This window comes from Gymnodraco acuticeps, unplaced genomic scaffold (assembly GCF_902827175.1).
Source record: "Gymnodraco acuticeps unplaced genomic scaffold, fGymAcu1.1, whole genome shotgun sequence".
Classification (NCBI taxonomy): Eukaryota; Metazoa; Chordata; class Actinopteri; order Perciformes; family Bathydraconidae; genus Gymnodraco; species Gymnodraco acuticeps.
The window spans coordinates 8,712,353-8,783,901 of NW_022990271.1; the positions used below are offsets into that span (position 1 = coordinate 8,712,353).

The following is a 71,549-nucleotide window of genomic DNA, read 5'->3' on the forward strand; positions in this document are numbered from 1 at the left end:
GCATACATAGTTGAAAGGAGAAAACCATCATCATCATATGTCGATTAACTCAACACCCCTGGGAAAGCAAATAACGTAATAACAGCAAAAAACTTGAATTTATCATTGTGGAAAGAGTATAAAACACAATGTTCCTTTTTTTTTAATGGATACATACTGTATGTATACTGCCTTATTGCCACAGTTTGTAAAGAAAAAAAGAACGGACACACTGTCACACCGCTGTACTCTATGAATTATGCTCATCATTTTTATTTATTTATGAATAATTTAATCTTAACATACACACATTAAAAGGATTGTATAAGAAGTGACTGTAGTCACCATGACGTCATCCATTGGTTTGTTGACTATACCTACCAGGTTTGTCATTTAGCTTGTTTTTTTGTAACCAACCAAACACTGAATACTATTTGTTTGCGCTAACCTGAAAACGCACTGCAGAAGGGTTGAAGTTGTAAAGACAGAAAACAGTTTCCATGTGTCTCGTTTCAGTATGCAGTGCTGAGGTGGGAGATGCAGGCGGCAGAGGGGGATGCTGGGTTGGAAGGTCAAAGTCTCTCCTGCCGGAGGAGGGGAGGCGGTCTGTGTAGGTGTGGGTGGGAAGGTGGAGGGGGGATTTAATTAGAGCGAGTGCCTGCATCCCCCTCTGGTCTCCTGCTCCGTATTACTACTTGCTGCCAGGGGTTAACTGGCCTGATAAATGGGATCACTCACACTTGTACACACACACACACACACACACACACACACACACACACACACACACACACACACACACACACACACACACACACACACACACACACACACACACACACACACACACACACACACACACACACACACACACACACACACACACACACACACACACACACACACTCACACTCACACATACATACACACCTGTGCTGTGGGGAGGGAATGACTAAGGCCTGTTTGATACTCACAAATTGTGTGAAGATGCAGATACAGAAATTGCACAAGCTTAGCTAAATGTTCTGACATTCAGACACTAACAGTAACATCAAGTTATATTGCCTATAGTCTTATTTGTAAGATAAACGTTCGCTTGTTAGATGTTTGATTAGTCAGAAGCGTCTGACCAATCAAAGCAACAGCAAAAGCGGTATACTTTTATACGTGCAGGACCAATGTTGAAATATCTCAACAAGAATTGATTAGATTGACATAAAATGTACCAAATACCTGCAAAACATATGATCTTTTACACCTGCAGCTGTGCTTTGTTTAAACTATGGTGTTGAAAATGAAAAGCATTACACCTGCTTAACATCATCGCAAGGCATTGTCATTGTGAGTATGTTAGCATGCTGTCACTGGCATTCAACTCAAAACACAGCTGTGCATTATATACAACCTGAGAGAGCCATTAGTAATGCTGTAGACTTTTAAGCCTTCTAAATGGTGACCTATATTAACTCAGGACACAGTGATGTGAAAGAGACAAAGATAATTAAATATAAGTAACATTCGTGAATTCTTGAATACATCTAAAGGTATTTCACCTTTTAAAGTGTGTTTTCTTTTTGTAAATAACTGCAAATCTAAAAGAGGAAATTGTCCTGTATCTATCAAACTATGGATAGATAACCTTCCAATCTGGTCCCTCTCATAAGCAGACTTCCTGCGACGTGTTACACTCCTCAGCAAGGAAATGTTGGTTGGTACTCCGTCAGTGCGTATTTTTCCTAAATCTTCAGTCTTAATCAAAGCGAAGGCTGTGTCCATTAATAACCCAGTGTGTTGGCCTGATGACAGAACACAATGCACCTAATGGAACAATTTATTTCCATAATGCTGCATTGTCAGGGCAAGTGCACAGCCTCGGGGGGGGGGGGGGGGGGTGGCCGTGTACGAAACAGAAGGACAATGAAGGACATTAAAGGCACATTCGGTGAGTTTTTAAAACATTAGTGGAGGCAGGGAGAATAAACGTGAACTATTTGTTATACTTAGGGTTCTATATCTTAATCAGAAATCCCAGCATTCCCTATACAAAAACAAACCTACAAATCTTGGATTTCTAAGAGGCAATAATCCCCAAAATACAAACTCACCAAACGGAAACTCAGGCCAACCTTTGGTGACATTTTCCTTTCAGACATCTATCAGCGAAACACTGAGCATCTATCATACTACAAGGTAAAACACCTGTTGACCCTGAGCTTCACTCACAGATCACTTCATTATATAAGATGACTTAAAGCCAATTTACACAGCTACTCTCAAATATTTAGTTTACCCAAAAGATGAAGTGCCACACAATGTTTCACTTCCTTCTCTGGATGAAAAGTTCAAATGAAAATAAAAATAACTCACTTAGGTGTGGTCAAAGGTGTGCTCTGTTTCACCTCTCAACACACCCAGTAGTGTTGTCACGGTGTACTGAAACCAACTGACTGAAACACCCGGTGTATTACTCTGCTTCACTGCAGCAAGGTGAGCGGCATTTTAGCTTGTGTTAAGGAGCTTTTTAATCCTCTTCATTAATGTAGAATACATTGTTTGATGCCCTCTAGGGGGTGTCTTCATCATGGTTTGAATTAAACTAAATGGACTAACAGAGTGTGCTGTCTCTGTATGAATGCTTGTGTCGACTGTTTCCTTTAACATGTATCATTTGCTTCTCGTTCCCCAACACAAGAGGACACCACTCTGTCTAGTTACCCTGGTAGTTAACTTATATAGCTGTATTCTTTTGCTGGGATTACAATCCTTAAGGGAAATACAGTTAAGATGTCTGAGAAGCATGATGTGGATGTTTTAATATGTAACTGAAGTTCTGTGTCAGGCACAGTGTGAGACAGGGCAGGAGACAAATCACTTAGCGTCCGCTTCATCATCCCGGCCTGTCAGAGCATCTGACAGAACGGCCAATTATGGAAGTGCTAATTCCTCAGTTAGCGCGCTCTGAGCCGTCCCAGCTTGGCACATCTGCAACGTTTCCTGGAATTCAACACCACAGTGCACCAAGAGCAAACAGAATATCACAAACAGTACTAATCTTGTAAGGATATTTGAACAAAACCAAATGTCAATAAACATGAGATTTAGCTATGTAAATATGGCAATTGTAGGACATTTTGCCCTGGAATAATTTGAGTACACGTGGATAGTGAAGTCAACTCAAGGGCTTTACTTTACTTTACTGTCAAGTGCTTTAAAACACCAACAGACACACTGAGAAAAAGTAGACCAACCTTATATTAAAGACTAGTTTGCTCAAATTATAAAATGAGTATAAAAACTAAAATGTAGGCTTTTATGTGGTAAAGAAATATCCATAACTTATCAGGGAATAGGAGCCTGTAAATAACAATAGTAAAACATTTTAGATCTATTTCTTGAGGCTTATTCTTCTCTCTTGAGGGCCTGAAAGTAACAGACTTTCTTATGACAGCTTTAAAGTTTTCTCTGTATGACTAGTTGTGTATAGTGAAAATTGGAAAATAATTACAGTTTCTTTATTCAACCTCTTAAAATAAATGTTAATAAAACATTACGCCCAGAATACAAACAAAGTCCTCATGTAAAAAATGAAAGCATTCAGAGCCAAATAAAAGGTGTGCAGATTTAGATTAATGTTGCTTTAGATCATAAATGCCATACTATAAATATGTTATAGTGGAAAGGCCGGTAATCATAGAGTGGGTGTGTGGTGGGCATCTTTTAAATATGGAGAAAACGGTTCACACTTTTAGACAATCATCCCATTCACTTGTTTGTGTAATTTATTGTTCACACAAAAGTAATACAAATCATTTAGAGAGTTAAAGGGGGCATCTGAAGATAGCCTAATAATAAAATATTTGACTCTTAAGATGAAATAATTTGTTCAGAATTGTTTGGTCTGCTGCTCTGTAGACAATTTCAACTGATATGATCTGCAGTAGTATGTATTACTATACTAGGAGTAGCAATTACATTATGTTCGGTGCCAACTAAGAGGGAGTTCAAAATGTCCCAGTCTACTGGGGGAACTGGAAAATAATTATCATTTTTACATAAGGTGGGTTGATCAAATTCACCTGTTCAGGTTTTCTCTGATATTTTTGTTGTGGTTGAGATTTTGTTTGTTTCTGTCTTTAATGTTTTTATGTTTAATTATTATAATGGGGTTTGAAATACAAACATAGACCCAAAACCCTTTTTTTTCCTCTGTACAAAATTATGTATATTAGACACAAAAATGGACAGGTTGACACCTGCTAAGCACATTTTTAATCAAAACTAGATGGAGAATCCGTAGTTATTTGTGACAGGCTCACTAAAAATGATTTAGGCTACCTTAAAGATTGAACACATTTAGTTTATCGGGAGGAGGGGCAGCTTATTCAAACCAATTAGCACACTGACAGAGAGGGATGAGTTCCCTGACCTCTCTACCCCTGTAGCCATAAACAGAACAAATATAATGAAGAAGGAGTGAAGAAAACAAGGGAATGAGTCAGAGCCGATTGTATTTAAACTTCCATCGTTCCCTTAAAGTCTATAGTGCTATATATTTAGCTGTACTGTGAATCAAGTACTGTGAATTCTAATCCATAGAATAAGCTACATAACGGTTTCTTGCATGACTGGAGACTCACTAGAAAGTTATTGAATGTCAGAAGGCTAAGTGTAATTCATGCAGATCTAATTTATTTCTTAACTTTTAATCTGTAAAGTGTGCTAAATTGAAGCTAAATGAACAGAGATCTGTCTATTGGTACTGTGAGGATATTTTGAGTGTTCTGTCACTTCATCAGAGCTCTGTTGCTGAACCGCACTCTGTCACACCTATGATGACATTTTGATCAATTGAGAGCCATTAAAATACACCACAATGATGTGATTTACCTCTGCCACAGTGTCCTAGATTGACAGATTTTAGCAGCGCTCCATTAGACTATTGACAAACTCCAGCAACTGATCAATTCATTTAAATGTTTGAATATTGACTGCGTCCCAGCTGAAATTAACTGATGGGAGGTGGCACTACCAGCATTACCACATACAGATACATTTGCTAAGTGCTTAAAATAAGTCTGATGTGTAATTGATTTTTTCTAATCTGCATAACAATTCCTTAAAGTAACAGAAAAAGCTTTCAAACTCTTAAAATCTGTTTAATCAACATGTTTCAAACTAAACATCTAGATTCAGATCCACTGGTCCAACCTGAACTCACAATCTGCAGCTGTCTATTTTCTCTGTATATTTCTGCTGCTCTGTGTGGATGAAGGTGAAACAGAGATTCTGTTTCGAAAGAATAAGAAATAACTGTTTTTAGAGTATCAAATCCTAAGAACCAGTTAAATTCTGCATCAATACATCGGGATGTAAAGATAACATAAGTAGTTTGGAGTATTTAAAGTGAAGACCTATATGCTAAGTATTGTATTCTGAACAAAAGTGTTCGACTATACCTGACAGCTATCCCGACAGTTTTTCCGCTATAACATGCCTGGAATCTTTAAAGCAGAAATGTTATTCAGTTGATTATACGTCAAAACACTTTGTGGACCAACATAAAACTTGGTATTCTGTTTATAAATGTAATGAAAGTGGTAGAACTGTTAAACCATTTAGATTTTTCTAAGCTGCCCATTCACTGCTCTCGCTTTTCACCACTTGGCTATTCTTTTCCCCCTCAAGATTTAAAGATTCAAAGGCTTTAATGTCATATGAATAGAATATATCTTTATTGTCATCATACAAAGTATAACTTTATTCAACCCTTTTAAAAAACAGTAGCTACAGTGTAGTTAGGACAATGAAAACCCTAAGTCTCGAGCTCCTCCAACAATGCAACATAGGACATAAAACAATAAGACACATTTTGAACAAATGAAAATGAAACAGAATAAAATAGTGCAGCTAATGTTGCAAGACCAATGTACAAGTAATGCAGATGAAGTAAACTATATACTTGTCAGAAAAATGATATAAAATGAATAAGCTAAATAATGCAGAGAATGTTGTAAGTGAAGTAAATGCAGTATCCCCTCAGTAACCTTTAGTGTTAATGGGTAAATTGAGCCATAACAAGACATTACCAGAGTGCTAATGGTGTTGGGTGATATCCTCACAGCGGAAAGCATGGCTAAAGACATGCTATCATGAGCATTAAACCTCATCCCCAAAGTACCAATTAAATTCAGTGTTAAATGTCATTTCAGACAGCAAAATATGGCTAACAGTGGACTGAAAGACGATGTGTTTTTTAACACACTGTACAGTTGGAGTTCTGCAGAAAGCGGGAAAAGAGAGAGCAAACAGTCAACGCACGGAGATCTTCAAAGCACTTGATGGCTCTGAATATCCTCATAAGTGGCCAGATAATGCATGGTGGAGAGGCACAGTGAGATAGCAGGGTGAAAGTAATGATGTCTTGTTGTGGCTGATAAGGTGTATTTATCTCTTATCTCCCATGTCTATGCACAATAGGGCCCTTGTATGGGTGATAGTAAAACACAGTGCTGTTAGATGGAAGGACCCATTAAATGGTCATAAAACTGACACTGGACTGGATTCTGTTGAAAGGAAGCTTTTGTTTCCAGTGTGGAAGAAATAAACAGGAGAGCTGGGAAAGAGATTGGAGAGTCGCAAGGTTGGAATTCCCCAATTTAGATGTGAAGCAGACTCTGAACCCTTTGCGGTTTTATTTGTTCTGTGGTTTATCAAATGTTTCCACTTTATTAAGCTGCTTTTTATCCACTTAAATCGTATACGAAGAATGCAGGGAGCTATTGAGATCAGATCAACTGTAATTGCATTAACGGGCCGAAGAGATACCTTTCAGTCGGATGCATTTATTTAGATATCTGGAACATATAATTATTTATTTATTTGTTTATTATTGTGTTTTTGAATCTTCTTGTGGACATATCATCCTTATATGAGAAGTTTTATGTTATACACTTTCATCTATAATCAGGTTTATCCATACATCTATGAAAGTTAACAGGCTGTTTTTCAAATTAACTGTACTGATTGTCTTGTCTTATATTGTCATGAAAAGTGATACATTATGTTTCAAACAACTAACTGAAATCCTCTTCTTAACAGTAGTACAGTTGCTACTTGAGCAGCACATGTTGGAATAAGGGATTCACAGATTGATGTTGTTTTACTTAACAATCCTATATCTATCTAATGTTTAGGGAGTGAAGACTTTGACACATTTTTTAATACTGATCTTTAAACTGACCTTTTAAAACAACCTCCTAGAAGCCTTTTCTGATCTGACGCCTCTCGCAGCAGGAAGTAATACATTATTTGCTTTTTTCACACACTGAAACAAGTGATTATCGTGACGACAATCTCAGCAAGCCAGCTTTAGACCAGCATAGGCCTTTCTTGTACATCACAACCCTGTTATTATGCTGCAATAACACAATGTAGCAAGAACTGGAAGAGCATGAAATCCTTCATTTCTGTGTTGCTTCATGCTTTATTCAAGAAGGTTACGCCTGCTGCTATAACTTTTGAAATATCCTATAATCTACTTTTGCTGTGTGTTGTGATTCATTCATAAGTAAAACTAGACTCAAAGAAACAGCAGCTCCTTTTAAAATAAGCTCAGGGTTCTTTTCAACATATTGGAGTAACGGACAGAAACTCTAAGGTTTCTAATTCAGCATAACATATTTTGGCTTCCCTTAATTAAGTTGGAATGTTATAATGGGAATGCTTGTAGTCCAGCTTGCTGTTGGCCATGCTTTTTCAACTACTTTGACTCATTTTTCCTTAAAGTCACTGCATTTTATACAGGATTATTATATAATCTTATAGGAAAATAAGTGATGGTGAGGAAGAGCGGGTTGAGAAAATCACGAGTGGGTAACATTAGTTAAAGTTATTAAACAAAAGTTACTTTTACACTTAAACACACGTTTTTTCTAGCTCAATAATTGAAGAATACTGTTGCTTTGGTTGTAAACATCAGGGAGTCAGCAAACAACTCCATTTACTTTCCAGAAAGTGCTGATAAACACCTGATAAGAGGAGTGGGAAGAGGCCAAACTAGCAAAGACAGACAGAAGGAGATTCACATCCAGTGGACTGGATGTCATATGGCAAAGCTCAATATTGGTTAATAAATGATGTGGAGAGGGTAAGGAGGCTGAGAAGAGAAGTAAAACTCCAATAAATAACCTTTATCTGCTTAATGAGACAACATTAATTTTAGTCTCAAGGTCTGGCGGAAAGCGAGTAGATTTATTGTCTGCCTGCAACATTGTGGGAATTAGTCTAATTACCAGGGGTACAGAGAGATGATTTTCACTGCACAGAAAGACCATTGTGCACCCGAATCATTTATCACAGCCGAAGTCAGGCATTGTGCTCCAGCCCTGGTGGGAAAACTAGTGCTGATGGACAGTGTCCCTGAACGCCACATGTCACAACAAAGAGCAGACACAGGAATGTGGTCATATGAAGCCAGTTGAATCGAGATAAATCAACACATTTTACAGTAAATGTGGCTTTCATGGTCCAGTGCATGGTGTTGACATGTTTTCATATGATTCATGTTATCAGACTGACAATCTGTAGAAGCTCCTGAACTTTTTTTTTAGTCCCATTGTGTGAAGGGTCTTTAGGTTAAATAAACCAGCGAGGATCAGTGACCCATTGGGAGTCAACAATGTGCTGACACACAGAGGGCACATGGATTCGTTTTAGGACAGAGAAGGCTGTCTCAGAGCTGTGGTAATGATTGAAAAATATGCCTGTAATTGCTGATAAGCTCTTTAATGTTTCAGTAAACTCCTGTTGGCCGCTTAGTTTACTGACGCATAACTTGTCGATAAGCTCTGGCTTTGTAGTGTAACGTCAAGGGCTGGCGGTCTCTTTGAACACATTGTCTTCTCACGGTGTGAAGGGTGTGCGCCTCATTTTGAGAGTTCTGCAAAGGGTTCAAAAGGGTATGTGTTTGTGAAGACATTTGTGAAAGGAGGGAAAGGAAGTAGTGAGAGTTTTGGTGAAACAGATCAGAGTCAGTGTTACTTTCAGACAGTCACATAATCCATCATGTTGTTGTCTTTGACTCAGGTGTGAGCATCATGCAAACTGCTGAAGTTGCAGTCAGCTGCATTGTGGCTGACCCTGACCTCTGAAAGGTTTTTCAAAAATGTATCAATATAGGATTGCATTAATATCTCTGTTATTTAGCTTCAGGTGATACATAAAAGATAGACAAAACAATACATTTGCTTTAAAACCTGAGACAGGTAACTTGAATTTATGAGTTTACATTTCGAAGGGTTGCTATATTCTCAACTTAAATGTTGTCCGCTTATAAACAAAGTTAGTCAACTAGAAACTAATTGTACTTTGCAAAAGGGTGAGATAAATGTTTGATTTGGGCTCTTGGCAAATTTCCTCCAGGGCAAGTCTGGATACCTACCAGGTTAAGATCCCCATGACCCCTGGTTGAACTGTATGTCAGGTGAGTTGCAATTTGATTAATTGAAAATAAGGGATTTGCAACACTGAAGGTCAGTATCAATCAGGTTCTGCATTAGGCCCATTGTAATTTGGCACAGTCTTGAAGAGGGGCACTGTTTAAAATCAAATCTCAAGACCATAATTAATTGTATTTGTTTTATGCTAAACCAGAATTGCTGCAGGGGCCCACATATTAATTCGGAACTATGATGTAAACCAAACGTCTTGGGACATTTAGTTTGTTTTCTTTGCTGTTTTGGTATACAGCGATAATGGGCCTATGGTGGCTTTTATAGGCATGGCACCATTTGCTCTTGTCAAGGAGAGCGACGTTGTGCACAACACTGCTCAGTTTCAGGCACCCATTCAATTTAATTTGTCCGCCTCTGTCAACAGGCCCGGGTGACGGATTTACCCGTGGCCTGACTATTTAAATTACTTTCAAATCATAAAAGCAAGGAGCACGAGGGGGAGAGGTTGAGAGAAACAGGCAGAAAGCAGCACTGATTTCCCAGGAGCAAATTACCTCTATATCAGCGCGGGAGACAGGCGGTAATCTCAGAGAGAGAGAGAGAGAGCGAAGGGCGAGAGACAAAGAGGGTAAGAAGGGGCTGGAGAGAGAGACCGCTCCAATTTCCTGGAGGTCAAATACACGCGCACGACGCACGTGCACCAGCCAATTACATATCGTGAGTGCAGGTCTTATAAAGATTCTGCAATGTATTTTATTCATACCTTCAGACTGGATTTCAATTTCCGGAGACACACTATTTAGAGCTGTTTTGTTGTGGAGGCTGGAGCTGCAGTTTGATTAGACTGTAACATTGTGACGTCTGCACTGCTGTTTGTTAGTGAGGCTGTTTGAAGTGGTGCAGCACCGATGAAGCCACTTGGAAACTGATGAAACTCCTTGAACAGAAACGAATACTCCTTCTCCTAATAGTGCTGCACCTGACAATCATTTGTGTTATTAATTAATATGATTATTTTACGATTAATCATTCGGGCCCTACAATCTCAGTATATTAAACATGGCTCACCGTCGGTTTCAGAGCTAAGGTCACTTTCAAATGTTTTGTTTTGACTGAACAATAATCCAATAAAACACAATTCAAATGTAACATTTTTACATTGAAATGCTGAATTTGTGCCAATTTTCCTTCAAGCAATGTCAATTTGCAAATTGAATGACTTGCTTCATCTCCATTGACTAATCCAACTCAAGTATAGGAGAAGTCATGCAAATGAAGATGTACAGGGCCTACACGACAATGAGGTCATGTGCTCTAAACGGTGCACATGTGTAGGCTACAGTGTTTTTATACTATTTGATTACTTTTAGGTCAAATCTCAGTAAATAATGAAAAGGCCTAAATAAGCCATCTAGTATTCAGGCTCCAAAACCAAATTTGGAAATTCTAGAAAATGTACTAACTCTAAATGATTAACAATTAAAGGCTTTATTAGGTGGGGGAAGCCCAAGCACTTTTAAATGCAATAATTTGAATCATTCTGAGCATCATGATGTTCCTGTTTGCATCAACATTCTGAATACAAAACAGTTGCATTAAATGTCTCTAGAAGCCTATCAAAATTCAAATGTTCCAACAGATTAAGCCCAATTAAAAGTTTGTTATCATATTTGCATAATGTTCAAATACTGCTTACTGCACATATTCTTATTTCATATTTCATATTTTATATTTTATAACTCATTGCATTCCATTTCGCTATAAATTACTGCTTTATTTTATTGCTATTTACCTATATTTTATTACAGTGTCCTTAAAGATTTTTTGTTTTATATTAGATTTCTTGTTTTATATGGAGATTCTTTGTTTTATATTTGATGTATGCACCATGACATCACGTCAAATTCCTCGTATGTGTGACCTGGCAATAAACCCGTTTCTGATTCTGATTCTGACATGGTTGAATTTTTTCAGTGACAGAACAGTGAATTAGACCACATTCAGCTGACAGGCATAAAACCATGTTGAAAAGAATAAGTGAGACTCCACTTCCCCTTCCGCTTTTCAGGTCTTAAAATGGCATTAGTTCACCTTAAGCAGAGGACCAATTAACTTATAGCCTTTTCTGCCAAGTCATTACACTTTTATATGGTTTGTGTGCAATTCCTGATCGTAAACCTTAATGGCATTGGTATGGCCTGAGTATGAGAATGAAGAAAGCCATTAATATAAATGTTTTAAATACTGGAATGGACACAATGCTTGATTTTTGTAACGTCACACAACCAGAGTTAAGCAGAAACATCCAGCATGCTGAAAAACAGCCAATATTTGTTGCCAAGGTGTGGAGGATGTTTGCAGCACTAATAATTAGTTTACTATAATTCTTTGTTTATGGCAAGGTAGCTAGGAGCATCTGGCAGTAAAATAGATACTGAAAATACAATCTGCTAATCTTCTAATGTACCTCCGCGCTTTGATGCAGTTGAAGGTGTTTGCAGGCGGGACAAGGGTTGGACATTACCTCACTCTGAATGCTTTCTGGGGGGAGAAACGAGCGAGTAATTAGCTGATTAGAGGCCCGTCACAGCAGCCAGCCTCCAGCCAATCCCAGCGCACACCGGCCTGCAGGGGGGGGGGAGAGGCACAGCTCATGCAGGGAGACGCATGCCTCTTCTTGAAGTTAGTGTTAAACACCAGGACGGACGCAATGTTGCAGAGTGACATGTGCAGGTGCAATTTAGCGTCATAGATGGAGGAATGCACACGCAAATGTCATTAATTTAGTCATAAGATAAGATCATGCTTTAATGCTTACTTTTGATAATTAGACTGTAACTTGTTTTGACTTGCCTAAACTTTTTTTGAGAATATAAAGAGAACGTATGAGTTTGTGACGCACGGCACAGGGTTAGGGTTAGGGTAGTTGGCATTTTTTAAAGACTGCTCTCCTCCTAAGTGAAGTTGTGATGGAGAAATCCAAAAACTTCCGAATTGACGCCCTGCTCGCTGATGAGACCCACCGGGTGAGCCGAGACCTCTCCCCGGGTCTGAGCAGCGACAGCCCGGCAGGCAGCCCGGTGTCCTGCCGCCGCGCGGACACGCCTTCTCCGCGGGCCGCACAACTTCAAGGACTACTTCACAAACCGGGTCTCCTTAATCTCCCGCATCCAGGACTGGCTTCCATCCCCGGCATGTACCCTGCCCCCATGTACCCTTTATCCGCATTGGGTGGCCATCACCCCGCGTTCGCATACACCGGTTTCACACAGACCTACCCGGACCACCTGAAGATGGCTGCCATGGCGGGCTCTCTGCCCCTGGAGCACTGGATCCGCGCCGGGATCATGATGCCAAGGCTGCCAGATTACAGCAGTAAGTATAGCCTATAATCAATTTAAAATGTCAAAAATATCCACACTTAAAAAGTCAAGGGATAAGCTAATTGAGGGAAATAACAGTCCAGTTGTGAAAAGTTTCATTTTCTAAATCACAGACAGACCCAAATCAATCATGCACCGCTTTCCGTTATCAGGTTTTACAGTTTTTAATCACATGGCTTCACCTCTGAAGAACCGCCAAGATGCTGAAACGAATTTAACAGAAATACTGTCAATGAAAATGAGTAAATTGTTGACTAAGCGTGATTCATGTTCCGTTTAAATTATTCATCCTGATATGATCGTAACTCAACTGTTGTTGTAGTTAAAATAAAAGGCCTAATTAATAATTATGTATTAATCCTTTGTTTTTTTGCTGGCCTATTTATTGTTTATGGTGTTTTCGTTGTCACATTAATCAATTAAGTAGACCTTAATTATCACGTATTATCAAGTCTACTGCAAATTATCTCTCTTTAAGATTCAAAAGGATTTAAATAAAGAAAATATTATAATGTCTAAGATCATACAAAAACATGCAGTTTCAGCGTTTGACTTCCTTTTTTCAAACTGATAATTGCCTGTCCTAAATTAATTTAGCTTACACTAATACTTTATTTTTGTTAGTCGTACTCTGTATTATTTTTTATTTTACTCAATAAACGAGATCTTCATATATTTAGTGGTAATAACAGCCCCACCTTCTCCTGTAGGCTACATAAGCTCTACTCTGGTCTGTGTTTACTGCTTATCTTTATGTCACGTTTAAATGTTGGCCCATTTATTTCTCTATAAACGCCAACCCGATGAAAATGGTCTTTGTGTGACGAAGAAACTATAAACAAACACCTAAAACGTTTTGTAGTTCATCAATAAAATCCTAAAAGCCTTCATTGAATTTTCATTAAGTTAATGGCATGCCTGTGTTTTTATGGCCTCTGCGCCCGCTTCTGCCGTGTCCCCCGTCAACAATAAACCGGAGTAAAGCTATTATAGTTAATGATGGCGAGAGAGTGCGGGCATATGTGTGTTGCTCCCACCCACAAAATATATTGAACTTCCTATGTCCTTGGTATTAAATAAAAAAGACAGACAGCAGTTGCTTGCAACATATTTAAGACTTGAAGCTTCTAAAGGGCAGATATTTCAAAATAAGTTTGATTTGATTTGTCAAAACAATCGTATTTAGACATTGTGTGTTAAACATACAACTCACTGAAATAACCAGGAATCTCTGATGTCAAATAAGAAAAAAAAAAGTGGAAATCATTATTAAATGTAACCATCCCACTCACATGCCCCACACTGATGCCTTTGCTCTTCCTCCTCCAGCCGGCCCTCAGGCAGGTCTCCTGGGGAAGTGCCGGAGACCCCGCACCGCTTTCACCAGTCAGCAGCTGCTGGAGCTGGAGAACCAGTTCAAGCTCAACAAATACCTGTCCAGGCCCAAACGCTTTGAAGTGGCCACCTCACTCATGCTGACTGAAACACAGGTACGAAACACCAGACTAAACTTCACCAGAAACCAGGTTATTTTTAAAGGTGATTTACAATCCTAAGAAACAGAAATGAGGAGCGAACTGAACGTGTTTTACTGAACATCAGACAGTCTGCTACAGGACAGCAGCAGCACACTCCATCAGGATAACTGGATCTTAAATCACTTCAATAATTAAAGGCAGGCACATTTTTTTTAAACCATGAATGTCATCCTGAAAAACAACATCACTGACACCTTAAAAACAAGCCATGGGTTCCCTCAAAACAAATAACAAGCAATTCAACATTGCACAAAGTGTAGGCATCTATATACTGTAGTTAAGTGTATTTGTGAAATGTCAAATTAAATATACCTCTATCATAGCAAAAGGGATACATTGACAGATGTTGAAATGACATTCTGCAAAAGTGTCACCTTACAGTATGTACAGATTTAAAAAAGAGGAGTTGATTAGAAAAAAAGGACAAATAGTCATGCAGATGTGCATGACTGAATGTCTCCACTTTATGATGTCCAAAGTGAGTTTATCTTCACAAAGAGCTGAAAAAATACATTAGGGTATTTTGTTTCCTCTGCATTTTATATGTAAGATTTAAATAATATTATATTTTAAGCACTTATTTTATTGTTGGATGACACAAATTAAGGGAGATGAAAGATACAGAGGGGAGTTTCTTATGCATTGTGGAAGTTCCACAGTAGAGAATTAGTCTTTGCTCTTTAGTTTCAGTGGGAAAATAAAAGGTACAAATATGCTCCATATATTTTTCTTTACTTGATTTTTCTCAGAAAGCTTTACATCAGTGCAGCTATGGACAAAACGTGAACAGGAAGGGTCCCACTCAAGACTCAAAAACAGAGAGAAGATATCATACAAATCAAAATAAACTGGCAGTTTTAAAAAAAATAAGTAATTGTTGTTCTAGAGCTGCAAATAAGATATATATTCAGACAAACTCTGGATGAAATATCCTAAGTATTACCATGTTGTAAACATTTATTTTACTCTGTTGTCCCTCCCCAGGTCAAGATCTGGTTCCAAAATCGCAGGATGAAGTGGAAACGCAGCCGTAAGGCGAAGGAGCAGGCTGCTCCGTCCGACGCACAGAGACTACGCAACGGGAAAAAAACAGCCATGGACAAATCAAATGAGAGCAGGCGAGCTTTGGATCAGGACGACAGAGGGATGGATCTTGATATGGAGGATGTAGAAGAGGAGGAAGAGGAGGAGGACGAGGAGGAGGAGGAGGAAGAAGAAGAAGAGGAGGAAAGCCAGCATGGTTTTCCTGTTGGGAAGCCACGATCAACAGACTTCTTGCAGCGCACCACTGATGTTAGCTACAATCCCCACAGCCCTTTCTCTGATGAGGAGCTGGAGGGGGTGTCAGTAGGAGGCGACAGGAAGATCGGGGCGGGACTGTGAACAGACATGAAGGAAACAGGTTTCACTGAAGAGACATTTCACTGGGACATATCTCTGTTTCTGCAAGAGACAATTTCCAAATACACACAAATGACACAAATACACTGTATAAACTGAATAAAATCATCTTTGAGTACTGTACATGTCATACTGTAGCATGCCGGAAAAAAAGGTGCTTGTTTCCTTCCTTCCATGTAGCTGTTTCTAGGCCATCACCTTGTCAATTTGTCAATTTGCTCCATCCACTGAAAGCTGGAGCTCAGCCCAGTGAACACACATGACCACATGAATGAAGGATGCAAATTGAACTTAGGTGCGTTCAGACAGCGGGCGAATGTACAGCCTCCACTGCATCATGAAGACAAAAAAAAGAAGTTAAACATACTGTGTCACTGAGGAAACAACTCAAGATCAGAAACATCCGCTGCTCCAGATGTTTTTGGGGACAAATACTTGGCTGACTATCTTCTGTATTACATTTAGTTTTGTGCATTTTATGTGAAAATATTGATGGGTTTTTCTGTCCTTGATGGTGTTTCTGAATTTGTTCTTGTCACTGACATGTAAAAGTAATTTATTTGAATGGTTGAAAAGATGAATCATCCGTGTATCTGAAACGTGTTTGTGGTGTAACTGTGAAATAAAAAAATGAAAAGGAATGTATTATTGATCAATGTTCCCATGTATGTCCAGTCAAATGTAAATACAAGGGAATTAAAAACAGTAAAGTGATATCAATATCTTAATAATGGGAACAGCTGAAACATTAAAGACATTAGGTCAATGGCAACTCTCCCCAAGGGCAAAGTTGGATGACACTTTTTAAATGCGTCTAATGTAAGATGTTGAAGAAAATATATTCTACACAGATGCGTTTTGAGCTGAATTCTAACATTTCTGAGGCATGTGGTGCAGTGGGTTGCACGTTGGTGTTTGAATCAGGGGGTCACAGGTTCAAACCCCACTGCAGTCAGCATGTCGTTGTGTCCCTGGGCAAGACACTTCACCCCAAAGTGCTCCTGTGGGGATTGCCCACAGTATTGAGTAAGTCGCTTTGGATTAAAGCGTCTAACAAGTGACATGTCATGTAATTTCAATTGTTTAGCAGGTATAATATAAGTGTCAACTTCTGCTAAAGTAAGAAAAAGATGATCAACAAAGACATTAGGATTGGGGTTCATAAAGGCCAAAGCTTCAAAGGGGTAGCGGGCCTTCTTGATTTAAAGGGGCATAAGACAACCTAACATTTGTTTTCAATATTGTATATGTTATTGTGAAGAAAACTAAATACATTATTAATTTAGGTATCAAATCTCAAAGAAATACCATAAAGGTCTCCTTAAATCTCACCTGCAGAACATGTGTCCATGTTCTTATTGACATGCAACATACTAGAGGAAAGGTTATCTCTTCTGTTCACATCTCTTTCAACTGCTTCCTATTTGTTGCCTCTGGTAGCAAAAGTCATTCCCAGTTCACCGTCTTATTTATTACCAAGGCTCTCAGATATTAATTACTCGAAGGAGTTTACTGATAGCCAAATAATTAAGTTAATGAAGAGGAAGTAAAGCAATCAAAAGCCTGATGGTGATGTCACACAGGCCCATTTTAATTTCCAAGAGCAACAGCATGATGAGTGTGTGTAACTGCGGCGGGGCGTTTTAATGGCCACCCTTGTAAGGGTGGTGATTAAAGAGCAGATTGGAGGACATGCAGTATGGTGTCATTTAGCCCCTTTTCAGACCACAGTCACATGTTTATATAGTGATTAAATGCACTCTTAACTAGCTGGACACACACACACACACACACACACACACACACACACACACACACACACACACACACACACACACACACACACACACACACACACACACACCCCTCTTGTGGAAAAAAATAAACAATGCTCTACAGTGATTGGAAGTGCCTTTACACACTGATGGGAATTTTAGTGAAGACTTAACAGTCAGAAGCTTGTGTTTTCTGACAAACACTGACAACAAATCTCTGTTTTATCATGTGCAATATTGGTTTTCAGAAAGGTTTTTGTGCAGTTTATGGGAAGGTTAATGCAAATATATTTGTGTATCCCCAAATCACACAAATTAGTCTTAGCATATATTTATTGAGACACACATTTTGATATATGTGATATGGTTACACACCATATGGTAACATTTGTGACCCTTAAGATTCTATGATATAAGGGGATAAATTCTAGGAAAAAGACCAGTTGCAACCGTACATTGTCAGGTGTTATCTGCTAAGTATGGAGTCACAGTTGGTGACCGGTTGGTTAAATAACTCTCAAAATGTGGGTCCCTGAACCATGAGGGTCCAATAATTGGTAACAGCCATCAGAGTAAAGCATGCAAAAAATATCATTTTGCCAAAGCCTGTGTCTTTTTATTAAATGTTTCACTGTCTATCAAATCACTCAGCTCACCCCTGAGATGTCAAACACATTTACCAGAAACTCCCTTTTTTTGCATGTGATTTTAAACATATTTTCAGTGGCAGTGCATTTGCCTGAAAATGAAATTCACAGGCTTGAAACAAATGAAGATAGGAACCTCAGGTAGTGCATCAGAAACAATGGTAAATTAAGAAATATTTATAAATGCTCTGGAGCTATTTGCAGTTTACTATATCTACACAGGAATTTAAGTGACTTCAGAGCTTGAACCATGCCTGGGAAAAGCCTGAGATGTAGCAGCAACAAAAAAAACATGTTCAATTCATAAAATCAACACTTCCCTCTTTCAAAGTCATTTAAGTTAAACATGTAACTGGAAACTTCCAGTTACATGTTTAACTTAAATTACTTTGAAAGAGTTTTCGTTGAACTTTTTTAGAATTGATTTAATAGCGTGAGTAGAATACATAACAAGCTTGCATTCTGAACCTCCATCAAGTACAGTTTTTAATTTGGCTGATGAAAAATCATGGGAATCAATAGGCGCTCATTTAGTTGTGTGACTTGTCAGCTGCATGACAAATGTCATCTGGCCTGTTTTATGACACACGCCCTTCTGACACAGTACAAAAAATCACAGCTAATTGATAAGGCAGTGCAGCAATATATGGAGGTCATTGATTACGTTTATCTCCTAATTTAATCGGAAAACACCAGCCATGTTGATTAAAAATTCCCTGCGTAAATTACAGTTGATAATGCAGTCAGTTTTCTCAAGAGCCAGCCCAACTAAAGTGCTGACGGCCTTCCTGCCTCTTTCCTTTTTACCCGATAATGCATGTGAAGCTTGTGTCTTTCTATTAAAATGTTTCACTGTCTATTGAATCACTCAGCTCGCCCCTGAGATGTCAAACACACAGCGTTTACCAGAAACTCCCATTTTCATAGTTAGACAAATAAATGGAGATCTTTTTTGCTTTGTTGGATCATAAATCAAGGAGCCCTTAAACATATTTACACCCTGTAGTTTAATCAATCAGCAAAATGTCGGCCTCATTACGTAAATATGAACAGATTGCGCGATCTTTTAACGTAATCACACGTATTGGTGCAGGTTTCCCGGGCCCTGTCCTGTCACTTAACTAATGGCCGAGTAAAGGAGTGAGTGACGGGGCCCAATAAATTCACATCTGTCCGACTTAAAACGCTGTTCCAAAGCAGCAAAACTGCACCATTTTTTGCCAATAAAGTTTATTGTTGCAGGAAATGTATGTTACAGGTGTTTTACCAATTACAGCCGACATAAGTGATGATGTTCGTGGCCCTGCTTGGTGACAATGTAACCTTCAGTTGTGCTGATCAGCAAAAAAAATCAACCAGCATCAACCAAAATAAATCACACATAAGCTTCGTTTTTGTATTGCTTATCAATCAATAGATGTGCAAATAAACAATGAACATAGGCTTCTGAAGATGTGTTGTATTTATATATTGGTTTTCATACCATCACTGTTAAATGATTTAATAAATAAATAGATTTTTATTTATTTATCATATACACAATAGTTACAGAGAAGCATTTGTTGACATGGAAAATCCACAATCAGGTTTAAGGCTCCGTCCAACAATGCTCAATAAATAAGAGAAAAATACTAAGAAGATCACACAAGTAAAAAATAAAATAATCTTAATGTACTAGTTCAGGTTAGGCTAGGTTACATAGGCAATTTTTAAAGAAGAATAGACGATGTGCAGTGACTCACAAGTCCAGGCACAGCAGCGTTGCACAACATATAGAATTAAAACATAAAACAATGACTGCTTTCCTCCATACATGTGCATGAGCCAGGTCCATGACTGCCCTCTGGTGGCAAGACAAAAGAAGACACCGCGTCTGATCTCACTCACTTTAGACAGGGCTTCAATGCAATTTCTGCAAACTGTATTTTTTAAAGCTTCCTCAAATATAAATGACCAAAACACAATTATTTTTGTGAAGCGTGGAAAACAAATATCTGTGAAAGACATTTAAAGACATTCATTTTAATTTTCTTAACTTCACTTGTAGGCCTACGTAGCATATTTAGAATGATTTTATTTCTATGAAAAATAGCCTAAATTACATATCAATTTTAATTGTTGACTGGGCATAACAACTATCAGAATATGCTATATGGAATATCGTTCACGTTAACGTCAATAGCCTAATTGTATTATTTTAATAGAAAATGATATAGTAACAGGGTTGAAATTGGAGTAACAGGGTTGCTAAGGTAACGGGTTAAATGGCTACATTACTTTTGATTGTAGATAATGACATAAATGTGACAAATAAATACTCAGGACAACAGAGATGTTGTTTGATAATATTGTATTATTTTCCAATGAAGAATTAACCCTGTTACGCTAATTATAGTAACGGGGTTGCAAATCAATGCTAATTTTTGCTTTTACCTCAGGAATTAATGCTAGCTGCACAATGTAATGCTATTGTCAAGGAATGGACACACTTAGATATGTAACTAAAGAAAGACACACTTGAAACAGGGTTGCGTTTGTATGAGTGCCACCACACTCCTTCAAGAGTGACAAGATTGGATAATATAAAAAAACGCATGTTGTGGGACACACTTTCAGTGTAAAATTACTGTTATTTAAAATGTGTTTATGATTTAACAAATTGATTTTACCATTACAAGAGACGCATCAATAGAATAATACCAACAAAAGTAAATAAAAACCCTATTTTAAATGTTATATTTGACATGCAAGTTGGTCACCAAGAAGCTGGGACAAGAGAAAAAGGCCATTTTAGGGTATTCGAGAGCTATTTGATATTTTAAATAATATTTTGAAACCACTTTTTCTACAACTGTATGCATCTTGTCTCAAGACAAGTATATAAGTAACACAACAAGTGCATGTTTTAGCTTTTTGGGCATGGATTATTCGATTTTTTACATGTGGGACATCTCCTCCAATTCTGGAATGACCCAGATATCTTTACCCTTTGACATACTATAAATACATTACATTACTTATCGTAATTGTTGTACTTTCGGTTGAAAATGCGCATTTTCTGCGCAGTGTAGCCATTTTGGGTGCGCTTGTTTGTAATGGGCGGGCCGTCCTCAGCAGGGCGGGTCTTCGCAGTTTTGAAGCACATGATGAGGCAATGAAAACCATGTAGATTTGTCTCATCCTACACAAAACTTATTTTGGAGTTATTCTTGTTACACAGAGTGGAGACTGAGCTGAACCCTCTCTATACCACACACACTGCAGACTGGCAACGTGAATCTAACATGGCCTCCTCAGAGCTCGGTAAGACTTTCTGTTTAAAACTGAACAAATTAAGAAGTTTTTATCTGCGGCATGCAGGCTGCTAGCACTCTGGCTAACACTAGCCAACGTGGCCTGCTTTATATCGTTATAACCTACTTGTACTCCTCTTTTGTGTCCGTCATAATGCTTGCCTTTAAGTTGTTTGGTAAGTATCCTCTTTATCTGTCCTTACAGCACTTTTGAGTGTGTCAGACAAAACTGGACTGGTGGACTTTGCCAAAAGGCTGGTGGATGTTGGACTGTCTCTGGTCGCCTCAGGGGGCACAGCCAAAGCCCTGCGAGAGGCTGGCCTGGCTGTCAGGTGGGTACTCGAGTAGTCATTAAAATAATACACTAGTGTGTTTTCCCCAAATTCACATATATCAGCTCTGTCCCTCTGTAACCTGTGTGTGCCTCTGCTGTGTGTTAGGGATGTGTCTGAGCTGACTGGACATCCAGAGATGCTGGGGGGCAGAGTGAAGACCCTGCACCCCGCTGTGCATGGGGGCATCCTGGCCAGGAAAACCCCCTCTGACACCGCAGACATGGAGAAGCTCGGCTACAGCCTGGTCAGGTGAGAGAAGTCCAGCAACAAAGTCTCAAACATAAACTCACACCTATCACTGACATTGGATATTTTATTATAGTCTCAGGTTTAAAATAGCATAATGGATATATTTGGGGAGAAAAGGTAGGATTTAGAAACATTTCCTACAAAGCCCAGTTTAACCAAAGAGCATGCACAGCCTGTGGCAGATCATAAACTAATATAATTAGAATAAAGACTTGTGTTGTCTCATTAGGAAGCATGTGTAGTTCATTTAGCCTCCGAGTTACTAGAAACGTGCTGCTCCTGCTTTCAAGCTAGTCCTGTGACTCTCATTTGATTACCACTGAAATGTGATTAAATCAGACTTTAGAGATTTAGTATTTGGGGAATTCAACTATACATTTGATTAGAAATCTGATAAACATACATACATATCTACTTCTTTATCTTGACCAGTTGATAAATGATGTGTTTAAATGAGGGGGAGGTTGAGTCAATCATCTGATTAGGATGAAAGATGATCCTTGCTTAAACAACAGTCACACAAGTACAATAAAGAAAATATGTAGCACAGACAACAATTTAAAAAAATGTATGTACATTTTATTTTCAAATACCCCCCCGTATTTAAAAGTAAAGCTCTCAATGAATTCTTTCTGTGAGGCCTTGAGCATAAACAGACTTTTAAAGCTAGGATTACAATGTAGTTCAATTTGTTATTATTTCTTTAATTCATAGATGTTTAATACAGTTTTCTCTTATGTCTTTATGAATTTTCTACAGCTGCACTGTTTGAATGTTGCTCATGTTCTAACACTGATATCACTGGGTAGAAAGTCGCCCTAAATGGCAATGTTGTTGTTTTGTATGTGTTGCAGTAAGATATGCTTGTATATTTTTGTGTGTGTTTTTTTTGTGATGATGATGATTAACTTTATTAGGAGTATGACATTCATTCTGTGTTGTTCTTTTAAAGAGTGGTGGTGTGCAACCTCTACCCTTTTGTGAAGACGGTCTCTAACCCGAGTGTGACAGTGGACGATGCCGTGGAGCAGATCGATATCGGTGAGTGTGCAGAGGAGACTGTGTGCATCACTTTACATTAAAAACATAGTTATTTAGCTTGTGCATTAACAAGTGTTTCTTCCTTCCCAGGTGGAGTAACTCTGTTAAGAGCGGCGGCAAAGAATCACGCTCGCGTCGCTATAGTGTGTGATCCTGCTGACTACCTGCTGGTTGCCAAGGAGATGGAGAGCTCAGGAGACAAAGATACAACCCTGGAAACCCGCAGGACTCTGGCCCTAAAAGTAACGCCACTTTAGATATTTTCCCAACATTTAATTTGGATATATACGAACTAGGATATTTAGGGGTAGATTATCTGTATTATGTGTATTACAATTACACAATTGTAATACACGTCTGGAGCACATTTTATAAACCTCGTTCCCAATCAAACTTCAATATTTGACTAGAGCTCTTTTTTATTTAAACTTTTTAATGTCTCTCTATCAGCCTTTCTTGATCCTTTAACTACTTCTACGTAAAACATCTGTTCATCCCGCCCATCACTGCTCAGTAGGGATGTTAAGATTCGCATCGGTGCACCGGCATAAACGTTCAAGATGCGAGTGCACCGGTTGAAAGAGTGCACATCGGCTACAGTTTGGGTTGAACGGCGATGCATCGATTGCGTAGCGTCTTTGCATCGGTAAAAAAGCGATTCATTCATATAATATCCCCTCATCCTGTCGGCACTCAGCAGAGACGATCTTTGATCTTTGCTTCGCACTACGGAGGCCGAGAGTCTCAGTTATCAACACACATGGAGGTCGAAGAGAAAGAGAAACACAGCGCACCGAAAAATACCTACAAATCAAACGTTTAGCAACACTTCGGATTTTTCAAGAAAGACGGTCAACTTGAAAAATCGCTCGCAAATTGTAAACGATGCCGAGCCGCTTTAAAGTACACAAGTAGTACGAGGACCTTAGCGACGCACATAAAGAGGCGACATGGGGTCTGCGGCTGAAAAGAGAAACCTGAAAGTTAGACATGTGAGTGAAATCACTCAGTGAGGGGTTCTGTCAGAGAGAGTGGTGTTTAGTTTACAGCAGCCTGTGACGGCCAATAACAGTTAAATGTCTTCCTCACTGTAAGCAGTTATGAAAGAGCTGTTTGTGAAAGGTTATTTGTATTCTTTATTGTTCATATAGAACCCACTGCTTTCTGCTCACTGGTGAGTTAGCCTCTGGATGAGTGTTCAGCACATCAGGCTGGCAGCTGTATGAGCATTGCACTATGGTAGCTGTTATTTGCACATTGTTAATCATGAGCAATGCATCCTTACATTGTTTAACTGTGAGGTGTTATACAATTGTACTCTGGAGAGGTTTTTAAGGTAAAAAAGAAACATGATGGGATGCGCAGTACTAGTAGAGAGAACCAAATATGTAAAGCACTTTTTTGTTAATGTATGATTTGCTGCATATGAGGAATAAAACAAAAATCCTCTGTCGTACCAAATTGAAGTATCATTATTTTTGCATAGTGTTGAATCGCATCGTATCGAACTGTATCGCAACAGGGGTGAATCGTATCGCATCGCCTGGTGCTTCAAATGTATCGTATCGTGGCAACGTATCGAGATGCGCATGCATCGGCCTAAGTGATCGCACATCCCTACTGTTCAGACTTGTGTTTTCAATCCTGCTTTTGGCTCAATAATGACTGAGAAGGTTTCAAAGTGATGACAGGATGAAACATTGAGGTTTCTGAGGCAAAAGTCAAATAACTGATTTCAGATAAGGTATTTGTTTTTCCCCTGTATTCATTTTAGGTTGATCATGTTTGAGGTTCAGTCAAAGTCCAGTCCAGTGAAGGATTTCTGTTTTAAGTGTTGAAATATTTGTTTACAGATTTTAACATCAGGACTTTGAAGTCCAACTGAACTTATGGCTAAACACCAAAACAGATCAGTTTGTTAAGGTCACAAATGATTTACTGCTTTGCTTTGAGATACCGATATAAACAGTGCAGAAATGGTCTTAAAAAATATATAGGAATTTTGACCTTCGATTCTTTGGATACATTGCATTTTGATGCCTTAACGAAAATAACTCTGCATTTGGTACAAAACAAAAGATGATGTGTTTTCATATATTTGGTTCATCATCAGTGCGTTTGTTCTCTGCTCTTCAGGCCTTCACACACACAGCTCAGTATGACGAGGCCATATCTGACTACTTTCGTGGACAGTACAGCCGTGGTGTTTCACAGCTGCCTCTTCGCTACGGCATGAACCCCCACCAAGCCCCCGCCCAGCTCTACACCCTGCGCCCAGCCCTCCCCCTCAAAGGTAAAGACCCCCCCACCCCATCCCATCACAGCTGTCTCATCTGACCTGAAGCAGTCATTGTTTATAAGTTTGGCTTTAAAGTAGGAGTTTAACATTTTGGAAAATACACTTTTTTGAGTCAGATGAGAAGATACTATACTACACTTTGCTACAATACAATTACTTTTAATGGCAAACTTAAACTGTTTTTTTTGGCATACTAAGACCTTTTAACAATGGCCAACCTGTGTGGGGCAGTGAATCTAGAAGTACCAACAACTGCAGTTCATTGAATGGCCACTTGAGGCCTGCCTTTTTAAAAGAGTCTCCATACAAAAAAAGCCCAACTCTACAGCAGAAACCAACATGTTAACAGCCTCAAACAAAAACAGTTGTTGTCTCTAGCTCATTTCGTGCCACTTTTTGCAAGAAACTAATAAGTGTAGATGGCATATAAAGCAGGCAGTGATTTTGGAAGTAGTGTCCTCTCAACATCGCTGACCCCTAAAATACTGGAAACTACTGATGTAAATGAACATATTTCTAGCTCCAGCATTTTACATGTATTTTATACTGATGTGTAATATAACATGCACTGTCCTTATCAAAAAAATAACCTTGTCAAAAAAAGTTCTGACAAAAAAGAACCTAGCCTTGACATCATTAATTTCCCCCCCCTCTCAGTGGTCAACGGTTCCCCCGGCTTCATCAACCTGTGTGACGCTCTGAACGCCTGGCAGCTGGTCAGAGAGCTGAAGAGCGCCCTCGGCATGGCTGCTGCCGCCTCCTTCAAACATGTCAGCCCTGCTGGTGAGAAAAGACACGCAGATTCGTTCCCCAGGGTATAAATATGGAGCTGAAATGTAGTTCCTTATATTAAAATGACTCTTCGTGTTTGTTCTGAAGGCGCTGCCGTGGGAGTTCCTCTGAGTGAGGAGGAGGCCAAGGTGTGCATGGTGCACGACATGCTGAAGGACCTCTCCCCCCTCGCCACGGCCTACGCCCGGGCCAGGGGCTCCGACAGAATGTCCTCTTTTGGAGACTTCATCGCTGTGTCCGATGTTTGTGATGTTCCCACTGCCAAGATCATATCAAGAGAGGTAAAATAATATGTAAGAAAGAAAAGACAAATAATCTGTTAGTTTTATTGCTGCAACATTGCTTTGATGATTCATAAATGTGCTCTCAGGTGTCTGATGGTATCATCGCTCCTGGTTATGATGAGGACGCACTTAAGATCCTCTGCAAGAAGAAGAATGGCAACTACTGTGTGCTTCAGGTGAGAGTTTTTTTATCATCATCATGTTTAAATAATGATCATTAGAATGAGGGTTAAGGTAAATGTTCCTTTTAACAATGTGTGCCTTAATCCCAGATGGATCCAGAGTATGCGCCGGATGAGGCGGAGGTCAGAGTGCTGTTTGGTCTCTATCTCAAACAGAAGAGGAATGGAGCGATGATCGATAAGGAGTTCTTCAGCAACGTTGTTTCCAAGGGCTCGGTGAGTCACTGTAGTGTCCTTTTTTTAAATAACTATTTTATTGTTTACACAATCTCATCAAAGTGTTTACCTTTCTGAAGCTCTCAGAGGGAGCTGTGCGGGACCTGGCGGTGGCCACCATCGCTGTCAAGTACACTCAGTCCAACTCTGTCTGCTACGCTAAAGACGGACAGGTAAGAACAGGCAGATAAAGGGAGGAGAGAGGAATCCGGATAAGAGCTACACTTTATACTCTAATGTTTTACAGGTTGTTGGTATTGGAGCAGGGCAGCAGTCCCGTATCCACTGCACCCGTCTGGCAGGGGACAAAGCTGATAACTGGTGGCTGAGACACCACCCTCAGGTCCTGAACATGAAGTTCCGCAGCGGTGTGAAGCGAGCGGAGATTGCCAACGCAATCGACCAGTATGTCAGCGACACCATTGGAGAGGTAAGTGGGTCACAACGGGCAACAAACACTTTGAGGATAAAGCAGTAGTTGAGTTGTACTGTTGTGGTAGGAAGATAATTCATAGGAAATTTACAGCGCCACGGCTTCCACAGACGAAATATTTGTATATATTTATTGTCAAAGCATTTAATTTATTCATTGCTATCGGGATGTTAAGAGCATTCCATGGAATATAAGTGTTTCTGAAGTGAATTACCTACCCTACCTTTTAAGTATACACATTTCTCAGTGACTGGTCATTCTTATCAGGTTTGATTTAGCTCAAAACAGAGCTATAGCAACTTAGCTATGGCTGCATTACATCTGACTTGAATACATTTGTTTAAACTGCTTCCACAGTGGCCGTCAAGCACACACAGTCCACATGTAATGTTTGAGACATTGAGAGTAACTGAAAGGTCCCGTATTGTGTGTTGACAGGGCCCAGACTTGGACGTTTGGAAGTCGAAGTTTGAAGAGGTGCCTGAGCCTCTGTCAGAGACTGAGAAGAAGAACTGGATCAGCTCCCTGCAGGCTGTGGCTGTCAGCTCTGACGCCTTCTTCCCCTTCAGAGATAACATAGATCGTGCCAAACGGGTAAATATAACATCTTTCACATAGGCATGAGTTGTATTGCATGGGAATGGCCTGCAGACACCTGTTTAAGTCTTACCTTGTGGGAACACTTTCAACTTTGAAAATATAACTTTACTAACGTTACTTCCCTGTGTGTGTAGAGTGGTGTTGGGTTCATCGCAGCTCCAGCGGGCTCTGCTGCTGATCAGGTTGTGATTGATGCCTGTAACGAGCAGGGCATCACTCTGGTGCACACCAACCTGCGGCTCTTCCACCACTGAGCGCCTCAGCACTTCTTAGTGTGCTCTCCAAACTCAACTAACGGTTTGCAACATTGGAGCCAACATATTTTCCTAGCACTGCTGATACTTAAAAGCATTCCTTAGTCACAATGCACTGTTTTGTAACAAATTAAAAGCATTCCTTACTTTTGTTTCCAACATAGATGCAGTGTACAGGTTCTAGGTCAATAATGTTTCACTGTGTAATAAACTGTTAGAGGCAATTCATGTGTATGTTGTGTGTTTTTAGCCATGCTAGCACCACCACATTAGTTCAGATTAAAATATCTAAACAAGTAACTTTCTGTGATATTTTGTATGGGCAATAATGGTTAATGATGTTGGGGATCACCTGACTTTTCAGCTAGTTTGAACGGGCCCCATTATGATTTTTGGGGATTTCTCTATCGGGTGACCAATCACAATAGAGCTGGCCAGCTAACCAATCAGAGCAGAGTGGACTCTGGTTTCAGACAGATGGGGAAAAAGAGGTGCTGCAGCCCAGGCAGTATGAGAAAAATAAAGACCATTTCCCAGTGGAGGCACAAAATACAAACATGAACCTAAAAATGTGCATAACAGGGACACTTTAAGATGTTACAATTATGGCAAATTATATTGAGGGAATTTCTTTTTTAACCCCTGAATCTGATCTGCTCTAATTACTACATATCTCGAAAACCCTTGGCTGATTTAGTTGGTCTTCATACTGCGCAATGTTGGCCTTTGTATTCAATAGCGGACATTGGAGGGGTGAAGTCTTTAGCAAGCACTTTTGTAAATAATGCTAAATCAAAAACCTGTTTATATATAATACAAAAAAGGATGAACACTTTCAGGTTTCAGGATCTCTCCAGCTTTATTAAAATAAGGGACTTATTTGTCAAAAGGTAGGCACGGACAACAAAGTACAAAAATAGAAGAGTTCTCACACGTTGATATTAAAAGGAAACATTAGTAAAAAGACATTAGGAATCAGAATGTGTCAATCACACACAGTGCGAGCCCTCAGTAACAGAAGGGCTACAAAAAGCACATTTTCATGGACAATTTAAACATTGTTAATAACTACATTGACATTCTTTAACACAGTGCTTACTTTCAGACTATTTCTGCTCTTTGATTAGGAAGTGTTTCTGAATATTGAAATGTAAAACATGTCAATTTGACAGAAGTATGGAGGGGAATGGAATACAAAAAGAAAATGGCGAGTCTTTATTTTCCAATAGCGAGTGACTTTAAAGACTCAACAGTGAAGAGAATGGCTTTAGAGGCAGTCTTTGGCTAATCATTGGGCAGTTAGTTTAGTTCGCAGACAGCATGGCTTCTAAAATGTGAGACAGTGCAGAGAATGGGAGGTTGGGGATCCAATCAGATGTCCGGTCCTTTACTCTAGAGGAACGTGTGCGTCTGCCAGCAAGGCCGGTTGGAGGCACTCAATGGGGCAATGGATGTGCTGCAGGAAGAGATGAAGAGGTACAGTCAAGGTACAAATAATTCTGTAATTTCATCAAATCTTTTTTCGCTCTTCATTAGTTTCAGGTGAGGTCATTTATTGAGTTTCTATTTGTTTGTATTTGTTAAGGACATGATGAGACAAAAGCTTTGAAAAAGAAAATCTGGATAATTAATTTGATGGTCTGAAATAAAATGTTTTTTTTAATTTAGTTTCGGACACAAAATCATGTGCTACAAAATTCCATGTGCTACATCTTGATTAATACAACATTTAAATTATTTGATATGATTTCCACTCACGCGTACTGTGTTGCCCATTCTAACAGGCTGCAGCGGACTGGCATCCACATCACCACCTGGTCTGCGGCAGTTATCACATCTCCAGCCCTGATTAGACCAAACAAACACAAGCCTCCTTTAAACATACTTAAATTGACTCGCTGAATAAAACACAAGTCAATATACATATCGCTGAACATCAGACCAAAAGCATGGGAGGCTGATGTGTCGTACCTGCTGTCCTCCAAAGCATGTGCAGGTGCAGATGGCCCCGTGGTACTCCTTCTGCCACTGGTTTCCCAACTGGTAAGCTTTGCCATCATCGTAGCACACCGACTCATCTGTGTGAGGGTACATTCACGTTAATATTTACATCCTTTACATCTTTTTGAGACGGTTGTAAAATATATATCTTTGGGTATTAAGAGGCCTTACGTGGTTCACACTTGTACTCTCCTTTGCCATTTCCCAAGCAAGTGCAGCTTGTCAATTGACCGTTTTCGTTGCGGCGTTCCCACTTCTCTCCAATGCGATAGTTGTTGTTATTGTCATTGCACCACTCTAATGACGAACAAGATGATAGTTTGACAACACAAGTGAAATATATTCTAATGCAGCTATGCAAAATGTACCTACCAGGAAAAACAAATATCCTGAAAACTTACTTGATGAATCACATCTGAAGTGGCCGCTCCCCATTCCCAGGCAGGTGCACCACAGCTTGAAGCCTGTCTCTGACATCCGCTCCCATTCACTGCCTACATCATGGTAGGTTGAAGTAAAGGCATCATAACAGGAGTCCTTATCGGAGGGCACTCCCTCTGTGACTGATAAAAGATGGGAGAGGATAGATATGAGATAAATATAAGAAAAATGTGTTTGTAAGCCACTAGTTATTTAAATATTGATCAGAGTAACCGCAACCCCTCTTTATGTTAACCTATTTTGGGCCATGATGGTCTTTATCTGGTTACTTTTAAAAATGAGTCATATTTCTAAAAAGACAAAATGTAAAATCTTTAAAAAAAGGTTTTGTAAAATTGATTTATGTAGTAAATACAAATTGTATTTCAGCAAGAGAACAGTTCATATCTAGGGGACAGGGGAACTTGTGAATTAAAGCCTGTGTTTAATAAGAATAAGGCCTGGTTTTCTATCAATGAGGTAAAGATAGACCCTTGATTATTGGCATAAGTTTAGTCACAGCAGTTCCTGTAGGATTTATTGTTGTTTTGTTTGCAAACTATTCTTTTTGCAGTGAATCATTTCCATTTATTTCTCACTTCAGTTGAGCTCTTTGTCAGTTGTGCGGGAACTGAGTGTGTGATTCAAGTAATTTACTTGCAAGCCGTATCTTTATCTAACTAAATTCTCCACCCTCAGTTCACTGGTCATCAAACTGAACTGAGTAGGATGCTTACTTGTGTTTCCAGCAGTGACGACCTGCTCCAGTATCTTGTGTTTGAGCGCCCCCATCAGAGCCTCCACGATCACATTGTAGTTGGCTTCGGGGGACAATCCTATCAGGGTCGCAGTGGTGGCTGTGCCTGGCAGGCGGACCTGGACAATAAAGAGGGATGAGGTTTGTCTCCATACAATTACAGAATTCCTCTAATATGATTAGTAAATATTGCTCAGATTGCATGAGGGCCTGGACTGGAGACCACTCCCCCTTGTCTCTTACCTGGAACATCTTCTCGTTAAGATGAGTGAGGGGATGGCAGGACACTATGTAGGCGTTGCTCTGCTTGTAAGGCTTCCAGGAAAGAGTGGTCTGAGTTTGGGCTTCCTGTGGAACTCCGGTCTCGTTTCCAAACGTGGTGCCAATGGGCACGTTCAGCTTCAGTATGGGCAGTCTGCGGCCCTCTGCATCAGGAAGGGGCACAAAGACCAGGGGCTCACGAGCTTGCCCATAGGGGGACAGTGGGTTGCCACCGTTACCATTATTTCTGTTGTCTCCGTTGTTGTTGTTGTTGTTGAACTCTGTGTACTCCACAGTCTGGCTCTGACCACTATTCCCATCCTGGCCATTGTTGCCCACTACCTGGACTGTGTTGTCAAACTCAGGTTCAGGCACATCCAGCTTGTCATCATAACCTCCTGGGCGGTGGGGTAGAGGCAGGGAAAGCAAGGACTCTGGTTCTGTGCAGGAGAGACGGGGTTAGGGAAGCAAGCAGGTTAGATGAGGGGGAGGTAAAGCAGAGCTGCAGTAACATATCTCAGCCAATAGGAGGCGACAGATATGCAGCATTGCTGGGTTACTACTCACTGGCAGCATGTCTTAATGCAGTATTATGGACACACATGATATTTTGAATGGCATTTTCTGAAGCATTCAAAATAAAATAAAAAGTATTATTGTTTTACAACCCTAAAGCTGATTGACGGCACAGTTTATCTCAAGACCTCTGAGCAGTTGCAGCGAAACATTTTGATTGAGCTAAGCAGATTAAAGCTGCCATTCAAACCCTTACATTTGATAGGATGTTTGACCATAATGTGTTTATATTGGCGCTTATGACATGATTTAAATTCAATACATTCGTCACTGTACAGACAGAAGTCTTAATACTCACGAGTCCTGATTTTGCCCGCCAGAGGTGTGCTCCTCTGTGTGTTCTGGATGGCAATGATCTTAATGATGTACCCTGTGGATGGTCTCAGGCCTGAGGAAAGAGAACAAATGTATCATATAGTGGAATAAGTAGGTTTCATCCTTCTCTGAATTTTTATCAATCTAAAACCTTTTTTGGTTTGTTCAGTTGACATGGCATACCAGAAATGGTGGCGTAGTTCTGCCCCGGGTGGGGTCTTGGGATGAGCTCTCGTGGTGCTCCTCCTGACACCTCGTAGGTGACGTAGTATCCTGTGATCTGTGTGGGAGGAGGCTGCCAGGTGAAGGAGATGGAGGTGGGGGTCAAAGACGTGAACTGCAGGGCCGTGGGAGCCTGGACCACCGGTTCAGCTATGAAGGAAATTATATAACATTTTTAGATCATGTGATTACTTGTTGATGTGATTAAGAACTGACTAAAAATAGTACTCTACCAATTTAATGGTGCACTCCAACAACCTTGTCTTCATTATTCTGTAACTAAGTTTTCCTTTTTCCTTAATTAATCCCACAATGCAACTCAACAGCTGAGTTTAAGACTTGGTAAACTCACTCCCTCTCTAGTGTGCCTGCATTAACTAAAGCATTGTGTGCCTTTCGTTTTTTCCATCTTTCTCTCTCTCCTTAACATTGCTTGTATTCACATTCAACTGTAAACATTTCTGGATGTGGAAAATCAGATTATAAATTCAAATTATGAAGAAATGTATTCCCAATGAAGCAGAGAGATCATCACACAGATTTGTGTAGTACCTGTTTTAAAGATTACATTAGTTGGGTCACTCCGTGTGTTGCCATTCAGAGTATACAGGTTAACAGAGTAGTCGGTGCCGGGCTGGAGACCTTTAAAAAAACAAAAGAATAACATGAAACAGTGAAATCACACTTCCAAACATGTAAAATGTGTAAACTGTTTCCAGCTTTTACGTTGTGTTTAGCAGTCAGATGTAGTGTACCTGTCAGAGTGTAATCGGTTGAATCTCCTGGGATGGTCTTTCTGATGGTGGGGTGGGTGCCACTTTTGGGCGATGCTTCAACAAGGTAACCAGTGATGGTTTCCCCCTTGGAGCGCCATGTCAGTGTGAAAGAAGTATCCTTCACATCAGAGATACGCACACGTCGAGGAGGACTGACATCTGCATTGAGGGAAAAAAGCAGTGGGTAACGACTGATGATGGGTAATGCTTTTCATAGGTCCTTAAATAGTATTTGTGGGAAAAAACCATTAATAGTGCTTGGATGTGTTTATTTTGTGCAAGAATAAAAGTGTAAGGGAATTTCACTTAGCTTTCAAACTTGTAAATAATTGTATTGCTCAATTTACACAATATACTGTTTTGCTGTCCTGGGAAATGTCATAAGGATGCCATTGTCTATTGGTAACAATAATTTACCCAAATATATGTCTCAAATGACACTTTGATGGGAATTTATAAGAATTGGTTCTGATAAGTCGTTGAAAGAATTTGATGATTAAGAAGGTGTGTGTACCCTGACGTGTTCATTTTTACAGTGCAGCCAGTTACCTTCCTGTGTGGTGGCCTCGCCCTCCAGCGGTCTGCTGGTGACAGAGTTCTTCAGGGCGTAGACATGTATCTGGTATGTGGTGGCCACCTACGATACACAGCCATACAGTTTATATTTACTCACTAACTGACTATAAACCCATGTAAATACTGAGATAAGAACTCTTGTTACCATGAGGCCTGGTACAACAACACGCGTGGTGTCGGGCGCAACGTTCATCTCTTTGGTGGGGCCATTGATGTTCTTTGGGTTGACGACCACACGGTAGCCTAAGAGGCGTGCATTGGGCGCACGCCATGATACAGTGAAGGTGGAGGGACCGATCTCTGTTATCACTAGGTTGGTTGGAGCAGGGATCACTAAGACAACAAAAATACATACAAAAGTTAAGTCAAGGAACAAATGAATTAGGTCAAGATTATGTGGATGTTTTTGGTGTATTTCTACCTGTGGCCTGGGTTCCCACCAATGGTGTGCTGGGGGTGCGACCATGTAGGGCGATGACTTTGACGGTGTACTCTGTCCCGGGGAGAAGGTTTCTCAGCAACACGGTGTCCTGGTCACCTCTGGGTGCTGGACGCAGCTCCCTCTCGCTCTCCTCTGAGCTGGAGTACAGGACACGGTATGATGTCACCGTGCCGTCTGGACTGTCCCAAGTGATGCGCATGGAGTTGGAGTCTATCTCAGAGAAGGTCAAGTCCTTGGGACGGTCCATGGCTGCAGGAGAAATGTAAGACGTGGGAATTAATTTCCACTTTCCACTTGATCAGCTCTTACTGAATTGAGTCCAACTTACCAGTGATAGCATTATCCACCACAGGGGAGGAGGGTTGTCCATCATTGCCCAGCGCATAGACACTCACAACATACTCCACAGTGGGCATGAGACCGGAGAACGTAATCTGAGTTTGATCTGTAATAGACATGAATAAAATGAGCCAATGAGACGATGATGCAGTGTTGGAAAAAAAAGGAAGTTATAAAATGTTTTCTTTTTCCGGCCTGTCTTACCAGGGGCCACCACCTCGGAATAAGAGGGTCCCAGGCCATTCTTGGGGACACTAGTGACTCTGTAGCCTCTGATTGGTCCCTGAGCAGGAGACCAGCGCACTGTGAGGGCGTGGTCAGTCACTTCTGTCAGTCTCATGTCAGTGGGGGGCTCGGTATCTATGAGACAGGTGGACATATAACAAGCTTTAGATTTAGTTTAACCCATTAACATTTTCTTTTCCCCCCAGGAACTGTTTTTTTCATGTTGCTGTACCAGTCTTGTGCATGATGGAGACCGGGGTGCTGGAGGAGGGGCTGTCCCCCCTTCCTGTAACAGCAAAGACCGTGATGGTGTAGTCAGTGCCTGGTGACAGACGGGTGATGGTGGCAGTAGTCTGAGTGCCGGGGATTATAAACTCTTGGGGAGCCTCGCCACCTAGGCAGAGATTGAAGAAGGGTCACGTGTTAGATTCCGACTACAGTTGAGGTTACGAGGAAACAAGAAAATAATTAAAAGTGTTGTGCAGACTTGTGCCTTCATAGCTGATCTTGTAGTTCTTCACAGAGACAGAGGGGGCCTCCCAGCGGATAGTGATGGTGGTCGGGGTGGATGATGTTACCTCCAGCTCTGTTGGAGCATCTGAGACTGGAGAGGATAAGAAAAGGAAGAAGGCTTATAATAAATACATTCTATAAAATCACATGTGAATAGTTCTGATCAAGATTCGAGAAAAATAAAGGTGTTAGTAGAAATCAGAAAATAAACTCACTGGTGGCCTGTGTGCCAGTCAGAGGCTGACTTTCCTGATCGTGGGTGACAGCATACACATACACCAGATACTCTGTCTCTGGTGTCAATGCAGTCAAAGTGAAGAAGTTCCTGGTCGGGGGAAGCTTCTCGTCTTTCGGCCGTCCACCACTCGTTTTTGAATAGCGGATGCGGTAACCTGTGATACTAGCGGTCGGAGCCAGCCAGTGAACGGTGAAGGAGTTGGTGCCAATGTTTGAGAAGTCCAAGCCAGTAGGGGAGTCCAGAGCTGAAAGGTAACGGAGAGACATTGTAAATAACAAGCAATGAATTGCATTAAAAAAATACCAAAGCAAAAGATCTACAGCGACATCAGTGGGTTGTTTACCCACAAACATTGGAACCACAGCTAAAATTACACCATGTTTATCTATTATAGGTTTGTTTTTTAATGCCTTATATATATTTTTTTTAATTGTTTATTAAGAGAAAAAAATGATGCAATAATTTCCTGATTTTTATGTTTATTGCTTCCGTTCTCTTTTTTTTTCTTTTCTTTTTTTATATGCCTCCTGAAACATTTTTTGTGGGGGATTAAACTCTAATGAAAATGCCCATATCATTCACCCACGTTAGAAACCACTGGCATACTCACTTGTCCTCTGAGTTCCTGTGGCTGGTTCACTCACTCGCTCCCCGTACACACATACAACACTGATACTGTACTCAGTGTTGGGCAGCAGGTCTATATGGGAATGGAGATGGGTACACCGTTAGAATGGATTGACGTGGAGCATTGCAAAGAAGCCAACTTAATTTGGGCTTTAAACACAGCTTTCTGTCAGATGTGTTTAAACAGATAGTCTTACTCTCCAGAAGGAAGGTGTTGGTGGCTCCGCCAACATTAACCTCCTTGATGTCATCGTCTGTGGCTACAGGGTGGTAACGGATGATGAACCGAGAGATGTCGCTGGCTGTGGCAGCATGGGGAACTGTCCATGTCACCCTAATGTTGTCAGGACCAACCCCTGTAAATTGCAGGTTGGTGGGAGCTGGAATGGCTGAAAAAAAGATAGGTTAAAGTTAAAGCCAACACAGGAAAAAAAAAAGTGGTTGCTGTAATAAAATCTGATTTAGGATGTTGGAAAGAAAATATTATGAAAGTCATACATTTCTGATATGTACTGTAGTGTTTGAGTTAGTCATGTGAGTTATTGAAAGGTTTGTTAATGTGGCTTCATCAGTTTTCACATAAAAAAAAAACCCAGCCCTTCCCATGGATGGAGTAAAAGAGATACATCACCAGCATGTGTTTGCTTTGTATATGTGGTTGGCTCGCTTTCCCCCTCCTCTGTAACAGTGACGATACTGATGTCATAGTCCACACCCGGCTCCAGACCACGAACCGTGTAATAACCAGCAGATGCTTGCGCCATATTTTGAAAAATTAGCAAGCTCTCGCCTGAGGTCACTACGGTTATCTTGTAAAAAGTGGTTGGATAGTTCTGAGGGATCCAACGCAGGCCAATTGTGGTGTCAGTAATGTCGACAAAGTCAATGTGTCTCAGTGTGGGGATGTCTGAAAGGGTTAGGCCAGTTGCAAAGTGCAAGCATAATTAGAGATATTACATTAGTTATACCAAACACATTAATTTAATTCCCAAATAAAGCAGTCAGAGATCCAGAGTTGTAGCCATGCAAAACAAATATAAATACAAATGACTGAAGTTCATAAACATTAACAGTGGACTTATAATAAAAGCATTTTAGTGATGATTAATAATACTGTTCTCTGCATGCTCCAGAAAAGAAAGTTCATTCCAAATAATAAACATGCCCCCCATGCATTATACCAATGAGATGTTAGTTATAAGTTATGATAATTAAAGCTGCATTAAAGAATGTGTTTTACATAGGAGTTGCTCTTAAAAATATAATAAATGATGGCCCAACTCTGCTTCTCTATGGACCCTTTAGCCTATTACGCATCTCTCAAACTAAAGTGAGTGAGGATGAAGAAGAATACATTCTAAGGATGAGAATACAGAAAATACAACTGTAATGACAGGTGGAGTTAGCTGCTGTTTGATCGCAACTCAGCCCTTTCACCCAAATACAAATCTTTATTTTCTCTCACACAGACACACACACAGTCTTTACTGTAGACAAAGTTGTGTTTTTGAGGACTATCTACATGTTTTCAAGGCTTTCCTGTTGGCTCCTACCTGGTGTGACAATTGTGGAGATAGGCACACTTTCCAAATGGCCCTTGGTACTGAAGACACTGATGTTGTACTCAGCACCCGGATTCAGACTCTCCAGCATAAATGAGGTTTGATCAGCTCGGAGTAACTCTTCCAGGGTGTTTCCTCGCTGGCCGTCGGTAGGTGTGCTCGTCACTCTGTATCCTGTGATGCCTGAAAAAAAATGGATATGGTAAACATTATTTCAAGATGTTCCTGAAATGAATTATCCCAAAGGGAATACTGGGAAGTATCATTTGTCCTCGTGGAAAGAAATACCATCCAAAGGCCAGGGTCTAGACTTGGCAATATTCAATGTGCTGGCAGTGCATAGGGAGCACAGTCAATATTTACCTGGGGTTTTGGAAGCTACCCAGTAGACGACGAGATCTCCTGTGATTGAGTTGGACTGTACTCTGAGGTCAGTGGGGGAAGACAGGGCTGCAAGCAAAGGATAGCAGATTATGACACAAGTATGTGAAACCTGTTTCATTGCAGCACTTTGTGTCGGTCGACAGAACATTCTCCACTCTTTGGCCAAGGTTTTTGCCCTAGGAGGCTGAAATTGTGTATGTGTGTGGTGATCTGAGTTCATGCCAACTGGCCAAAAGGGGATGTGGCAATGCCAGTGGCCAGTAACCAAAATGTGCATGAGTTTGAAACAAATTCACATATCATGGCCAAACTCATGAACCGTTTGTTGTAGACTCTGGTAGGAGGAATCATTGCACTGTAAATTGTGTGTGTGTGGGAATTAATTCACATGGAGATGCATACATGTACAATATTACAACTACAGCACATTTGCAAATTCTCAGAATTGGATACTCACAAGTCACAACGGTGCGGGTAATAGGGTTTCCACGGTTGTGTCCGTTGAAGATGGGCTGCACGCTGTAGATGTACTGAGTTCCAGGGATCAGCCCGGGAATATAAACACTTCCAGTTTCAGAGGTCTCTTCTCTGGGAGACTCGCCTTCCACACTGGGGAGCACAGACAGCTGGGGAGAAGGAGGCAGAGGCAAACCCAGTAAATATACCACTGCAAAAGACACACAATCTTCATTTTGAGTGTTAATGTTTGGCCCTCTAGGAGAAGTATGACCAGCTGCAAACAAAATACTGACAAAACTCATGTCACTCTAGTATCCCCTTTCACTTCACACACATTAAGTCTGATTATGACCAGGTTATCTCTAAGTGTAATGATGAAGTAAGTTCTTTGGACATGATGAAAAGGTGTCTACCTTGTAACTAAACCTGCGGACAGGTATCCAGGTCACGATGATAGAGGTATCAGTGACCTCAGTGCTGAAAGCAGGGTTATTTCCCATCTGGGGAGCTGGGAGGAAAAAGACAGAAATACAATTAATTTCATTACAAAAATGTATTTGCAGATGTTTTGATTGTTTTCATACTGACCGGTGGTAAAATATGTAGTGACGCCCTCGCTGAGGTCATTGTCCAGGTCAGAGTGCAGGGTGGCAGTGTACTGGGTGTCTGGGCGTAAGTTCCTCAAAGGGAACTGGGTGACCCTGCCAGGGATCCTCTTCTCTACGGGGCTGGATCCTTCAATGCTCAGGTAGAGGCGGTAACCACTGACGATGGCACGGGGAGCCTCCCAGGTGACCACGGCACTATCGGGCCTGATGTCAGTAAAACGCACATCGGTGGGCGAATCAGGTTCTTGAGAGGGGAGAAAGAAAAAAAAACATGTGTATGAAAGAAAGTCTCTCATCTTTTATTGTAATCCCTCTGCGTCTAACTCAAGCTCCTTTGTTCATGACAATACTTACTGGTAGACTTTTCTGCCACAAGAGGCTGGCTCTCCGATCCACCATTCATGGCGTAGATGTAGAAGCGGTACACTGTTCCTGGCTGGAGATGGGTTATATCGGCATATGCGTTGGGTGAAGGAGGCAACTGCAGAACCCTCGTCTCCGAGCCATCGGGAGCAACGGGGGTGAAGTGGACCCTGTAACCGGTCACCTCGCTGGGTGGACCGGTCCAGGTGATGCTGATCTTCATGTCTGAAACCTCGTAGAACGTCAGGTCTGTGGGAGCCGGGACCTCCTCTGTGAGAGAGGTAGATTGATAGACAAAAAGGTAAAATCAGAATCAGGCTTTATTAAAGTATCCTTTGGAGTTATTCACCACTATTGATGTAGCAATGTTTTAATCATGTTGTACTCATTGTGTTAGGAGAACGCCTCAACGCAATCACCTTATGGGAAAAATAAAGTACAGTAAAAATATCTAAAAGATTAATGTATATATTTCAGATGAACTGAGGATTTATAAAGTGTGTGTGTGTCTCTGTGTCAGCTGCACATGCATGTTTGTTTTTCCTGTGTCCACCGTGAACTAATGAAAGGTTATTCAGGGGCCACGACAGGGTAAGATACAAAAAGTCATAACAGACCGTGATAAGGATAAGAAGATATTACTATGCTGAAGCTATAAAGCATAGTGTGACATAGCAATGTTTAGTCAAGCTTAGTATTTCCAAAACAGTGGAGAGAGCTGCCTTAAGCTCTCCGGCCCTATAAGGAATCTTTAGCTCTGTGTATAGTCCTAATCTGCCATATGACAGCCAAAAGATAACGTTAGATAAGAAAAGAATAACTCAGATTTTAAATAAAATACAAAACGTACTGTGAATGTTTTAATAGGAAAACATCTTTCCATTGGCTTAAGTTATGAGGCATTTTTATGGATATCATTTTTTTTATCAACTGAAAGATATGTGTCTGTTTAAAAATGTGCACCTGGGAGAGGGGATCCAGCGGTGTTGACCTGTACGAAAACAGGCTCACTCTCCTGGTCCTCCTCCACGGCGTAGATGCTGATGTTGTAGAGGTGACCGGGGCGAAGGTCAGCCAGGGTTACGGAGGTCTCGGAGTCGGGTAAGTTCAGCTCAGTGCTGCTGCCTTCCAGAGATGGAGTGTACACCACACGGTAACCTGGCAGGCACAGAGACAATAAAATTGATCTCTACATCAAAAACTACCAATTTGAATCACTTGTAAACAGACTAACAGAGACATGCTCTTTACCAGTGATAGGAGCCTGAGGCCTCGTCCAGCTGATTCGGATGGAGGACTCTCTCACGTCATCGACCACATGCTGAGCCGGGGAGTCAGGAGCTGCAGAGGGGAAAGCAGATGAAAATTGGTCACGTTGCACCATGTTTGAAAATGTCCAAAATTGGCATAGTCCTCCCACCTGTAGTCTGGGAGGTCGTCAGGATGAGGTTTGGCTGTCCCTGATTCGGGAGCTCGTAGACGTTGACGTTGTATCTGCGTCCTGGCAGGAGGTCACCAATGGTGAGAGAGGAGGCCGTGCGAGCAACATCTGGAGACACCAATACAAAGTTAGTTATTATACGAATCAGTCATACAAAATGACAGATAATCTGAAAGAGGGTTTCCATAGATATATAAGAACCTCAACTGAAGAACATGCCAATTAATCAATCCATTCAATCATTTGCATGAGATATAATGAAGGTTTCAGTGATGCTCAAATTATCTCACCAAGGACTTTGGGCTTGGCCCCGTCCTCACTGAGCTCGTACTCCACCCGGAAGCCAGAGATGGTGGAAGACGCAGATGTCCAGGACACAACGAAGCTGTTGGAAGTGATTTCTGTCACGGACTCAGAAGTGTCCACCACTGCAGGAGGTGCGGTCGTCTCTCCCTCCGATGTTTCCACTTGAGAGAAAAAGGAATATAATGTTCCTGTGAACATGTATTTATATCTGTGTCCTTGAGAGGTCACTAACTGCTTGAGTTTACTCACAGGAACCGTGAGTGGTGGTGAAATCAAAGCGTGTGACCTCGCGGCGTCCGTAGCGCAGGATGCTGATCAGCTGACCCTCGTAAGTGATGCCTGGACGCAGCCCGCTGATGGTGTACGATTGAAGGTGGCCTGGGACGTTGACCTCTCTCCAGGGTGAACGGGTATTTTTCTGCCATAAGAGGTACAAAAATAAAAGGTGATGAAGGTCGGGTTTTCATGTACTTGAAGCATAAATTGGTCTGGCATGAAATATGCTATGCAAAAACAGCTACTAGATGAAGCCTGTAGTGAGATGTTTTCACAACTGGTTATTTCAATGTCTAGACTTTAGGCATGCGTAAATCGTTAAAATGAAAGCACAGATATGATAAAGCTGAATATAAAACATTATGTGCAGAGAATTTACTGGAATAAGTCTGAAAATTAGGACTTTATATGGTAGTCTGTATATTTTGGACTGGACACTGGCTCGGACTCGTTTACTGCCATTTCCTGCTTTAGCGGTATTTACTCTGTCGGAAAGCTTTCTCAGCAGGAGAGCCAGACGAGGGCGTTAAGTAACATTTATTTCTAAAATACACAACCCCCTTCAGAGGAAATCAGTTTGAATTCAATTTAAGCTTCATAAACATTTCAGCCAGCTTGTTAGTTTTCGAGGTCTTCAAAGAGAGAAAAAATGTGTAAGAAAACAAAATCCCAGGAAGGGAGATGTTTTCCTTGGAGTCTGTGTGTTGGTGCATGCAGACTGTAAAGGGGAGTTAATGTAACCTCTAATCTCCTAGTCTGTCCATGTTCAAAAGTTTAGTCAACATTACCAAAAGCAATTGACTGTTTGCTCACCTTTACTAATACTACCTGTGTGAATATTTATAACAACCCTTTCATTAAAAAAAACATACTTTCTTTTACTAAGTCAATATATAAAAAGGGGGACTCACAATTCTCCATTTGAGGATGTACTGGGTAATTTCCACAGAAGAAGGTGGGTTCCACTGAATGGGATGGGAGTCTGGCTGTTTTCCTGCCTCTGTGATGATCACCTGCACAGGTCTGTGGCCATCTGAGGAGTTAGAGCAGCATTAGTAGGAGAAGATTCAGGGGAAGATATCAGGAGAGCGTTGGAGAGACCGAGAACAAAGCTGCTATTAGCAGAGAAAGAGAAAAAAGAACTCACACACAATGTAACAGTGTGACCTGTAGCGAGTGGGGGTGAAAGTTGGCTACTCTTTGGTGAGACTCTGTCATATGGATTCATCGTTTTGAGACAGAACCTAACCACCAGACGCTGCTAAACCAGCTCAAAAACCCACTGACATTACAGTCCCACCTAACACTGGATCACTATATTCATCACAGTTTACCTTGCTAACATAAAGCTTCACTATCTGAAGCACACAGCTTTGATCATGGTGAGATAAATGTCGCAACTGCAGGTTTTGAGGTCAATGCTTGTTTCAGGATACACAATGTGCTTCAGTACAAAGTACCACATTAAGCAACTTTATAGGGAGATATTGGAGGCAGGATTTGTTTAACACCCCCCCCCTTCCCAGCCCAGCATCGCTTTCTCCTCAGCAGGTCAGCAGAACAACACCAGGCGGGGGAGGAAAACTTCTCCTACTACAAAGACTAAAAGGGAGAGACAGGGGTGATGTGATTGGCAAGCACTTCTCCATTTGGTAACTTCAAAGTAGAGAAAAACACCAAACCCCCGCTTCTCTCCACAAACCTGAACTTTATGAGGGCAATGTAGGAGGGTTGAGATAACACAAATAAAGATCAAACAGCTGTCTGACAATCTGCTGGAAAGAACTGAGAGGCTAATTAATTCACTTTTAAAGTCAATAATACTTCCAAATTAGATAAGAGAAAAATGTATTGAATATATAATCCAATTTAATAATACATGTTATCTGGTAGATGGCAAAGGTTTAGTATTTAGGTCGCTCACCCCATAATTAAGACTCAGACGAGCCAGGGTTATCACAACTATAACAAATGGATCGTCCAAAAATATAGAATTTTAAATGGAGCTGAAGTTGAAATCTGATTGCCGTTTCTTTTTCCTATGATCTTTAAGTGGACTTATGATAGTAAATCCATAATGGACATCAGAGATATTTAAGTGAAAGCCATTACAACTCTAGATATGTATTTGTATCATGTCTAAGTATACAAGATCCATAAAAAGGGCACTGGTTAAAGTCTTCTGGCGATTTTTCCATCATGTTTGTTGTTCTGGGATATATATAAAAACTTGAACCAGCATATTCCAACCATGTGGACTCTGCAGAAACAGATCAGTTGAAGTGGAAAGCGACTTTTAAAGCGATGGTGTACGGAGAATTCGTTTTCTTACCTTGGTAGGTCTGCTGGGGTTCACATCTCAACTCTCCAACCCCGTTGCCATAGCAATAACAGCGGTAGTTGATGCCATGGATGGATTTCTCCCATGTGTCTCCGATCTGGTGAAAGGTCCTGGTTTGTGGCTCCTGGCACTGATCTATTAGTTCAAAACAGTGGAAGACAGCAGAGATAGGATGAGACAAAGTAGGATTGGGTGGTCGTTTTTCTATAAAAGTAAATCATCATCAGCCGAGCTATTGAGACATAAACGCACCGAGAGCATCACACTTCCAGCGACCACGTCCCTGTCCATAGCAGGTGCAGTTCATCATGTAGCCCTCGTCGTGGCGCTTGGAGAAATCCTGGTTTATATCATAGTTCAGGCCATCAACAATACACTGATCTATTGATAAAGGAGGAAACCCAACTTTAAACTTAAGCTTTAGGACAACAGTTTTGTTTCAAGTCCAAATGGGAGTTAGCTCTCTGACCTCTCAGCTGTGAGTGAGCGACACAGCTCCACTCCCCGCGGCCATTGCCCAGGCATGTGCACTCCATCATGTGACCCATGACATCATGGCGTTTGTCCCACTTGTCGCCTACACGGTGCATGGCTCCATCGTTGGTGGTACATAATTCCTCATGGGCTACACAAAGAAAGACAGGAAATAAGAATGAATAAAAAACAAACAGTACCGTGGGGGGGAGTAATTACTTTTGGTTCAGTTAGGCCAGTATCAGCCCTCTTTATGTAATAAGTCAAAAGTAATTACTCTTCCATAACTATAAGCCCCCCCAAAACATCTAGTGTAATTGCATTCTCTACAAAGGAAATATCTCCATAGCATGTTAGCATTTATACAAATTGTATCTTTCACTTTCTTGTTATATAGGACCTTTAAACAGAGCTAAGCCGTTTCCCCCTGTTTTCAGAGTTTTCATGTACTGGCTGTATAGGTCCATATTTACCAACATATATTAAAGGAGGTATCAATAATTCTCGGCAAGAAAGTGAATAAGTGTATTTCCTAAAACTATTCCTAAACACCTTTAATTTTCCTTTTATGTTGGGAAGGTAAACTGGAGACATTTCAAAGCTATTGTTCTGATACTGTCTCTAAAAACACACACACACACACACACACACACTCACCGGCCATGGGGCAGAATCCAAAGCGCTGCTCTGTGTCATAGTCGTGGGTGGTGCCACACCACCTCATGCTATCACGTCGCCCGTCAGAGGTGCAGTCGGTGTAGTTGCGGCCGCTATAGAGGAAGGGGAAGTGGCACAAGGCACCATGGGAGTTTCCACCTCGGGTTCCCACAACGGCTGGAATAGAGACAGGGAAATCTCACCTTACAATATATCCATAATGCCATGTTATGTCTTCTTTATATTTTGGGGACTGTGATAGATTTGTCAATTCTTGCAATATGTTGTTGTTATAGCAAAATGTATAAATATTCACAAATTCCCAAGTGGGAATATCAAGTGTAAAAGGAATTTATGTCCAAACAGAAATGAACAAAAACATTGATTTTGATTGATGATAAATACAATTCTATGGCAGTTTCTACAGACTTTTTCAAGGCAAGATATTGAGAGGGAATATTAAATATGGATGATATTGAAAGGCAATGGCTGTTTTATAAAAGGTCAACGTCAGCTCAGTATATCTACAAAACCAAAACAATGGTCAAGCCCAGGTTGAAATCCCTGTTCCTAATTCTCACCATTCTTCTCAGTACAGAAAGAGTACTGCTTGTCTTTCACATAGTCTGAGGTTGTCGAGCACCAGAGCTGTCCATCCGTGCGTCCGTCTGAGGTGCAGGAATAGAAGGTCCTTCCCATGAAGACAAACGGGAACACACATGGCTGGCCGTCAGAGTTGCCACCGTATTCCTGCTTCCTGGACTCTGCACAGACCGGAAGGGGAAAGTCAAGAATGAGGCAATTACAGCGGAGACAAACCATATGCATCTAATAATGGTGATTATGGTGGGTGACTGGGTGTTATGACTTGAATCTGGCGCTCTAAAAGGCATTTCATGTCAAAGAAACCCAACAAGAAACATAAAAGATCCCACAGTTTTTTATCATTATTCTTCTTTCTTCACAGAGACCCCTGCTTTCACTCACCCCACTCCTGGCAGCTCACTCCGTTGCCCAGACAGGTGCAGAGCATCTGCGTGCTGCCCTGGCTTCTGAACCAGCGCTGTCCATCGAAGTAGGCAGCTCCAGAGTCGGTGCGGCACGTCCCCTCAATGGGGGGCTCAGGCTGCTGCAGAGTCAACGAATGGTCGGGGGTCAACACGACAGCACCTGAGGCTGTATGCCACCAAACAGAATGAAAGAAGGATGAATGTCAGAAAAGATCACAGAAAAGTTTTAAAAAACTTTTAGCAAATGTAACCTTGAGCAAAGAGTTTTTGAGTCTCACTTCGGACTGCGTTGTGTCTCTCACACTTCCACTCTCCGCGACCATTTCCTAAGCACTGACACTGCAGGGTGTGTCCACCTGCGTCCGCTTTTGTCCACGAGTCTCCGATACGGTAGGACATCTTGGTTTCCTGGTCGTTGCAACGGTCTGGTGGGAGGACAACAATGGTCAACAGCCAATACTGAAGAATGTAAAAGTGTGTCCATGTGTGTGTCTACACTCTTCTTACTCCTTGAGGTGCATGTGATGCGTCCATTTCCCTCTCCTAGACAGGTGCAGTCGAGCATCATCCAGCCTTGGTACGGCTTCTCCCAGGTATCCCCCACGACGTATGATAATGCCACGTTGTTGTCGTAGCAGCGCTCAGCTGCACAAAAAACAGAATATGTATTGCATCTGCAGTAGTTTACAAGACACAGTAAGAAATCACTTGAAATCACAGCTGCTAAACCACATGGGAAAAACAAACCAAGTGAAAATCAATAGCTGTGGTGTAAGATGGGCAAAAGAGGAGGGGCATGCTCTCTTGCTCACCTTGTTTGCCTTGACTGTTGTCAAATATTGACAATACTATCAAACTCAGTCATGCTTCTGAGAAATGACCCTGTCAGTAAGATTGTGTGATTGTGTGATGGCAGCTGCATATAAAAGCTTGCATGTTAGTGTTAGGGTTATCTGTATTTCAGAGTTCTTTTTTGGTGTTCACGTCCTGGTCACCCCACACGTTTAAATGAATCAGGTCAAAGTACTCACCCACAGGTTTGCAGGTCCACTCTCCTTTTCCATTTCCAAGACACACACACTCCAGCATGTAGTCAGCCGTCTCGTGAGGCCTCTTCCAAGTGTCCCCGATTTTATAAGAGCTCCCACCTTCATGGCATCGATCTGTGGAGAAAAAGAAATACTTAGCTGCATTTGTTTGAAATGATTGCACTATATACATTGGATTTGTATAGCGCCTTTGCCCTTTCCTAATGCTCAAAGACAATTTACATACAATCAGAAACAGTACCAAAAAAGCAGTAGTCCTAATCCAAGTGCGAGTATAGTGTGAGGGGGGTATTGATCAGAGTTTGAAAGCTAGAGTGAATAGCCTAAGTGAGTTTTGAGAGTTTTTTGGATGGATTTAAGAGTGTTGGCCTTTCAGTATATCCATCATTCAAATTTGATATGCAGTCATTAATACAATTTGCGTAAAACATGTAATTAAAAAATCATGATGTAATGTCTTTCTAATACATGTAAGGAGCAGGAAATACCTACCTCTTGTTTTGTCAAGAAAATACTTTGATTAATCTAAAAAGCTTTTCATTTGAATTAAATACAACACACTTCAATTGATTTGAATTACAATATTTAATTGATTTAGAACAATATTTTACAATTGTTTTTTGAAGTCCAGGTATTTCATTATTCTGGTTACTCACTTGCAATGGTACAGCTGATCTTTCCACGTCCAGAACCGATACAGGTACAGTCCCATATCATCGCGTCCTTTGACCTCTCGTAGGTTTCACCCACCCGGTATGACTGGACATTGTACTTATCATAACAGGACTCCTCCACTGAGAGAACAACAGAGGAATAATGTTAAGAGTGTGTTGATAGCGCTGAGTGCTCCCAAGTGTTTTTTACTAAGTCAGTTCTGGTGTTTTAGTCATGGTGTTGATATTGACACAACATTCTGAAACAAGTGGCAAGGAGCCAATAACTATTGTCAATCTTTTTCCAGATGTGGAAAGTGTTAAGACATTTCTGTATGGGTCGGTTTCTCACTGACCTTCAGGTTTAGATTTACACTTGATGCCTCCTGCTGCATTGCAGGTGCACACCAGTGTACTGCCGAGGTAGGGTTTGTCCCACTGCTCGTTCAGTCTGTATGAGCGACCATTCTCCTCACAGCCGACTAGAAAATCAAATACATCGATTATGACAAAGATGATTAAGCATTCAAAACCCTAACCCTTCCATTAAACATGTGCATGATGGCTAATTGTAAACGAAAAAGCAACCAACATTAAATTGGATTAATTAAATCACAAAGAATGACAAAAGTGAAATAAACACTTTTTTTATTTACATTTAGGATATTAAACAAAAAATGTTTTGATATTTATGATGGAAGTCCATGTACCAACCTGTAGTAACGGCGGCTGCTTCCCGGGACTCTGGATACACCTGATATTGGCCGGATTGTCTTTTGCTCTTTTTTGGCAATCCGTGGACTGCGCTGCTGACGCACAGCGCAACCAGCAACCCTGTCAGCGGGCCACCGGTCATTTTGTGGAAAAGTAAGAACTTCAAGGTTAAGAAAAAAAAAAACGAAGCAAGTTAACGAAGCAAGTTTTGCAAAAGAAGCGCGTGCAGAACTAAAGTTTAGCTTGGAGAGATCTGATTTGTTTTACTCTCTGCTCCTAGCTGTATCCTTACAGCTGGTGCACCAGGTCGAGCAGAGGGAGCGCGTTGCTTTTATACCCGGGCACACCGCTGCAGCCCGCAAGAGGGGAGGACTTTAACCGGAGCTCCGGACGACCCGCCCGAGTGTGAGCAATACTGACCCTCAAGACAAAAAACCACAAGACAAAAATAACATTAGGGTATAAAGATGAATAAGCATTTTAAATTAAAATGTCTTTTTAGAGATTAAATCAGACTCCGGCACTCTTTGAAACTTTCTGCATCATGTCTGAGTTCAACTTAAGGTTTCTGTCAATGTTGCAAAATCACCATTTTGCATATTTAAATCACTTGAAACAGTTTAGGATACCACTGCATTGACCTTTAATGTCTACAGTTACCTGCTTTTAAGATGATGTTCTATTGTAATCAGTATTACTGAACACCTCAGAAAGTTTTTACTTAAATCCTATTCACCTTCCACTGCATAATCAAACACACGCATGTCAACTATGCTTTTTCTTAAATCATACTCAGACTGCCTCGTATTCAACATTCTAAAACTAAATAAATGTTGTTGTCAGTTTCATTGTGAGTAATTTATAATAACAGCAATGTGCACTCTGAAATAAACTCCTGACTGGCTCCCTGCAGGATGAGGTGTTGTGCAGTGAAGGCCTCACCAAAGTAATCTCTGAACTTCGACAAGATAAAAGAAAAAACAGACAAAATCTCTGCTTAAATGACGTCATGCATTTGAAGACTGATCACTATCACGCATTAACTCAAACACTTGATGTGTCTTTATGTTGTGAAATATTTTGGTTGTTGATCCTGTTGATGCTTTAATGTTTTTTTAATGTGCCGATTACAATTTTATGTTTTTGCTGCTGTTGTTTTAAAGTTGATATGAAGCCTATTGTCTTGTATTTGTTTTTTGTATACTGTTCATTTTGTTTACAGGGGTTAGGGTTAGGGTCAGTAACCTTAGGGTAAGTCTTTCTCTGTTTCCTGTGCAGGGACTACAGATGAAAATAGCTATAGCTAACTATTTGCACACTGAGAATCTGTGCAATGTCCAAAACAAAAGTACATTAAATACAAGGTAATTGAGGGTAAATGTGCATCACAATTGTATTAACAACTTAAAGTTTGTGAAACATTCTCCTTTAAGATGTTATATTTACTGTTTGTATGGATAAATCAACATGTTACAAACTTTTACCTGTAACTAACCCAAACACATTGTATTGTGTGGAAACCTTGGGGTTTTATGGAAAAGAAAGATCTGTGATTTAAATATGACATCACATGTTTAGTTGTTGTGTACCCACCAATGTGTGGGTTAATTTGTGTGCAGTTAATTATCCTGCAAGGACACAACATGTTTTCATAAAAAATGCACTTAAGGGGGGAAATAATAATCCGGACCACAGCATGTTGCCTCGGTCATGTTACTGGTGGAGCCGCTGGTTCCACTAAAGTTACTCATGGTTCTTAGGCGGGCAGCTACTGTGTGTGAGACTGTGAAGCAAATGATTCCTGTCATTGTGTATCGTACGTGAGAGCTGAATGAAAAAACAGATGGTTTTGGGGAAACAGAGGAAGAAAACAGCAAAATAACTGTCCTTGTTTTCAAAGCAAAACTGAGTCACCAATTTCTCCCGTGTGGAAAAAACCAACACATACTTTCCAGTTGTGAAACAGCCCCAAACTGCAGAGGATCAAAACACAGGACACTTTAAAGCTGCAGAATCTTACTTTTATATCGCAATATCAGGGAGGACCATGGTGTAAAAGAACGTATAAATATTTGTGGACAAAAGAGACATTGAGTTCTTGCTAGAATGGTATATTTTGCGTATGACTTAATTTCCTTGGCTGTTTGGGCTCACTTTAAGATTTATGAGCTGTCTCTGTCCAAGTTTCTGGAAAGCTGCCTGGTTTATATCAGAGTGATTTACCTCTTCTTCTCTATCTGTCCCCCTCTTCCATACATAACACCAATCTTTCAAAGTGATTTTTGGTTGACCCTACGTGTGAGTGATTTGTTTTTGGGAGTTTAGCAGCATGAAAACCTGATCTGATCATCTGGAACCGGGAAGCGTTTTCTAAAACATCATCATGCATGTTTGGGTTTCCTATATAAGTTAGTTGTCATTTTCCATTTATTTCAATCAACACAACATCTGTATATATTGCTGTCAAAGTTGCATTAAATGAATGCATTACTAAGCAACAATAATGTATCTTCAACAAAAATAAAATCTTAGATTACATAAACAAACTGTTTCTGAATATTGATTAGTCTGCTGTACAGTAATAATGTGGGGGGGGGGGTAACAGTATGCATTAATGGTAATAAAGCATGTGTCATTTTAAAACACATTTGCTATCTTGCCAAGAGTTGGATGAAAACAATTGCTTAACTTCTCATGTCTGGACATTAAATATGAAGCTCGCACCAGCAGCTGTTTAGCTTAGTTTTGCATGAGAATTGAAAACAGGAAACAGATAGCCTGGCTCCGTCAAGAGGTAACGAAATACACCTCTAAAATTCACAAATTAAAATGCTTAACTGATTTAGCATTGCATTCCTATAATTGTCAGACAATGCACAATTATAAAGTTTGGGTAACAGCTGTTCTGTGGAGTCTTATAGGATTTCTAAATCTAAAAAAAGATTTTGTAATGTGTGCCAAGCTTCAACATCTGTAGAGCCTTGGGAGCGCTTGTTTTGAATGTGTGGTTCTCCACGCCAGCTTCACCAAACTGTGGACAGGTAGTCTGGAGAGTGGGAGCCAGATGGCCACAGCTGGATGAAATAATTGGGGTGGGGGGAGGTGTGAATTGATATAGAGGTGGAAAGAAAGACAGTTGAGAAGCTTTAGAAGAGAGGTAGGTGCTGGTTGATGAGAGGTATAGGGTGAGATGGAATAGGATCATGACTGACTGTGTCCCACACCCATTTATGGCTGTTTTCCTGCTGTTTGCCTCCAATATCCGTTTTAATATGACAGGGCACATTTAAAGATCTACAACTTGCAGTTATGCAGAAGTTGGGACTCCAAACGGCCAGCAACCTAATTTGAGGTTGTCAGCAATCTCACTGCTCCTCATCATCAAACCGTGAATCAGTCAGAATTTTCAGCACAGGATGTGAAGATGATCTGCCGGTCTGCTTACGACAAATGCTGGAGGTCGCAAGGAGCAGCCGCCCTGTGAGGAGACAAACTTTCTGACGAAGCACTTCCCCAGATTCCACAACACGGTGCTACAATACAGTCACCATGGAAACCAAATTGGGTGGAGCAGTTAGAGAGTGACAGCAAGGGTTTGACTTGATGAGTGCGGTGAGTTATCAACTGAATTATATGTAGAGTCCAACAAGACATTTACACACACTGGAGATGGTGTGGCAGAAGATCAGACTAAATATTGCATCTTAGAAAACTTTGGTCTGCATTTGGGAAGTTGTTTTCACACCATGACATCAGGTGTAAAACAAACATGACCTTAACAGGGTAACACATGTGTGTTTCCATTTCTTCAGTGTTGTGTGTGTTTTTTCAGACAGGTAGGGAGAGAGAGAAATAGTAAAAGTGGACGCTGTTTGCTCCTTCAGCCTGCAGACTGCATGGTGAATGCAAAAAGGATAAACTTTTCCTGTGGTGTTCATTTCCCAGACTGTCCAAGTGGTTTTAATAAAACCAATAGCGAAAATAGAGCAAACATGTCTGCATTTTGTGTACCTGCTGGAATGAAAAGCTTGCCACGTTGTTAGTGTTGCAAAATGCACTTCACAGGTTTGCATCGAATTTGGGAACCATGTGAAAATGCCTGTGCCGTTTCCTGTTGTCATTCCAGCTAAGAGTGATTGTCATATCAAACAGAGGACAGAATGAATGAATTCATGATCAGACAGCCAGTGGAAAGGTGAGGATATTCACACAGAAAGGGCATATTTCCAAAGGACTTACAGTAAGCTCCAAAGGAAGTCAATCTAACTGACCTGGGTCAGTCTTGTTACTCACACTGTTGGGGTGTGTCTGTGACATGCGTTTGCACACTGTCACCCTCTCACTGAACAAACTTCCTCAAAGACTCCTGGAGGGATGGAGACAGAGGAGGGCTTTCAAAAGGTTTGCTGGCCTTCAGGAGATGTGAAACAGGCCAATGCAGATTCAAAAAGCCAAGACATAGTCAGGAAAATCATATACAGGAGAACACAAAGATGTTTTTGTTGGTAAGTAAATGCATTAATTCCCTCTTGCAGTAAATACCTTTTATGCCAAAAATGCTGAGCCAATTTGGATCCATTTCCTCGCTGTTTTACTTGTGGTATGTTTCGCTGTGTTCCAAAACAACCAGTCCAAATTAGTAAGCATTAGTTTCCATTATGTTCTGTTTCACTATGCACTTTATTAGACAATAGGCTGTTTTCTCTAGATTGTTGTAAGCTGACATGCACACAGCATCGAGCATTCACAGTTCTCCTGCCTGCCTCCTAAAACTTCCTGATGACATCACCAACGTGAAAAACACTTTCACTGCGACGACCCCGCAGGGTAGCAGAAAGAAGTTAACAAGACTCTAAGTAAAACAAAAAAATGTATTCAAAGTGTCACTATCTCTCTCTGCCGTGTGTTTTTGTCATTCTCTACACTTTCCCATTCTGTCTGCCAAACCCTTAAGGCCTGATGGTAAAACTGCCCAACCAAAGCAGCAATCATTTGTCGAAACTCTCGAACACTAGCGCCAGAAACACACACACAAACATGTGATTATCGCCTTCATAATGCATACACAGTTTCCAAACCAGTGAGGGGAAATAATATAATTAACTGTGTGCCTTGCATCACCATTACTCACTCATTCCCGTCTAGACTTCATCGACATGCCAGCTCACCTGGGGCAGAAGGAGGAGGCCCACCTGCTTCATCCCAGATGAGGTCAGCCTGTTTTGGGAAATGCATGACAAGCTCCAATGAATGTATTAACATTACATGGTAGGGCTTGATGGAAATGAATAATCAACAGAAGGAAAACAACCAATATGCGAGTGTGGGAACCAGAGGGTGGCTCGTTCATGAACTGGAAAGGTCCGTAATGAAAGCACCCATGTACAGACCACCACAGTCTCCTCAACACAGACACCTCCACAAATATACACAGAAATACACAGACACCTTAGCAAACACAGTCTGCAAAGTACACTGACATTTGTGTGTTGCATGTGTTCACCTCAGGACCTTGTAAATACATTGAAGAAGTGCTTTAGTGTCCTCTCACAGCTAAATCTTACCTCCCTTTAGGCCGACACACTTGTGTTAGGCTTCTGTTTTGACACCTCTACTAGAAATTATTCACTGGCCTATTTATCTGCCGTGCCAACATGAGCACAGTGGGCTGGAGCGGCTTGATTCAGAGGAGGGATGGTGGAGGAAGGGCTGAGCAGCTGAGGATGAGAAGTCTGCTGTAGCTGCTGAGTGGGTCACAGTTCACACCCGGACATTGATTCTAGCCGTGGCTAACAGGAGGGCTATAATAGCACTTCCTCAGCATTGCTAGGGGGTGATAATGTTAGGACTGTGCCTTTGTCCTGCAAAGACAGAAAAATACTGATATTACAAGCTGCTAGAGAGAAACCTAGATTCTGCAAAGCCTGAATTTATTTTATATCACCCGGCCAAGGATTTTTTTATTGTTTAATGTAAGGAAACAATTATGGTTGTGGCAAATGGTTAAATTGTGGATATGGTTAGGTAACTAACACACTTGGTTATGTTTAGGGAAAGGATGACAGTTAATTAAAAGACGATAGTTAATTTTAAGACATTACACAACATCAGCTTCCCATGTTAAATGCCCAATTACCACCCCAACCTCAATCCTCTTCTAAATCGTCTAATTCTTAAAGAAGTAATAGTATTTGGATCATTTTTGGTGGTTCACACAATATTGACTGATTGCCTTGACACCTGATAGATTCATGATATTTAAGTTAAATTGTCAAAAACAAACACTGCAATGTTCATTTGGATCTTGGATCAAAACTGTTTACAGGCAAAGGGAACGTGCAGGCAGTTAAATCACAGCAGCATCATTGAAGAATACCTGCAGGGATATCATATTATCTTGGATTTTATTAAACCTTCTTCTGTCAGGGCACCATCCCCCCCACACTCCTTTTCCTCTCCACTACCTTTTTTGGTCTTAGTATGAGCACCTCTCTCCATTTGGCTTCACATGAGACTGACTACAGCCCTCCTCGCACCATTTGCCACAGAGCTGTTTTCAGAAGGAAATGTTTAACAGACTGAGCCAGAGAGAGCTCAACACTTAAACGTTGTGTTTGCTACTTGGATGAAAGTGTTAACGGTTCACTATGGTGCATCTTTGACATCTCAGACGGACAGCCAAATAAAGCAAAGTTATTGTTGTAATAAACTCTGGGACTCGTTTGACTATGGCAATACTCCAGGTTGGTTGTGACTCAAGTGTATGGCAATTCAGCACAATCAAATCATAACCAGGCTGTGAGAAAGTGACTCACAGTATGTGCAAGGGCACACTGACAGACCCTATTACATTATTTCCCAGCAGAACACTTTTCTGCATGGAGAAAACATTAAGAATGAAGTGAAAGGAGTTTCCCGAAGCTTTACCCATACAGACCATAGTTCACCACAGTGAGTGGAGTAACAAGCCTGTTAAAAACACTCTTGGAAACAAACTTTTCTCGTAATAAATCTATTTCATTACTCAGCAGTACCGGTAACAGAAATGTATGATATGTGATATGCTCACAAGAAAAAGGAGAGACTGCAAAAATCACAAAAGACCTGAGGCCCAAAAGACAATCAGAAGTTGTCAGATGATGTGTCTCTCCCTTTCTAACCCTATAATTACACGGCTCATCGTCCCCTGAAGGAGATGACATCAAAAAAGCCAGTTATTTATTCAAGGTGAAAATGGGATCATCTTCATCATGTTCCCACATTATAGAGGTTTATGTGACTTATCCAGACTGTGATGCAACAGAAGATGTGAAGTGCACACAGAGGTAGGGCAGGGGGAAATAACCACCTGTTAATACCGGCCTGTATAAACAAAATATCTCAATCTCTCCTGATATTTATGAGGATACTGTAAATGGTTTCATAAGACCTCCAGACACAGAAGTGATTAAATCACATAAAGTGAAATATAAATATAACTTCTGATTTTGCAAATGTGACAAATACATTGAAGACATTGTGAAAGTTTGTGTTTGTTGTGGAGGTCAGTGGTTAGTTTCTACGGGCAAAAGAGGAAGTCTGGCGGTTACTGAGGTGAGGTCACATTGGTCACCTCTTAGGGAAAATTGTGAAATTTTATAAAAACAGGAAGTAAAACTATTTGTTTTATATATGAACTTATTATCATCTTAAAGAACTGTTTATGGATCTCTGGACTTTCTCATCATACTTTCTCAATCGAATAGCCATACTTTGACTGTATACTATTAGCAGCATATTAGCCTCAGACAGCTAGTGGAGAGTATGATATAAATATGCCAATCAATATTTATTTGGTTCTTCAGATCATTGTTGATTTCAATTCAGATAAAAGCCCTTTACAATATCCAAAAGAATGAGCGAGCGTTTTGGCTTATTTAAGTGTGTCTCCATGCATACATGCCTCATATAGAGATACATCTGTTATAAGTCTGCAACAAGAGAAAATACAAAAGTATCATAGGAATGAATTTGGAGTGCATAAATTGTATATTGGGAATCAAGCAAGAGCCTGAAAAGATTCTCTTTGTTTCTCAAAGAACAAATTCTGACACTTCACATGAGTCTCTTCAGGGCATGTGTGGGTTGTTTCATTCAGAGAAGTTTAGGTATATCTCTAATCCATATGAAGTTTAGAGCTGTTTAGATTTCTCGAATCCACTACTGTATATTTGATCTCTTTTTTTAGAGTCCGACTTCAATTTGCTGCATCAAATTGCATCGACATTTACTTTATTTTGTCTTCATCAAACATATTATTTGTATTGACTCAGACAGCACAATGTCATCATTTGGCAGAACAATTAAATATCCTGTTCTGACATTTCAGATGTACCTAGTGCCTTTTCCCAACTGTCTGCAAGGAAGGAGGAGGAAACGAAGCAGAACGGCTGTTTGACATAATTTCCCACCAATATTTTCCCACAGGTTTTAGCCTCCCCATAGTTCAAATGTGAAACTCATTTATGGCATAATATACTTCATGCACGAATACAGAATTTAAGAACGTATTTTTGCTATGTCATTACAACCAATCTAGGAGGTCAAATGTTTAAATGTAACCATAAATTCATGAAGGAAGAGAAAATATATTTGACATGGATAGTTGCTTACTGTCTAGTGTGTGTTAGTAGTGTGTGTATGTGTGTACAGGAGTAGAGTTCATTGTTGACTTAAACAACACCGACCCAGACGGTGAGTCCCTGAAGGCCAGACCAATGACAACAGCACCTCTCTTTTGTGGTTGTACTCAACACACCCCTCTGCCCTGTGCAAACGCAGCCGGTCTGACTGAACGACACACACACACACACACACAACTTTAAATCTCCGCAGACCCTCTGCTCTGGTGGAAGCTCTGCGGACGGTGACATCATCATTCCGAGATCACTGAGTAACAGAACAGAGAAGAGAGGAAATGTCCCGGCCAACGACTACCATCACAACACCGCAGATCCGTGTTACTGTCATTACTGTGCCACAATCACAAGAGCAAAGGATGTGCGCACACACACACACACACACACACACACACACACACACACACACACACACACACACACACACACACACACACACACACACACACACACACACACACACACACACACACACACACACACACACACACCACACACACACACAAGAGAGGAGAACAGGCATCTCTCTGGTGGAACAAAGTTAGCTCAGTTATTTTCCTTAATGTTGTCGGTTTCCCAAAAAATCTTGCTTCATGATTAAAACATTTGAGACATAAATCACCAACATAATATGCAGGATGATCCATTTCAGAATCCTATAAATCATAATACTGGACCACAATTGAAGCATTATAATGTTACAACTGGTTAGGGAGCTCTTTAAAAAAAAAAAAGTTGTATCATCTAAATCTACAAAGTAACCAAAGCTGTCAAATAACTGAGTGGAGTGGAAAGTAAAATATTCTTCACTGAAATGTAGTGGGGGAGAAGTATCAAGTAGCATTAAGTGAAAAATACTCAAGACAAGTACGAGTACTTGAGTAAATGTACTAAGTTACATTCCAGCACTGATTTGTTTTTATAATGTATCACTCCATTATCTAAGAGACAATTTTAAACAAACACTCATAGGGGGGGCTGTTCCCTGAAGTGTTTGTCCGAGCTGTGGAAGATAAGAGGTTCTGGTCAATTATCCTGCTTATTTGTTCTTGACTCTCTCCTGCCGATTGGAAGCATATGGCTTTGTTACATAACACACACAAAGAGGGCAAACAGGGAAGAGATGACTTCACATAATTATTATAAATGGTATGTCGGTATAGACTCCCCTGTGGGGCTACAGCTCTGAGTTTTGGCCACCGGCCTTCCCTGCAAAACCCAAGCTCCTTAGCACATGCCTGACAACAAACGGAGTGTTAGTCAGTGTTTCCTTTTCCCAGGAATCAGCAGTTTAACACAGTTTGAAACAACCCAGTGCACAAAGAGTTCCCCATCCACACTGCTGCATTAAACTCACATCTGTAGAGCTTGATTAACTTTACTTTAATAATCGTTCAAGGTATGCATGTGTGCAAACTAAAGCATGCAAATGAAACATGGTAAAAACATGGGCTCTATAAATAATAATCATTTAAAAAATGAAGTTATAATGTTAAATAGCCTCTGGGATCGACATTTCTCTCTCTCATTTTGCTTTTACAAATCAGTATTCCTGAAAACACAAGAGCCTCCACTTAAGTTTACAATGGAGAACCCACTCTTTATTTCATAATGCCCTACATTATTTGTTTTGTTAAAGCAGTTGCTTTTGGCTCCTTTTTATTTGACTAGTATAGACGGAAGACTAACGAAAAGGCGGAAATACTTCTCAAGAACAAAATGTCAGCATAAATGTCACCACTGTAGGAGTTGTTATAGAGAGGCTGCCTATATTGTTTCATTATTAAACTGTAGCTAAAGGTGTAACCCCCGACCTTACCCATGACACGCCTAACCCCAATGTATCCAACTCTTCAACATGCAACAGCATGTGTATTCTTATGTAAACAAAACGGTGCCACCTCCACCCAGGACGGGTGCTTGCTATCAGTCTCAAATGAATTGACAGGTCTTGGAATGCATAGATTTACAACAGACAACAACAACATTTACTAAAGTTAACCATTTTAAGCTTTGGCAACAACAGCTGACAGAACTGTCTCAACTTAAAGTTTGAAGATACTAAAATATTCTGCCTGGTAACAAAGCTCCAGGAAATCCACATGCTTTCATTCAAAATAAATGTCAAACCAAAATAATTGAAATGCACTAGAACTGGCATTTAAGAGACCACTTCGTCATCTCTGCCAGGAAGGAACTGATTGTTCAAACTTTGTTCAGAGTTTGATTCAGAGCCAAATACAAATGCAGTCCACATTCCACATTTCCCACATGCCATGCCCCCTCTCACAGTAGCAGGCACCATTTTTCACATGTTGTGTATATTAGTATTTGCCAGAAAACACTGCAGGTATTAACTGCCCCTAAGCTGACCTGGAGCAGATAGTGCATATCTGTTTATCCTCTGGCTGGGCAGATGTGTTGAGAGAGGGGAGATCATTGCTGGTTAAGGGCACTCTGACTGATGGGAAAGGGTACAGAAGAAGGGAGTCAGACTGAGCTGATACAACGCAGCTGTCTGGCAGATTGTGTTACAAGAAAATGTCCAAATGATCCTCATTTACTTTGCTTGGTTACATTTAATGGGCAGTGAGGAAAGGTGAAATATAGTTGGGATGGAGAAAGTGCTCCATGGAGACTGTGTGAAAGCAGATCGGGGTTGAGTGTTTATCACCCCAATGAGATGCTCCTCCAGATGTGCAGAGTACAACATAAACACATGTACAAATTCACATGCATGTGCAATTATAAACAGGCAAACATACTTTCTCACACTCCAGTATAGTCACACTCCTTTCACCCAAATGAGTGTGCAGAATAAAGACAGAAAGTTGCACAGCACTCTCCCTCCCATTTGTTAGCTGTCCTTGAGCTTTTGATTGTTACAAATAAAAAAAATTATCAGAAAGAGTTTGCCAGGTTTAGAAAGCGAGGGGTTTACAGCCTGGCTGCTCTACGAGGCTGTAGCTTACCAAGTTAAAGCAATGTTTAGAGTTAAATGCTAATGTGTTGTCGTTGCTTAAAATGATCACATTGACAATAAAATATGCTAAAGTTTAGCAGGTAGGGAGTGTATTATGCTCCAGCCTAACAGCCTAAGAAATGGACTGTGAAAGGTCCCAACTCTAACTCATCAACAAAGAATTTTGAGTACTTCACAAACACAACAATGTGTGTTTTGTTAAGCTGCGATTGTTCACAATTTATTATACAATGACCTTTTACGTTATGAGAGCATGCACTTGAAAAGCCTAAACTCAGTCATCCTCTGGCTCTCGACCCTGAGGTGGGGCAGAGTGTTGTGTTTACTCGGCCTCCAGGGAGTGATCTGACCTCTGAGACCACACCAAGCGAGACAACGTTTATTAAAGACCCTTTCTTGTTTACAGCCGCCCCCTTTAACTCATCTGCTTGGAAGTTGTTAGCAGGGCGGGGAAAGCAGGGAGCAACATACTGTAGTGTTGTGTAAATGGGCGCTACGAAGGAGCAAGAGATGAGTTGGTTCTTGTTCGGGCCTCCATGAGTAGAAAGGACCAAGTCGGAAAGATGTTGGAACAATAGCATAAAATAAATGATCATCTGGACATGCACTAACAACCAATTGGCAGCAAACTTTCAGAAGAAGAAAAAAGCAGCTTATCTGTTTTTCTGCTTTCAGCACAGAAAAGCTGGTTCAGACTTGAGTGCTGCACTGAAGTTTTCTGAGAGGAAGTCTCTTATCACGGCCCGGACAGATAACATTGTGTTGCTGTTGTCCCGTACGGCTCCTGTGCAGGACGCACGCTGGTTTCATTTGAGTCTCTAATCTCAGTGAGACATCTTGTGCCTTTTCCAACAGCACACACCATGTCTGAAAATGTCTCCATGATTTCAGCTGGCCAGAATGAAAATACTTCTCTCATGATTCAGCACTTTTGTCACACAATGGAGGTATGAATACAGAGCCATGTACATACAGACAGGCTTTATAAGGCCCTGCAAAGCTTCTTGATGTTTTGAGGTCATCTCTAAAACATCTATTATTAAATCTTTAAAAAATCCATTATATTAAAGTTTTCATAAATATTTTTGCTTCAATGACATCAGCACCGTCATATATATACAGTGAGTCCAACAGATACAGTTTAATACACAGTAACTCACACGTAATTATTTCTATGAGCTAAATAAACTACTCCCATCCATTTACTAATGTGTAATGCTTATTATTAATTCACTTCGGTGTTTGACTTTCACTCTGCATAAAGATTAATGTGCAGAGTTTGACACAATAAAGCTGTTCATCTGCTGAAGGAGGAAGGTTTCTCTGCTCACCTCAAATCTGAGTTCAACACATCTACATGCAGGCATTGTTTTGTTACACTACAACTAGTTTAAGGCGATGTGGTCCACTTTGTAACATTCACAAACTGTAATGTGGGAAATTGAAGCTTCTAGGTGCTTAAACACTGAGAATAGATCTTATGTTTAGTCGTGAAACCATAAAGCAATACGTTTTTGCACATCATCACATTCTTCAGTGGAAGGAGGAAGTCGAGAAGGAAATCATTTATACTTTTTTTCGTGGAAAACATTAGACACTTTTTTGTATTTGTTGTGTCGTATGTGTCTTGTTATGTTTCAATACAATATTGTCACGATATCACTAATAGTGTAAATTCAGATTTTTCAGATAACACTTATCTGTTTTTACAAAGGTAAAGTTAAATGCATAACTTTTGTTTGTAATTTAGTACTTAAATTGCTTGATTCATATTCTAAAATGTATGCAACGAGTAGAAGTCTATCATATCAGCGTAAGGTATCATAAACATGAGCCTACTAACACCCTAATCTTTTTACAGAACAGCTTGGTTTTTCATATGTTTTATTTAATTTAAAACCATTCTACGAAAACAGTTTTGACAGATTTTCAAATCAACATTTGAATATGCTACAAAACGCCAAATTACAACCCAGTCCTCTCTAGCATACATTTAATATGATCTAGAATGACATATTTTTGAAAATGATTGCTCCACATTAAGTAATGAATTGGACTATGGTGGGGCCTGCTTTTCCCCAAAGGCTTGAAGAAGGGTGTTTCATTTCACAGCCCTTCATTTTGACATGTTTCAGTGTGCTCTAAGAGAGACCCAATTTCCTCCAGTGTGGGTTGCAAAGATGTTTTGTAAATGATGTAACCTGAAGACTTTTCAGGTTGATGAAATGGCAGGGGGCCACATCTGTCCTAACTCTGTGTCCAGTGAGTATATAGTGGACAGGGTGGAGAAAGACCATATGCTCCGTGCTCTCAGGAGTGACTGCAATTCGAGCTGCTTCTCTGGCTGAGGTCCTGTAAACCCATTATGGACGTTTCCCTCCTTCAAACTGTAATAAAGTGAGAGGGTTATTGGCTGACTCTGCTTCCACTTTGAGAACACGACTTCTCTCACAAGAAAACACTCAGTTGGAAAAACTGTTTTAGATCATCTGTGCTAATTTGGATGAGGGGTGTCCCGGAGCATTTTCAAAGTATATTGCGTGCAGAGAATTCCGTTCAGAAAGATCCCCAGAAGTAAGGAATGTTTGTGTCAGGTTCAAATCTTTACCCTCCCATCCTTTATGAAATTAACTAATTCAAAACTGCCATCATTGCAATTCAGTAGACATATTTAGAATGTCCTCTTGTAGGTCTTCGCTGCTGATTACTCACCTCTTAATTTGTTGCATAACTTCACGGACATTTTTTATTTTGCTGAAAAGCTTTTTTACCTAAATGTTCCGATGGTATCATCACAAATGTCTGCATACGTCAGGGACAAATAAAGTGCAAGAAAGTCCTTGTTTTCATATTTAGACAGGATCAGTGGAGGAACAAGCAAACAGTGCGTCAATGTACAATAGGGTCAAAGTGGAACATAAACATCTAGAGTGGAAACAGGAAACAAGAGGATGGGTTTTTCTGAAGTTTGTCTTGCCATCTGTTACGCAACAACATTCAGATAACAACAAGTTCTGTTGAGATGATTTAGATAAGGTAGACACATAAAATGTTCCTATAATATCACATTTTAATTAAATGAACAAGTCTATATGAGAATAAAAGGGTTATTTGATGTAATCGAAATGAATGAAATGCACTTCGAGAATGCATAACGTTTTTTCTGTTCAGCGAAGTTTTTTTAGTGTGTAGAATTATGGACTAAGCTACAACAGCATTTAGTTGAGCAACGCTGAGTTGCATAAAAACAACATGATCACAACTGTTATAGTATTGTCATATTTTATTACATTTTACTGCACTCAGTTTCCACATAACCATATTTAGTGTAAATATTGTCATTATTCTTAATTTGTTGCAATTGGCTTTTATAATTGTACTGTTCTTTTTGGTTACGTATTCTTCTCTCTGTGTCTCTGTATGCACCACTTATACCAAAGCAAATTCCCAATATGTGCACACCTACTTGGGAATAAAACTGATTCTGATGTCAGTTTGTAACTTGAAACTCTTGCACCCACTAGTGGTTATGACGGGTATTACATCAGGAAGATGCTCAGAGGGTTTTAAATAACTTGTCCTATACAATATTTGGATTCTATAGAAAAGAAAAAGTAGTCCCCTGTGTTTTAAGAATTGTATGAGCATTCAGATAAACACAAACACTAGATTAAAGTGAAATTATTCTGTCAATTATGCATTTGTCTAAAAATAGACAAAGGAAGATTTGTTTAAACTATATTTTGGTTTAAGCACAAATGATGTGCACTGACAGATTTATGCAATGTATTGCTTGTAACGTTTGAATAAAAGAATCACCCATGCCAAGGTCTTCATTTCAATCATACATTTATTTTATATAAAAGAAAACAAGGGTTGCAATATTAACAGTTATACACACGGGCCCGTCACTGGAAAACTACGGTATCCAACATGGCAGCTAGGCACTGAACGATGTTGGAAGTCATTAAAACGTCTACGTGCTCCTCCAAGTGTCTCTTGGGATCCTGCAGGGACAGAACATTAGGACAAACATCAACAATGGGATTTGTTATGAAGTGTTAGGCTCTCTTTCACTGACATTGAAGCAGTTTGACACATATTGAAACAAAGAAACACACTATGTATGATTGTTTTTATCTGAAGATTAAAATGTCATCTTTACCTGTTTTCCAACATTCTTGATGGCCAGCTGCTCTGGGGTCATTTTGTCCTCCTCTTCAACGGCCTGAGGTGGAAACACGAAGATGTTTTCATACTTTGTGGGAGCACACCAGGAGCATCCCATATGCATGCTTATTTGTAACTCTTTTGCAGATATTGCGTTGCAGAAATATTGTTTATTTGTTTTAGGTCTTACAATGCCCTAGGAATCGTGTACACAGAAAATACAGTGTGTGTGTGTGTGTGTGTGTGTGTGTGTGTGTGTGTGTGTGTGTGTGGACCAGCATTAGTATGATGGGATTCTAACTGCATTAGGTTTAATAGCCGTAAAGCCACACAACAGAATTTCACTCATTGATCCTCTGGCCGATGCACCGGAGTCCAGGGTGGAATTAAATGATTGAGCAGTGATTTTATTTGGTCACAAAACTGCCATTTAACCACTTAAAGGCACAATGCGTAGGATTCATCAGGTGCGGTTTGTAAACACACGTTTTCACCGCTATTTGCGTTTTGTTTTTTTTTAGATCTGTGTCCACCTTTTTTAGCAGTTTCTTCTTGTACGCTTGCTTTTGATCTGGCTTAAGCTTAATACATTTGTATAAAGTAGACGCCCAGAAACATACCCAAAACAGCAAAAAGGAAAGAAACAGCCACATACTTCTAGTTGGTCCTAAGAAGCTCAATGAATACTTTATTAAATTGTATGTTAACATTTTAAAGTCAAATGTACTATAAACATTAGATCATTCAAACAAAACCGCATGTGTCGTGTGCCGTTTTAAAAGGCCAGTCAAGCCCTCTGAATATTTTTTTATATATTGTAGTTTCCATTCAATTCAATTCAAAACCTTTATTTATCCAGGTAAAATCCCATTGAGATCAATGATCTCTTTTTCAAGGGAGACCTGCCTCCATATATTTGTTTGCTGGGTGTCTAAAAAGTTGTACCTTATTGTAGTTCTTAGCCAGCTCCAGCATTTCCTTGACGATGGTCTCGTTGAGCTTGCAGTGCTCGCTGTAGTCCTGCAGGGTCAGGCCCTCCATCCAGCTCTTCTTATGCAGGTTCAGCAGCATCTGAACAGCAATAAGAGCTGAGGTTATGTTCTGTTAATACAAGTAATAATAATAAATGTTTCTGTAGTAGGTTTTTTCTCAAACCTTCTGCTCCAGCTCATTTTTCCTGTAATTGATGGTGATGGAGTAGTAGTGTCTGTTCAGTCCATGAATCAGAGCCTGAAACATAAGGAACCTCAAGGTAAATACATTAAGCAATAACATGCATAACCTCTGGGGTCTGACAGCAAAATCCACAACATTACAATTCATATTCCACTTTGTTGTGATGCAATGCGGTTTGTACTGGCTTACCTAAAGCCAGTTGAGTAGCACTTGAAATGTTTTAGCTCTATGAAGCCTGATGTACTTTATGATTCTGTTTTCTTCAAGTTGTATTTTGTTGGTCGAACGCACTTATTGTAAGTCGCTTTGGATAAAAGCGTCAGCTAAATGCAATGTAATGTATCTTTAGCAGTAGTGAAGGATATAGTCCGATTCAAGATTTATTTAGTTTTGGCTTGAAATGAGACCAAATGTACTCATAACGATATGGTGCCTGATATGCTGTTAATCTGACAGCTGATGGCAAGAAAGCAAGTCAAATGTTTTTATCTGGCCATTGTTGATTATCAAGTATTGTTCAGAGGGGGGGGGGGGGGGACATATCCAGGTATTTTAGAAGAAATAAAAGAAGAAATCCACCCTGAACGGAGGGGATGGTGCCGTGTTCAATGCGTTACCTGGATTGAGGGCTTGTTCAGATGACCCAGGTTGGATGTTGTTTGTCTTGGTTCATGACCCAACACCATCATGTTGGCGTTGATCAATCTGAAGGCATCAATAACAACCTGAAGAAGTGGGGGGGTGCACATTAGACCAGTTTACCGAAAAGTAGGTAATTTCAAAATCTTTCTTATTTCTTCTCCATCTTTACCTTTCCCTTGACGCTCTGAATGGGGTCAACCACCACAGCGACGGCACGTTCTGACAGGGCCTCGAAGCTCTGCTGTGTGTTGATGTCCACACCGGACAACCAGCAGCCGAACCCAGGGTGACTGTGGTACCATCCCACCACCATCTCTGGTCTGATGAGCCACAAGGGTGGAAGAACAAAGTTAATATGTTTAAAAGGTGTTTACGTAGACAAAAAACATGTGTCGTTTCAAAAATAATTGTTGTTTTATTAAAACAGCTCTGGATTTACACTTAAGTTGTTAAATAATGTACACATCACTGACAAAGTATCTTTCTAGTTACTGCGACTGTAGGTTTGTGATGGAGTTTTACCTTCCAGTCTGCTTCAGCATGTCCAACATCTTGGCTTGGAACACCGGGTCCACTGCTTCAACACTCACACCCTGAGAGGTTCAAACGTTCATTTTGTAATAAAGCGCCAAGGCAGATGTGAGCACAATACACTGTCCTGTATTCAATTGCCATAATCAGCATGCATACACACAAGGCATTTAAGCCACAACTACATATCAAACAAGAATACATCAACTTTTAAATGACATTATAAGGGGCATAACCACAACATGACATCAAATACGTACTGTTCCTGATTGGGGCATGGCAAACACATCGATCACTCGCACTGTGTAGTCGTCAACAAATTCTCCCAGCATCAGTCCCATGACCTCCATTGGTACACCAGCACGTCCATGCTTCAACATCTAATGAAGAGAAACAACAGAGAAAGAGAGGAGTGTTACTTTAAATACAAACAATTAAATGTATAACCATTAATAAAAGTCAATGATCATTGCAGATGATGTGGGATTACCTTGAGGAGAGCGAGAGAGGAGATGTAAACCTGCTCTGCCGTGTCCACAGCAGGGGCATCTGTTGGGGGGCCCTGAGGGGAGGAGCAGAGTTTATTTGAGGCCTTTCAAATACAGCACTTGCTTAGATAATCACTACAACCATCTAACAATCTACTATTGTTTAGAATTGTAATTTGTGTCATGTATAATGCGTTTACATTGATTCACTACATAAAGACCCTGGCATGGACACAAAATGTGTGTCAAGATGTGAGCTGACTTGGGATTGAAGCAGATATACATTGATCTTACTATTAATATAACGGACATTACTTGTCTGGCCCACAAATATTCTTTAACCTATTTTAATTATATTAAACATTGATACATTTATGCTTAAATGTAGTATTAGGGTATACAAGTTGAATGCAACTAAGGAAAACTGGTTAGATTTTAAACCAGGCTGCACTGGGGACATCTTTGGACTTGGAGCAGCGAATCTAAAAAGGTAAACAAGCACGGGCCCAGGACTAATGTCTGCCGAAGTTCTGATAGAAAGCATCAGATGTTTGTATTATTGTATGGACAAATTAAACTGTGTTACCTGGCCAAGCCCTGGCATTCCCCCTCCGAGCCTCAGCAGCCGGTCCATATCCAAATCTGATGAACAAACACAATGAGGTCATGAGTTTTCCTTAAAGTATACAGCTGACAGACAATCTGCAATTATTAGAAGGATAACTTTAATTTTCACAAAACTTTAGAGTGTAAGAAAATGAATATATCAAAAGTGCATTTTAAAGAAGAACAAATCCGTACAAAGATGTCATGGCACAAGCCAGAATTAGCTTGTTTCTTTTGAAATATATCAGTTTCATAACATGTAGCTTGATAAATGTCAAATACCTCACTCACTTTACTAAACAATTAACTAAATGTGTAGCTATGATTTCAAAGATGCAAGGCTTTATTGTCATATGCACAGTAGCTAGTGCTGTATAGTAGTGAAAACCTTAAGCCCCAGTCTCCTTCAACAATGCAACATAAATAAAAGACAAACCAATAGAACAATACAAATGCGGTGCAAAAGAAACAGAAGAGAAATACAAAGAATGACTTGTAAGGCTAAAGGTATGTCGACTCGTATGTGCTAGGATTTGCTTTGGTTTCTCTCTAAAATTGACAGGTGTGTTTCCTAGACCTCATAATGACAAGCGTTTCATCGGGAAATCCACAAATAAGACGAGTTCCCTCAAATATGTTTACATTATAGCCTAGTAGATTGGATATTATATTGGACATACTTATATAAATTCTCATGATTTGTGTCTTTTAAGTCCTGGTGAAGTTTAATTCATTTTAGAGACAGTATGGAGTATTTTAGGACCGAAATAAATCGTAAATATAATGTATGTTAGCCGCTAGTTAGCTTCAGTTGGCTAATTTACCCGTAGTAACGCAAACACGGTATAAAGGGTCCGACAGCATCACAATGATCTAACATTTAAAGTATCACTTATCCTGTTCAACTAAAAAATTACGAGTAAATTTAGCAAACGAGGGTCTTTAATCGCTCGGTACTTTAACTTGCAGTTAGCATTTAGCTTGAAGTTAGCTTATTCATGCTATGCCTCTGTCATCACGCACAAGAAACACAGCAACAACGACCAACACTGACTCCATCTCACCGTCTTTTATGAAGGCTACTGGCTGTTTTTAAGATATAAGTCTACTTGCCTGTTGTCAGATATTTCGGGTTTTTAGAAAAGTCTGTGTTTCTTTCTTCAGTCAAGTCAAACCAACAATGAATCAGCCAGATTCCTGTCGTCCTGTACAGAAACTACTTCCGGCGCACGGATGATGTGTTATGTTGTCGCCCGACTGCTAACTGCAACACCAAACACAAGGGGACGCCACTGTCATACAACTATTAACTTGCACTATTTTATGTCATAAAGTCTACATTTGCATTTATTTGCGTGATTTTCCTCTTTATATATAAACTGGTGTAGCCTGAGATACATGATTTACCAGTGGTGTAATGAAATAGAGTACATTAACTGTGTAGTGTACTTTTGAGGTAGCCTACTGGTACTTGAGTATTTCCATGTGATGCTACTTTATATTTCTCCTCTGCTATAAGGCAAATATCATACTTTTTACACTACTACATTTGTTTTCGCACTCACAGTACGTATTAAAGCACACACTATGCTATGGTATAATACAGTCGTGTACTTCAAGTATCTACATTTTGTCCACGGGTCATTCTACAGAAAAGGTGGAAGTGCTGTCACTTACTTTTGCAGACACCAAAATACATGACGTTGACCTAATACTCACATTCATTATATATGTTGAATAAATAGAGATTGTCTTTGCAATGGTACTAAATAAAAAATGGTTTTATACGTAAATTGCAATTTATTTAAAATGTCAAGTTCAAGGAACTGCCTTGTCACTTTGATCATACATGGAAGTGGAGCCTATAGTTTTAATTTAAAAGATTTTTTTTTCAATAAATAAATCAAATTAATATTTACATAACATTACAAGCATTAAATATAACACTGAAATGGTAAAAAAAAAAACGTAAATTATTATTAATAATATCAAATAAATGTCAGTCACCCAAAATTACGTCATTGGTGTTACTGCTACACAAAACGCTTTTATTTTTGAAATAATGTACTGTCTCTGAAGTGCCTCCTGTAACAAGAGATCATTTGAGGCAGTGCAGTGAATAAAGACATAAGGAAAGTCAGATACTTCTTACTTTGTTTACTTTGTCAAATTTTACATGCGTCTTTCAAGTCTGTCATTAGTGATACTCATTGCATAGCCCTAGGGGTGAACATTTGAATGGGAAAATGTATTGTATTGAAGAATTAAACGATTTTGATATTGACTGAAGCCATATTTGGTCTGACACATTGCAGCCATTTTGTTAAAATGGTAGTGTTTTCTCCAAATTGTCACTGGTGTTATCGTTACTGGTGTTACTCTTCTTCCTGGTAACACGTAACACCAGTGACATTCCTATACAAATAAGCTTATAAAGTATAAAAATAATAAAAATATTTTAAGCTCTACTTGTTGTGGATTCATCAAGTTAAGAGTTAGATATTGCTATTTAACAGGTTTTAGATGTTTTTAGAAGGAATATATTTCAGCAGATTTGTATCACCCAGATTCCACCTTTTCTGTAGAATGACCCATTGACCAACAACAACACTAAAATACTCTTAAGAAAAACAGGATAAAATAATAACAATAATAATATAATACTGTGAATGGATCCATTCTGCAAAACGAGTACTTGAATGTTGAAATCAGGACTTTTACTTGCAGTGGAATATCTTAAGTACATAGTATTTGTGCTTTTACTTAAGTAAAGGATCTTAGTTCATCTTCCAACACTGCGATTTACATTGCCAACGACTGCTTTTATGTAACTTTTGCTGACACATGTTAATACATGTTTTTATGTATAATCTACATATAACCTGTTAAATGTTTGACCTATTTTTTGTTTTGTTTTCGAACTTTTTTAATAATGTGTTATTTATGTTTTGTTTTAGACACTTTATATATTTGTTCTTTATCCAACGTTATGCTCCAACTGCTGCACAACAATAAACTACAGGATAACATTTTTATATATATTAAGTTATCCCGTTGTATATTAAGTTAGCTTATCTTATATCACTATTAGTTAGGTTCTAGGTTATTATTCTCTACAAATAGGCGCTTTAAATTATGTGTTTAAAGTACGGTTTAATTTTATATAGCAGTGAAACATCTGCAGCCTTGAAATTAGAAACATAAGAAGAAGTGAAATATCTTTATAGCTAACATAATGTGCTTTATTTGTTAATAGTTTAAGTGCATCAATGGATTGGACACAACGGATATTTTTAAATCAATGTAAAGATGCACCCTGACTTTTCTTTCTAGCACTTCCTGTACTGGTGTCATTTCTGTAAAAAAAAAACTGATACAGCATCTCTCTTTCAATCCTAAAGCGAATGAAAATGGCTGTGATGTTTGTAAGGTTTCTCATATTTCAACATGCAAGCATTTCATTATTCCCTGAGGAGCCACAAACTATGAGCGGAACCACACCATCACAGGACTGAGAAAAAGCAGCTCTGTTTGTCT

The 71,549-nt window shown here is 40.1% G+C and overlaps 4 protein-coding genes across 5 annotated transcripts; 2 read left to right on the forward strand and 2 right to left on the reverse strand.

Annotated features, from left to right (window-relative positions):
• Positions 1-12,133: 12,133 nt before the first annotated feature.
• On the forward strand, positions 12,134-16,398 carry mnx2b (motor neuron and pancreas homeobox 2b). The gene is made up of 3 exons (XM_034221309.1): positions 12,134-12,806; positions 14,144-14,304; positions 15,337-16,398. The coding sequence occupies exons 1-3, from the start codon at positions 12,401-12,403 to the stop codon at positions 15,733-15,735; spliced, it is 966 nt and encodes a 321-aa protein (XP_034077200.1). The 5' UTR covers positions 12,134-12,400; the 3' UTR covers positions 15,736-16,398.
• Positions 16,399-21,277: 4,879 nt separating this feature from the next.
• Positions 21,278-28,377, forward strand: atic (5-aminoimidazole-4-carboxamide ribonucleotide formyltransferase/IMP cyclohydrolase). The gene is made up of 14 exons (XM_034220935.1): positions 21,278-21,478; positions 21,674-21,800; positions 21,909-22,052; positions 23,005-23,093; positions 23,184-23,335; positions 25,230-25,386; positions 26,050-26,175; positions 26,272-26,465; positions 26,555-26,644; positions 26,741-26,866; positions 26,947-27,039; positions 27,114-27,296; positions 27,738-27,893; positions 28,034-28,377. Exons 1-14 carry the CDS (start codon positions 21,460-21,462, stop codon positions 28,151-28,153), a joined length of 1,776 nt encoding a protein of 591 aa, XP_034076826.1. The 5' UTR covers positions 21,278-21,459; the 3' UTR covers positions 28,154-28,377.
• A 609-nt stretch (positions 28,378-28,986) lies between these two features.
• Positions 28,987-49,048, reverse strand: fn1b (fibronectin 1b). Of its 2 annotated transcripts, none has more exons than XM_034220933.1 (45): positions 48,739-49,048; positions 48,381-48,506; positions 48,028-48,165; positions 47,354-47,485; positions 46,830-46,967; positions 46,601-46,747; positions 46,300-46,488; positions 45,894-46,076; positions 45,313-45,489; positions 44,651-44,806; positions 44,434-44,562; positions 44,173-44,316; positions 42,752-42,873; positions 41,814-41,982; positions 41,549-41,725; positions 41,238-41,366; positions 41,069-41,158; positions 40,781-40,975; positions 39,809-40,087; positions 39,435-39,698; positions 39,260-39,354; positions 38,845-39,013; positions 38,367-38,453; positions 37,995-38,186; positions 36,639-36,830; positions 36,425-36,514; positions 35,792-36,058; positions 35,551-35,667; positions 35,296-35,457; positions 35,043-35,198; positions 34,828-34,944; positions 34,479-34,748; positions 34,203-34,390; positions 34,031-34,118; positions 33,461-33,640; positions 33,258-33,347; positions 32,667-32,855; positions 32,467-32,556; positions 31,575-32,032; positions 31,312-31,450; positions 30,556-30,717; positions 30,326-30,451; positions 30,125-30,231; positions 29,912-29,998; positions 28,987-29,609 (listed from the first exon to the last, which is right to left on the reverse strand). In XM_034220933.1, exons 1-45 carry the CDS (start codon positions 48,878-48,880, stop codon positions 29,541-29,543), a joined length of 7,113 nt encoding a protein of 2,370 aa, XP_034076824.1. In that variant the 5' UTR covers positions 48,881-49,048; the 3' UTR covers positions 28,987-29,540. The 2 variants fall into 2 exon arrangements, with proteins under 2 accessions (XP_034076824.1, XP_034076825.1); XM_034220934.1 differs by having other exon boundaries at positions 35,557-35,667; positions 48,739-49,047.
• A 15,183-nt stretch (positions 49,049-64,231) lies between these two features.
• psmd14 (proteasome 26S subunit, non-ATPase 14) lies at positions 64,232-69,244 on the reverse strand. The gene is made up of 11 exons (XM_034220931.1): positions 69,126-69,244; positions 67,993-68,048; positions 67,409-67,480; positions 67,179-67,298; positions 66,910-66,980; positions 66,557-66,707; positions 66,363-66,470; positions 65,725-65,799; positions 65,515-65,640; positions 64,565-64,627; positions 64,232-64,406 (listed from the first exon to the last, which is right to left on the reverse strand). Exons 2-11 carry the CDS (start codon positions 68,038-68,040, stop codon positions 64,308-64,310), a joined length of 933 nt encoding a protein of 310 aa, XP_034076822.1. The 5' UTR covers positions 68,041-68,048; positions 69,126-69,244; the 3' UTR covers positions 64,232-64,307.
• Between the last annotated feature and the right edge of the window lie 2,305 nt (positions 69,245-71,549).

Excerpts from the sequence above, each read along its gene's own strand:
- mnx2b (XM_034221309.1), top strand. The coding sequence starts at position 12,401 with ATGGAGAAATCCAAAAACTTCCGAATTGACGCCCTGCTCGCTGATGAG. Across the intron at positions 12,807-14,143 it reads AAGGCTGCCAGATTACAGCA|CCGGCCCTCAGGCAGGTCTC; the intron begins GTAAGTATAGCC and ends TTCCTCCTCCAG. Across the intron at positions 14,305-15,336 it reads TCATGCTGACTGAAACACAG|GTCAAGATCTGGTTCCAAAA; the intron begins GTACGAAACACC and ends GTCCCTCCCCAG.
- atic (XM_034220935.1), top strand. Across the intron at positions 21,801-21,908 it reads GAGGCTGGCCTGGCTGTCAG|GGATGTGTCTGAGCTGACTG; the intron begins GTGGGTACTCGA and ends GCTGTGTGTTAG. Across the intron at positions 25,387-26,049 it reads CCCAGCCCTCCCCCTCAAAG|TGGTCAACGGTTCCCCCGGC; the intron begins GTAAAGACCCCC and ends CCCCCCTCTCAG.
- fn1b (XM_034220933.1), bottom strand. The coding sequence starts at position 48,880 with ATGACCGGTGGCCCGCTGACAGGGTTGCTGGTTGCGCTGTGCGTCAGC. Across the intron at positions 45,490-45,893 it reads TTTCTGTACTGAGAAGAATG|CCGTTGTGGGAACCCGAGGT; the intron begins GTGAGAATTAGG and ends TCTCTATTCCAG. Across the intron at positions 34,391-34,478 it reads GGTGGGAACCCAGGCCACAG|TGATCCCTGCTCCAACCAAC; the intron begins GTAGAAATACAC and ends TTGTTGTCTTAG.
- psmd14 (XM_034220931.1), bottom strand. The coding sequence starts at position 68,040 with ATGGACCGGCTGCTGAGGCTCGGAGGGGGAATGCCAGGGCTTGGCCAG. Across the intron at positions 67,299-67,408 it reads CCTCTCTCGCTCTCCTCAAG|ATGTTGAAGCATGGACGTGC; the intron begins GTAATCCCACAT and ends TCTCTTCATTAG. Across the intron at positions 64,628-65,514 it reads TGGCTAAGAACTACAATAAG|GCCGTTGAAGAGGAGGACAA; the intron begins GTACAACTTTTT and ends TTTCCACCTCAG.